Consider the following 72089-nt stretch of genomic DNA (forward strand, 5'->3'; position numbering starts at 1 on the left):
TAAACAAACTCCCTCCATCTGGTAAATCGGATATCCCTGCTTGATTCAGTCTGTTTCCCCCCTTTTCTTTTAAAATAACAACAAAAATATAACAAAATAATGTACGTTACAAGGTTAGCTTTTTATAAAGCTTAGAAAGTCAGCCAGTGGCATATTATTCCGTGCTTTCTGATGAACAACGGTTTCCTTTTAATACAGCGAGAAGAGTGTACGCCAGTAACCGTAGAGGGATGGGCTTCACTCTTGTATGGTTTTAAGTAAACAATCGACAAAATGAAGAAGACGTCATGATCTGCACTAGTTTTAATTTCATAGAAAAACACATTATTATAGAAGAAATGAAAGGTCCTGAAATCGATTGAAAAGAAAAACTGTAAACGATTTTAAAACTGTTTATAAAAATGTATTAAACTCATTCATGAAATATATGGAGATAAAGAACAGTATTCAAGCTCAAAAGTCCATTAAACATAACAAAATAGGAGTAGAGCAAACACGGACCTCCAAAACATCAGAGGTGGGATCTGGTGCCATGGAGGAGTGAGCATCCTCTGCCGACCGGTCACACCCGCTGTTTGCTCCTTGTCATGATGGGGAAATAACGGAAAAATCCGTCGACAATTTAATGTGTAAATAATGGCCAATGATATAAAAAACCCTGTACTTTAATTTTCGTGGGGAATGGTTGTGTATAAAGTTGAAATGTCGGAAGTTTTTAAGCTGTTGATTTTGGTAAAAATCTTATGATTTCAAATTTTCCAAAAGAATTTTTAAGTATCCACACCTGATTTTCAATTTTCATCACTTCTCAAATATATTGTTGCAAAGTACTCTTGAAGTTTCTCCTTCACTACTGTTAATATCTTAGTGAGGAGTAAAGAAAGAGTATATATGTTAATATATGTTAAATATAATATATGTTAAGACCATTGTCGTACGTGAGTTTTGTCCGGGGGTGGGGGGTGGGGGCGATTATTAGTATATTGTTTACTCTATCTATAAAGTGTACCGGCTATTTACTTTGCGTCCTAGAGCAGCATTTAAACATTTTTTGTATCAGCCACTTCAAGACAATTTTCATAGTTAAAACTGTTCACATTTTTTTTGTCAACGAAAACGACGGAGACCTCTCTATAAACAGAGGCCGTCTCATCAATCTCTCACTGACCAGAGAGTGTGCATGAAGAAAAGCGCCGTCTAGTAAGAGAGTAATATGAATTTCTTTAGAACGACTCGCCTACCTATTTTTCCCAGATTCCAATCTATGCAAGCGCACTTGAAGTTTCACCCCAACGTTACTAGTCAGCCCGTGGGCCAACTAATTTATTAAATGAACAAACAGTGGCCTATCTTAGATATTCGTTAATCTGTAATATTTCGTTATGACATTTGAGAGAGTCACTTGTACATCTTGTGTAATGAAGTATAGCAACTATAGTATATGTCGCTCCTTGATAACGGAAACATGAAGCACATCTCTTGCTTATACGTTCCATAGATAGTGATTGATACATGTATAGTCAGGTAAACTTTTTGAAAAGCTATTCCTTGTCTATATTAGAATCTATATCTTCATTTGAACTCTTCACCCAAGGATGCTTTGTGCCAACATTGGTTAAAATTAGCCGATTGGTTGTCGAAAATGTGATGTTACAGACGGATGGATAGATAGACAAATGGACACACGGACGCCGGACAACAGACACCAGAAAAGCTCTTTGGAGTTTTCAGCTCAGGTGAACTAAAACATATAGCAATTTGTCACCTACATTAATCAGGAAACCTAACCACAAATGCATGTAGGAGTAGATGAAACACGGAGAAAACGAACAGCAACCAAGCTTGAAAGTCCAATACAGATCGAAAGCAGAGCAAACGCGGCCTCCAAAAGCATCAAAGGCGGGATCAGGTGCCATGGACAAGCAAGCATTTCCTATAGATCGATCACACCCGCCGTGTGCTAATTGTCAAGATCGGGCAAAGAAGAAGCCGTAGACATTTCAGGGTTTAAATAATGACCTAACAATTAGTATGAAAACGTCAGCAGTAATCGACTTAATGATAAATTGTTTTTGCGGACAAGGTATTGACCATAAAACTTGCGAAATGAGGAATTTGAACGTGACTGTTGATATCCTTGCTTCATCAACTTGTTTTTCAATAGCTTGCATCGTTTTATAAATTGTTTATACATGCTCTTGCGTATCGAATCAATTGGGAGATATAAACCCCTTATGCAGTCGATAAAGAAATATTACTACATAAGTATGCCATTGGGAAGTTGAGGATAGAAAAGTTGAAGTCAACACGTTTCTCATAAAGTTTTGTTGCTTGGTTACCATTAACGTCTTTTTCTAGCAAAATATCTAAATATGAAACAGATGTGTCAGACTCTGTGGTATCTTTTATTTCAAATATTCTCGTTCATATAACTTATATTAGAAGTAAAGAAAGTAATAAAACAGGTTGGTAGTGATTATATAAACATTCTGATAATTAAGAAATGGATTTAATTTTTGAAGATTCATGAGGACATGAACTACGACGCTTCATATTTCATGAAACGCGTTAGCGCTTCATGATAAATATGCCGGCGTGAAGCGTTGTAGTTCATGTACCTCATGAATCTTCAAAAATTAAATTCATTTCTTATATTTACATTATTTTTTTCCACAATTTACGCAATTCAACTGTCATTTTTAAAGCAAAACAGTTTGCACTATAGTTTTGACGTCAAGTACGGTAATCTGACGTAGCAATAGAGATATTCATGCTCATCCATGGTAGTTCATGAGAAAATGAACAGTCTTCTAATTTGCAAAGAATCTTAATGAAAAATACTTGGAAATGTAAATATATTGAAATGAACAGAAAAGTTAAATATCGTGTTTTGTCTGATTTTCAATTTGAAATGAAATTAAAACTTTCCTTGTTCGTGCGGAATTGTTTGTTGGGTAATAGCCCCCCCCCCCCCCCCAGAAATACAGAAAAAGCCCATTTTCGACATGGTTACATTTGTCGTAAAATTCCTTGACGAAGAATCGGAACTTCGCCCCGTGGCTTTATGTCGAATCAGTTTGCAGTCACAGATCACTTTGCAAGGTGAATAGCCAGGATTCCTTCATGTTTAAATTTTATTAATGAATGTTTTTAAATCTGAATCTGTCACTGCGCTATCTCGTTATATTTTATTAAGGTCTCTTTAGCCTCACTTTGACGTCACTTTAGCGCAAGTTTCTCCGAGTACATTTCTACGCGTGAGTATACACTAAGTGGTATTCAAATCAATTTCACGTTTGGCTTACTAGAAAAACAGAGCAAATGAAATGTAAGTATATGGAAATAAAAACAATGGAATATGATGAATTTTAGAATATTCTAATGTGGTTAACTTGATTCCCTCGATATACAGATTTCAGGGAAATTTTTCAGTAGTAATGTCTATTTTTTTTCTCTACTGTATTTTATACACATGTACATGTAAACCTAGCTTATTTTTATCAGAATTAATTTTCCCTTTGTTTGTACATGTAAGGTAAAACACATGTGCGTTCTTACCAGTATGACATACTGTAAATGTATGACATTTAGCTGTGTATTCATTTTAGCGCCTTTTGGAGGAAAGCAACTTCCGCTCATTCAAGTAAAATGCTAAATGTCTTGCACATTACATAAATAAAACATATAAAAATGCGCTAAATCAAATCATCTCTAACTTGTTCAAAAATAAATTTCCGCCAAATATCGTACATGCTAAATATGATGCATTTACAGTATTAAGCTGCAGGAAGTTTGATCAAAAAGTGTAACCATAAAATTAATGCAGATGGATTTGTAATTGTGAACGAATAATGTAATGGTTAAAGAAATTAGCAAAGGAAGAGTTGGAAAAAAGAATTACCTTCATAAAATGGATAGACCTGTATAAAAAACGTTATATAAATCCACAATTCCATGGTCACTGTCGTAGACGTCTAATGTTGAACAAATATATAAAGTAAATAATGAAGACGATAACGTCTAAGTCATTAACATTTCCATGCGCTTTGCAGATATTTGCGCTTTTAATATTTTTAACAGTATTCAATGGAGAGATTACGTCGATATTTAAATATGTCAGCTAAAACAGGATTTTGAAAACAAGTTTGATTGTAAGGCACCCCTGTCCCCCTCATTCTACAGGCCTTATATTTCGTATATATCTCAGGACCTTTAATTTGAATGGAGTATTTTGTATGTTATCAGTGATGAGAATCTAAGTTAAGTGTGTAAAGGTATAGACATTTTTGACACGCTAACTAAGCACTGCGTCATTTGATCGCCATGACCCTTTAACACAATTCATTTGTAAACAAAAAGAAACGCTGTCGACCACCTTTTTGTACTCTGTTTGAAATATTTTTTTCTGTACAAGGTATAACAGTATTCCATCCTCTGATGTACATGTATTATCAAAGATTTCAATTAAAAATTGGAAATTTTAATAACTACGTTAAACATTTTTTTTTCCTTTCTTAATCTAACTTTTTAATAACTTTTAATGCAATCTCCCTTGCGTGGAAAAATGGTTCCTGACATTTAATAAGTATCAGATGTACTTAAAAAAATAACAATTTCCTACATACAAAAGAAAAATTGCTCATGAAAACCAAAATGATAAACATTCTCCCTTGAATGATCTGTAGTAGAGAGATTTGCTGTGCCACTCACACTCCATTATCCCTTTTAGAGAAGTGGACAGGCTTCCGCCTACATCCACAATGTTGATTTCCGGGTACATTTACTTCTCTTCGAAAGCCTTCATGTTTTGATTCGAGAAAACATATAAATGTCGAACCGGTGACGGCCGAAATTTCGTCTAAAATATGTCCGAATGTACGTAACAGACGTGCTATATTAACAACTCAACATTAAAAAACCTTTAGTCCCCTCCAGTTTCACCGGTAGGGGATAATAAACACAACTCTCACAAAAAATCAATCTTTACATATTGTTAATCCATTTTCACAAGCCTGTCTACTTCTCTAAAGAGAAAAACACACCATATCATCTACCTAGAGGATAAGAACCTGGACAAAAAGGCCTGTAGCAATGGTTTCAAAAGTAGAGGTCAAACTTTCCAAAAAATCTGACAATCAAAAAAAAGGTTATTTACTGTCCAAATCATACAATTTGCTAGAGCTCGACCGTACATCAAAACGAGGGGGGTGGGGTCAACCAGCATCTAAAAGGAAAATTTACTATGGCAAAATACTACTCAGAAAAAAAGTAAGGGGGCACCCTGCCCCCCCTTCCCGCGGTTTACAGGCCTGACCATTGCTATATTGATAGTAGAGGAACATGATAATGAACACAAGAATACGCGATAATCATGAATCAACTGTGTTTTCAAAATGACAGCGTATAAATAAAATAAGAACTGAACATTTACTGGGGCAGATCCAGAAATTGGTTAAGGTTTTTTTTTTTCAGAGGCAGGAGGCCCACAGTGGGTCCAGGGCAAGGCCCTGTTGGGGACCAAAGGGGGGTGGGTTCCTAAATTTTCGTGATTTTAAAAGTAAATTAACTTTATAATAAGGCCTTCATAGGTGTAGTTTTACCCAATCATACAAACACATTTTTTATCAATAATCAAATTATCCAAAATTTCTCATCAGAGTAAATTTTTTTGCCCGTCATTGGAGAGTGATTTGAGCTAATCTACGTTTAAGTCACTTCTTTCATCATGTCTCCACCCCCCAACCCCCGGCGCCTTATCATCAGTGTCATGACACTTCTTTACTCAATGCATGACTTCTCATTTTTGAAGTAATCAACAGATTTGCAAATTTTTTTAGGTTAAAGTAGCAAGAAAAATGAATGATTTCTGAGTCAGAATGCCTTTCCTGTGCAAATAACGAGGGCAATGAAAATAAAACAGTCAAATAATTTTTTCAGTATTTTTTAAATTTCGTTAAAAAGAAATTTTCGAATGAAAAAGTTAAAATGATGTTTCATTTTACTCGGGCATTTTAATATTTTGTTTATCTAAATTATGATATCTTAGAAATGTAAAATCATTCAAACTAAACTGCTTTTTGATATAGCTGCCAAAAATAGACGTCAGATCCTAAAGCCAAACATGCAACATGTGCGCCACTTATAGACATAAGGCTTTCAAAATACGAACTTCATTACGGTTTTACTAGGTTTATTTAATAATTATTGAATATTATACACCAATATACTGGCTATGAGGACAATAGCAAGTTTATCGTTTCCCAAGACTGCGAATACTTCCCGAATCGCAGCCGAGGGAAATAGTTGTTGTCGAGGGGGGGGGGGGGATAAACTTGCTGTTGTCCGAATAGTCAGTAAATAGGTGTTTTATTATACCGAAGCCGACTTTACCTTTGTTACATCACAAACCAGATACGTCACAATACAACAACGTATATAGTTTTTAGATGAAAAACGAGGGAAATGGAATGCTTCCGGTGAATAGTTTGATGACTATTTCACCATGGGCAAATAGCACAAAAACTATTCCACGGTAGGGGCTGTTTAGAAAAAGTAAAAGTAGAAGATTTATTTGTCATACTTTTATGTAGAAAAAATTCACAGAGGTATAATTATTGTTAATACGGGAATGGAAGTCTTAAGACATTTCACCACTGTTGTTGCTACTTTTATTTTCACACGAATTCCTTCAAAAAGCCGAAGAAAAAAGGAATTTATTTCTTGTCGATACACGATCGCCATTTTCACAAAATAATTCTCTTTCACTTTCCGAGGTTAAAAGAATTTCTGATAAAAGTAAATCGACATTTTAGTAGGATATAGTCTTTAGATTTTATTAGTATTAAAATCAGATGGTGGATCTGTATTTTTGGAAATATATGACGTTGATAACTTGAAAATATATATATAATTTTTCGACGTACATGTATTTTAATATGCTCATTGTAATATCATGAAAGTTTTTTTTTCCTTTATATGCATACACATGTGACCTAATGTTTGGCCTACATATTTTTTTAAACGAATTTGTTTTAATTTTGATTGCATATTGTTAGGAAAAAAGTAATAGTAACACCAAGAACTTGTCGATTTAGTATTTCATAACCCTAAAGTTAATTGGAATTGGGAGTTAAAATGGAAGTGAGTTTCTTAGGCAGTTCAGCATTCGTCATAGTGCTACCATAATGATCAATGTTATTGACATACATGTATGGAAAAGGGAAATAAATAAATAAAAATATTCAATTTGAAATTTAAAGGTTCTCTTTTTTATAAAACGTTCTGTTCATTGTTGTAAAATTAATAACTAAGTGACGAAACAGCAAGAATAAAAGCTATGAAATTCCTTCAACATTGAATATGTGCTCCTTTCGTTGTAAATCTGGCAGCAAGAAAAGGGACGTTAAGAAATAAGAATTATCTTTAGAAAATCCCAATCGATTTTTTTTATCGAAAATTCTATGCTAGGGGTTTATTTATAAGAAAGTAAAAACCCGTTATCTATTTATAACACAATTCATTTTATAGCAGTTATAAATCATTTGCATTACAAGTAGGCCTTTGAAAACACTTCGTAACACGAAGTGGCTGTCACAAGTTATCACCATGCAGGATTGACTTTTAAAAATCTATTTTGAACTCAAATATAATTTATCAGTTATTTTTTATTGAGATTAATTCTAAATCTTTATTTATTGTCAGACTACGAAATACTGAATTATTTTCTTAAATGCACTGTGAAAATCTTTGAACAATTGTTGAGAACTACAAAGGGTTAAAGTGTTAACACCATCACTAATTTGTAATACCTTATAAAAGCATTCAAAACATGTAACTATTCTATTTGTCTTTCTGTCATGTCTACTTTGTTAAAACTTTTCATAGACTGTAATTTATTCAACACATGTCATTTTATCACTCCGTTTGCTAATTGTTGTCAAAGAAATTTTTATATACCTTTATCTGAATTGTATATGGCAGTTCGGAGGCCTGACGCATTACTGGCCACTTCCGTCTGTATACTTCTTGATTGTTAAAATTGGTGTCCATCGATAAAAGATTTGATAAACTAGTATTCGAAAACCTGATTACCCGTTACTCTAATTTGGATTTATATGTGCATTTTCGAAGAGCCCTAGAAATAGGGCACTACTACTTTCGGCCACCAGCGCCACTCATTTCACTGCCAGCATTCCCTCTTTCCCGATCAACGACATATCTTTTTAGACCAAAACCAAGCAGACGTATCAAAATGAGACGAACTCTGTGCATGACAATGTTATTACAGCTACAATTTTTCTTTCCATCTCTTCAAAAAAAAAAAAAAATAACTTTGAGACAAGATGCATGTTAGTTAAGATGTACTTTATTATTTTGTACTTAAGCCTAATTTCATTTTGACATTCTGATATTAAAGGTGACATATAGTTCCGTTCTCATTATATCGCGTTCAATACTTAATACTAGTAAGTATTATAAAGTTTAAAAGAAATGTATATATGTTAAAAAAAGTTAAAATATTTAATTTTCAATCTGACATTTAATTGATAACTAATAAATTATAATGGAAATAATATAACCTTGTTAGGAGAGGTAAGTCGTAAATACAAGCATTTTACCCACACCATTATTAATTGCATCAACTTAGAAAGAGTGGTTTGTTTTTGTACTTAAAGTAACGCTTCTAAAAATAACAGAGGGAAATCCCCAAATAATTTAAATCGTAACTGATAAGTTGTGTGTTAAGTCCATTGTTAAGATAAGTTTTGAACGTCCTAGTTAATAAACTTTTATCTGCATATTAAATGAACCTTCACTACAAACATTTACCATAATGAAAAAGAAAAATAATGTTCAAAACATATGGATTAACCATTGGAATATTGTTAAGGTTTTTAAGTATTTTCACTCACAATTCTACTATGTATCTAATCAGTCCATCTTGAAAAAAATGTTTGCTTGCCCTCTCCCGACCGACTGGCTAACAAATGGCCCGACTGAAAACATTTTTTTTCTTTTTAAAATTTTTTTTTTTCACTTCAGGAGCAATTATTTTTTTAATTCATTTTGGAAAAGGATTTTGAAAATTCAGCATTGAAATCCAAACTTTCTCGGGGGGGGGGGGGGGTCCCACCTTCCTACCGACCCAATTTTTTTCATCCAGACTCGATAGAGGGCAATCAAACATTATTTCACAAGTTGGCTTGATGTACATGTATGTTTAATTGATGTACAATATATTATTATTGTTATTATCTTCTCAATCTAATTGACCTATATTTAATACAAACAAATATTTGATTGCGTTCCTTTGTCACGAATCTTTATACAATGTATGACTAGACTCACTAGAGAGAGACCATCGCTCTGAGTGAAAAAAATATTGTTTATTAAAATCATAATTCTAAGCTCTACTTCTAAAATTGAAACAATGACACCCCCCCAGTTTTTGATCTATATACTTAACAATCATGTTTCCGGCATCTTCTCTTGTACATTGACCTGTGTAATACGGAATTCATTTTGTGATGTAAACGTACAGGTCATGCATGATAGAAAAACGCATACGTAGCACTTAATTAATTCATGTTAATAGAATTGTAGGCCACACGTTTCACAAATTATAACAAAATTTAGATGTGACACTTTGTTTGTAATACGTACAGAAACCCATTGAGGACATAAAATATTTTTTTGAATTCGATATAACGAATTGTCGAATTTGTTAAAACGAATTTAATTCGTTACGAATTTTTTTTTATTTGTTAAAGCGAATTAAATTTGTTTTAATTGACTTGTTGAATTCGCTGTAACGTATTCAAATATTTGTTAAGAAACATTAAAGTGATTGTCTGGTCAAAATTCTTATTTATGTATATAAAATTTCACCTCTCATATTTAAAAGGAAACAGCATCTCAAGACGTTTCGCTGTATACGTACATTATTATTTCCTTCTTTTATTTTCCTCAGTTCTGAACCATTACAATCATTAGCATATGAAGTTATATTTCCTTTATACATGTAACATTCAGATTCACGGAAAAAAAAATCGTGAGTACTTAATTGGCACATTCTCAAATCTTGATGCTGACATAACTTGGATCCAGTGTGCCTGGAAGGCATCATAAAAATGAGGATGGTGGGAAATATTTAACAAGCGTATAAAAATATTCAAAATGGCATCCTCCAACAGTAAGTTCACTTTATCTATAGTGTTCTTATAACTATTATATAACTACATGTAAGTAAAACAAATAAGAGTATCAGGTAAAATTTATCAATGATCATCAAATTAATGGAATTTCAAAAAAGTTAGTCTACACCGGATGTTCCCTTAAATGCGTGAAAGTGAATTTAACATTTGTTATAACAGATCATATTCGTTTAAAGGAATTCTCAAAGAGCTAGGTTCACTTTATGCCTAAAATGGCCCTGTAGATATACCAATTAATTGACTTACACCCTTTGTACCATTTTCAACATTAATATAAAGTAGAGACTTAGTGCTTTCAGTATATCTAACAGAATTTCCTTTGAAAAGTCCAGGCATTGGAAAACAGGTTGTGTGAAATTGCAATGTTATTAAATTTTGCAAAAAAAGGTGTTTTTGAGAATCTTCAGCAAAGAATTAAAATATGAGCACACCCCTCGATCCAAAAATTAAAATATGTTTTATAATCTTCATTAACAGTTCTTTAATAATATATTTACACATTTTGGATCGGAGGTTGTGCTATATACGAAATATTGAAAAATGGCACCATTTTTCGGCCATTTTCGAAGAAATATTCAGGATATGTGAATAATGACGCAATTCATGACGTCATAATGCATTTACTAACAAGAAAATTACGTCATTTTCAGTAGATATTCATTTAGCAAGTATTCAAGTATCATTTATTGCCTTGTCGACTAAATTATTGCAGTTGTGAATTTTCAGAAATTCACAGGGCCAAAAAAGGCCCTAAGTGGCTCTTGCTCTTTGTTATAAATAATTAAATTGTTCAATTGAATTCGACATTTAAGGCACATAGAAAAATATAGAGAAAATCAATATAACAAATTGCCGAATGGGTTTGAAAGATGTTTCTTTCCATACAATCTCCAAAGACTTCTAAATCATTGCATTAATGATGACTCAGTGTTAATTGTATTGTTGATATATTTTATCGTCTACGTTCGTTTCATTGCATTGTTGTTGCATCACTGCACTGAGGCGACTTCCACATACTGTAGCACAAATTGTACGTATTACTGTGCTGCAGCACAATCAGGGATTGGGAACCCCTACAGGTTTTACTCGCATAAAAGACCGGATAAAGATTAAGTTAATAGAGCATTGCAAGGTAGAAGGAAGCTAAAACAGGGAATACATTTATGATAAAGTCCATGGACTGAAGGATTTACCCCGCCACTGTCTGTACTAATTTTCTGAGGACTTAATATGGCATCTATATTAAAAAAAGAAAAATGAATGAATAAATTGAACGTAAAGTTAAATTGACTTTGAAGATACATGTATTGATGCACATTTGAGAAGAAAATTAATATTCATTGCAAGTTGTGTGGTACCGTATATAAATCCTCAGAATAAATCCTTTCAAAAATCAAATAACATCTCTTTCTCTTCATCTCTTTGTCTCTCTCTCTCCCATTCAAAGATAGAATAAGATTCTGATATACCAGCTCATTGGTATGTCAAATGTATGAGGTTTTTATAACAAAGTTTACTTAATTACTAAAAAACTGCCCTTCTTTTGGAATATCTTTGTAATCATTATCAACTTTTGATTTTGTTTTTAAAATTAATATTTTTACCTTTAATAATGGTTATTATCTCCTGCATAATCACCTGAACTATTTGACCATCTAGCTGGCAATAGTAAATAGTATCCGGTTTGTAAGGTTTAATATAGCGGCCTATTCCTTCTGGACGTCCTACAACACAACCTAACAACAAGCCGTAAGACCCTACACAATAATGCCAGATTCAACATCCGGAAAACATATATACATGTGCAGCAATATATATATATATATATATATATATATATATATATATATATATATATATATATATATATATATATATATATATATATATACCATGCAATCAGTAGACTGTTAACATAACAGTGGTTTATGGAAAGATTTGTTTTTTCCATACACGGATTATTGCAATCAAAATTCGTGTATACTCAAGGTCACCATAGGAACATAACATTTATCAAGGGTATACATATAGTCGATATGAGATTATGAATAAATAGCTGAAATAATTAACTAATAATATCGATATACAAATTTCTGTAATGACAATATGCTGAAAAGTGAGTTACTATGTTAAAAATTGAAAAATAATTTATTCCTTTGTTTCTATATTTTTGTGGATGTATGTCTAAAAATTTGCAAAGCAATAAATCGTTAGGGTCTTCTGTTAACCTTTATTATGTACAGATTGTACTTATAGCCAATCAAGGACATTTGGTTTTTAAAAAAGTGGACGCAACTATACACTTTAGTCTTATTTTCTTTTGAATAATGCAGATATGAAATTCTTAAAAAATAAGAATCTTTAAATGTCTCATTAACATATTCTCATTTTTCCAAAATCTGTTCATAATTTTTATAATTTTATTAAACGTAATGAAATAAAAATTATTCACCCTTGTTTACACAAGATTTCATAATTCCATTTTTCTATCAAAAAATTTATTTAATGCTTAGTTTAAAAAAAAGTTTGAAAATACGCAACATATCTTTAAAGATTTCATGTTAAACAATAAAGGTAAATAGAAACTTTTCTAACACTATCCACTACAATTGGTACATTCACGACATCCTTATATTCAGTGCAATTGTTAGAAGATGTTTACTTGGTTATTTTATTGAATTTTAAGTAGAGCAATTAGGCACTTAAATTTTGTCCTTTGTGCAACAACAAACACAACAAAATGACTTATTAAAGTGAATACTAGCGTTAAATTCAAATGCTTATCATTGAAAAAATTGTTTATTTTCATTTTTTTCCAATAGAAAGGGCGTTGCAAAGAATGCTTATATATTTTCTTAAAATTATTTTGTTTGTTTGTTGTTTAACGTCCCTTTCGTGATTTTTTCATTCATATTGAGACGCCAACACTTGTCGGTGGAGGGCTGCAAATGTAAACCTATACTCGGCACTTAGGACCCTTGAGCAGTAAGTTTCATCCCAGCATCTACTGTGACACAGGACCTCGGTATGCGGTCTTATCCACAGGCCCTTAGATCGCTTTAAAAAAAATTAAGGTGTTTAAAAAATATCTTTCTTATACACCCCAATTTTTAAAAGTCTGATTTAAGCGATCCAAAGGCCTGTGGTCTAATCCGAAGGATCCGTCTCCACGTCCCGCTGTGGTATTCAAAAATTGGTTAACTCCATACAACCAAAGCTTCGGCGGGCGATTTGACACTTTTATGGAAATGTCCATAAAAAACCGTAGTCAATTGTCGTAAAACGTTGTGCCAATAAAGAAATAAATAATGATATGCATCACTGAAATTGAACATGGTCATTACTATAATCCTGAGTTGATGCATCTGCTGCAAAGCTTTTAAATACGTCTTTATGTGATTTTTTGGAAATTAATAAATGATTTACAATAAAAAAAAAAGGGTCACCCGCGTGGCGCATTGGTTAGTGCGTCTGCTCTAGACTAGAGTTGCGGAGAAATAAGTTGATCCTTACGTCGTGGGTTTGAATCCCACTGTTGGACGTTGAGACCGGTCCTTTGGAAGCGACCTTATATACCGAGGTCCCGTGTCGCAGTAGGTGCTGGCACTTAAAAGATCCCTTATTGCTCATTGGCCCTGAGTATAGGTCACAAATGTGCAGCTCTCCACTGGCCAGTGGTGGCGTCTCAATATGATTGGAAAATTCTCGAGAGGGACGTTAAAACAACAAACAAACAATATAAAAAGGTGCAACAAAGGACTATTTCATTGTTAATTTGATTGGTATTGTAAAAGGGCAAGTCAGCAATATTTCAACCATATTTCGGCGATTTAAATGAATGTTCCGTGATGTTCTAACAGTTTTTGGGACTCTTTTGCGGCCCTCAGTTAGCCTATTCTTTTTCGAAAACCAGAGAAATTATCTTTTGCGTGCTAAGGGGTTTTTAATTCTTGTCACAGGGCTCTATTTAACGTCCCATCAGACGAATCTGAACTTTAAAAATGTAAATACAATAATTAAAACATAATATCACATCCAATTCCATTTGAATTGGAGGCTTTTATCGAAGAAAGTGTTCATTTCCCATTTAATAGAATATATAGATCTTGAAATTTGTTGCAGATTAAGATAAGTTAGGAAAATAGTTAATGCATGTTATACAGGTATATGTTTTTGTTATGTATTCGGTTGTTGTCTGCTGCAATCATTTTAGGCGTATTTATTAATGATTTCCCGATGATCCTTGATTTTATCTCTGCCAATTTTGCTAGCGTCTCTGTGGCCATCTTGTATTTAGTCGACCACTTGATAATTTAGTTATCACTTAAACAGTTTGAATCTTGTAAGTATGTGACATTGTAATTACATTTTACCTCGATCGTCACGATTTAACAGATTGCAGAGTGGATATTTACACATATTAAATTATCTTAGTTTTAAATAACTGATCCGTCACTTTTTACATCAAGGGGAGGTAACCATTATAAAAAAAACTTAATTGTTGGTAAGTTATCTCTCGTTTAACAATAACTGATAACTTTAACAAAACAGATATGTAACAATGAACGACCAATTAATTTAAGTCGTTTTTATACAAAGATAAATAAATATATTTAAAAAAATGTAAGTTAATTAGTTTTTCTTTTCTTTTCTTGCCCTAAATGAACACAATGCCACCGAGATCGAAGAAGCGAAGAATGGCCAAGCCATTAATGACTGTCTCAGGGCCGCCCAGAAGTACCTCTAGTAGTCAGGCACCAGTGACTTCCGAGACGCACTCGGCAGTTTCCAAAAGATGCCCAGAACCAATCCCACCAACTCAGGCCCCATCAACTTCCGTTGAAAAGCAGGCTCAGCCAGTGTTGACAGCAAGTGCGGGGCAATCCATTGCACCAACCACGCAAGGAACATTAATTTCGACTTCCTCAGATGCTGGCACAACTCCTGTTCCTGTCCCAACAATCCATATGATTGGTACGCATGTTACTAATGCTATTAAGCAACGCATTATTGGTGGGCAGTTTATTGATTTGGCCACGTTAAGCACACCAAAATCTGGGTCTGATGAAAAGAAATTGGTTATCAATAGTATGGGCGAAATAATTTCTAAAGATGTTAACTCAAAAAAGGTAGAAACTATAGAACAATGGACTGATCTTATGCTCATATTTGCAAGTGTGTACTTGAGTGCACATCCCGCTAAGACTCTTGATTTGCTTAAGTACATTCAGACCGTTAGAATGGGAGTAAGCGGGGGGGGGGGGGGGGGGTATATCTTGGAAGGAATACGATACTCAGTTTAGGCTGCGTAAAGAGCAAAATCCTGCTTCTTCCTGGGGTGAAGTTGACTCAGAATTATGGTTGATGTATATGAATTCTGGTCCTGCTTGTAATGCAACAAATGCACCCAAACCCACTGTTGGTAAATGCTACAATTTCAATTTCAAGGGTTCTTGTGACAAATTCCCGTGCATTTATAAGCACAACTGTATTTTTTGCGGTAGTAACCATCCAATGATTCATTGCATCACACCAGTCCCAAGCACTGTGTCCGCTCAAACTTTTCGCCAACAAATCCATACGGTCAATTCTATGGACAGTCAAGTTCTCGTCCACAAACCACCAATGCAAATGTCAACTACAAAGGGGTATTCCAACAGTAGTACCCTGCGCCCAACCTCCTCAAGACCAAGATTCCGCAGCCCCCAATCTATGGCGTCTAGGTTCAACACCCATTGATGTATACGCCCTTAAAAAATATCTCGTCCATTATCCTATCAATATCGTGGCAAATAGATTAATTCAAGGATTCTTCCAAGGGTTTAAACTTCATTATCATGGGCCTAGATTACCAACTCAGTGTAATAATTTGAAATCCGCGGATGATCATCCCAATGAACTGAAAGAAAAAATATACAAAGAAATTGAAATGGGGAGGATACAGGGTCCTTTCACACAAATACCAAAATATCTAATCTTAGGTTATCTCCAATTGGGTTAGTGCCTAAGGGGGATAATTCCGGCTGGCGTCTAATAACGCACCTCTCTTTTCCGAAGTTAGTAGTGTTAATTCCTATATAGATCCTTGTGAAACTACTGTACAATATTCATCTTTTGACTCAGTAATTCAGATGATTGCAAAATTAGGAAAGGGGGCTTTTATAGGAAAGCGGGACATAAAATCTGCATTTCGACTTCTCCCAATATTTCCCGGCGATTTTGATCTCCTTGGTTTTAAATTTCAGGGTAATTATTTCATAGACAAATGTTTACCTATGGGGTGTTCCATTTCGTGCAAGGTTTTTGAGGAATTTTCAACATTTTTGCAGTGGGCTACTATACAGCGTTCTAAAGCATCAACAATCGATCACTATCTTGATGATTTTATATTTGCTGGAAGGGATGCCCTTTCTTGTCAGGAACTTGTGTCAAATTTCCAAGGCGTTTACAATGAAATAGGTGTTCCTATTGCCGAGGACAAATCTGAAGGTCCTACTACTGTTATGACTTTTCTAGGTTTTGAGATAGATGCTTATCATATGCTACCGGTAGTTAAGATCCCCAATTCAAAATGCTTAGAGCTGCAGGGTATTTTACATAATCTCGTTGTTCAACGCAAGACAAGACTTCAACAAATACTATCTGTTATAGGTAAAATGAATTTCTTTACAAGAGCTATAAGACCAGGTAGGGCATTCCTGCGTCGGCAAAATAATGCTACAATAGGGGTTTCAGAATTACATTATCACATTAGGATAACTCAATCAATGCGCCAGGACTTGTACATGTGGATTAGTTTTCTTGAGTCATTTAATGGGACTGTGTATTTTTTGGATACTGAGTGGACATCAGATAAGAACATTAATTTCTACACAGATAGTTCCGGTTCGTCTAACTTAGGCTGTGGTGCTTATTTCAATGGGGAATAGTGTTTTTACCCTTGGCCAGAAACTTGGGCCTCCACCGAAGTGCTTAAAGAAATGACGTTTTTAGAATTAGTTCCGGTGATCTTGGCCATTTATTTATGGGGTAACAAACTAGCTAATGAAAAGATAATTCTCCATATAGATAATCAAGCTGTAGTCGCTATAATTAATAAGCTCACCTCTAAATCAGAATGGGTAATGACTCTACTTAGATCATTTGTACTTGCTTCTATGAAATATAATATTCTGTTTCGTGCAGTTTACATACCAAGTAAAGACAATGTAGTAGCTGACTCAATTTCTCGTAAGCAGTGGGCCAGATTCCGACAAGCAGCTCCACATGCCAGGACACATCCTTGCCCAGTACCCCTTTCATTCCGCAACATCATCTCCAGCCTGAGTTTGCTAAACTTTTAGATGCTTCAGTATCTGAAAACACACATAAATCTCATCGTGCTGGAATGGCAGCTTATTACAAAGTATGTAGACTGCTTGATTGTACGCCATGGCCTCCTTCATTAAACTCAGTCGTGAAATTCGTTTTGCATTCATCATCATCCGGTCCTGCATATTCTACGGTGAGGTCATATTTGTCTGCCATTTCATTTTATTGTAAATTGCAAAATGTACCTGATCCAACCCCGGAGTTCTTGGTAACAAAGTTATTACAGGGCATGAGACGTTTGAAACATAAAGCAGATACTAGATTGCCAATAACAAAAACAATTTTGCTTAGTATTATTCAGGTTCTACCCATAATATGTACTAATGCTTTTGAAACAGCTCCTTTCTCTGCTGCATTCTCCCTGGCCTTTCACGGATTGTTAAGAGTGGGCGAACTAACAGTTAATACAAGCAAAGGTCGTCAACAAAACGCAATTCAAATAGACAATTTGTCCATAAATCATCAAACACAATCTCTCTTATTGACTATCCAGTTTTCAAAAACAGATCAGTTTGGTAAAGGTACAGTATTACAAATAGACAAGCAGGGTGGTGTAGCATGTCCATATCAGCTCGTTACCAAATACGTCAGCATCCGTCCAGAGGGTTCAGGTCCACTTTTTCGACATTTCGATTTATCCCCACTCACCCGATATCAGTTTACAGGGGTACTTTGTAAGGCAGTTAAGCACCTTAATTTACCTGGTAGCTCAGGATACAAATCTCACTCTTTTCGTATCGGTGCGAGTACTGATCTCGCTTTAAAGGGTTTCTCAACTGATGACATTCAGAGATCTGGCCGTTGGAAATCCTCTTCTTACAAATCTTACATTCGCATACCAAAGTTTTAATTCAATTTTAGATACACAGACAATATGGTTGGTGGGTTCATCAATAATTAAGCGTGCCTTTTTGGAAGCTGTACAGTATTAAGACCAGGTGGTACAAATTTGACACTAGAAAGAAAACACATCTCCCTGTGGTGGCAGGGTTATAGTGGCCTCCAGTTAAGTAAAACAAGGCAAAAGATTAGAACACTTGAAAAGGTGGGTCCTGTATCGAATTTTATTCTTATACATTGTGGGGGGAATGATTTGGGTAAGTTATCGATCAGGAAAATAAGAGTTGTTGCAAAGCAGTTGGTTTTGTTTTTTAGAAATCGCTTTCAAAGCATCAGGATTATATGGTCATTTAGCCTTCCGCGTCTTCAATGGCGCTATTCAGCAAACTTAAAAGCCATGGAAAATGCACGCAAACGGCTAAATTCTTGCATAGCTTCAATTGTCTTGCAATCTGGGGGTGCAATAATCCGCCATATAGATATTAGACCTGTTCCAGCTTAGTTTTTACAGGATGGGGTACACATGTCCTCGTTGGGGAATAACATTTTTCTAAACTCCTTCCAGGGGGGACTTGAGGCTATCGTTGTGCATGGCCAATCCTGCTTTCCCAATTAGCAAGGGTTCTGGGTACGGCTGTTCCTATATGCCGCTTTACCCCCACCATGGTTGCGGAGTTCCCTGGATGAGTCTCATTCTGGACCTCGTCTCAAGGAACTTGTGGCGTAAAAGCGGCATTCTGGTAGTAAATATTATAAAGTGAGCTTTGACCTCTGCACCTCCCAGGGTCAATGCTTTCTATATATACGGTGAAATTTGAACTTTGATGTTGTTGTGAACTTTGAACTTAGTTGGTTGCGCTAAAATGTGAACTTTGAACTTTGATGTTGTATGAACTTTGACCTACCATTATGAACTTTGACCTTTGGTCATGACCTACAGACCCTGAAACGTGCTACTACCCCACACGCACGCTGCACGAACGGTACACGGTTTGCACGAAACGCTGCACGGTTTACACGAAACGCTACACGGTTTGCACGAAACGCTTTGCACGAAAGGCTGCACGGTTTACACGAAAGCCTGCACAAAACGCTTTGTACACGTTTCTCACACGCTTTGGCCTCGATCTGGATTTTCTATTCGGAATCTCTCGGACTTTATTTAAATTATTACGGATTAATTAAAGATTAGTTAAGAATTGCAATCATTCTGATTAAGTTAAGATTAAACCTCGCTACACCAGTACTATACTAACAGATAAAATACTCAATGCTCAGTTGTAATTAATTAATAGTTGTCAATGAGTATGTGACCCGGCCGGTGAAATGCCTATCATCGTCTATGTACAAACCTTTTCCATTAGACTCTGAATTACGCACTGAAAAAATAAATATATTTGCAATTCATAATCTTTTACAGCATTCAATGTTTTTACAATTATAGTTTGATATTATAAAGTCTTTTTTATTACTGACAAATAAATGCAGTTATTGATTTGAAAAAAAAAATGATTAAATTGCGTATGATTTCTGTAAACGGATTGATTTTCTTTTCCTTTCTTTTTTTGATTATTGATTTATTCATTTTTTAATTTAGTAGATAAATAATTTCATTTGATTAAATTAGGTTCTGCTTATAATTTTCAAAGGTAATATGTACACTGCATCAAACAAGAACATTGTTTTTGAAAGGGGGGGGGGAGGTAGATTACCGAGATCTTACTTCTGTACCTGGCTAAATATAACGGGCACTTGTTTCAGTAAGTATACCATTGGAAAAAAATTATTATAGAAACAAATGCTCGTTCTAAGAAAAAAAAAAGATATCCATATCTCCAACGGGACCCGATACATGTAACTCATTAAATGCACTTTATTCAGAGTGGTAAATATATCGTTTCATTACACTGTTGAACTTTAATTCATCAAAAAGTTTAAATGGTAGAGAAGCCGTGGGATAGGTATTGTAATTCTTTAGTTCTCTTTTGAGGCATTGTGTTTATCAAATAAAAACAATATATCCACCACCTTGTAAAATCCTTGATTTCAAACCCCGTCTAGCCAAAAGAAAAATGTAATCAATAGTCGCAGCTCTGAACAATACATTCAGTATACATGTATACATCTCCAATCACCAAAAACTAAAAATTATGCTCTAGAACTGCGTGATTAACAAAACAACTAATACATAATTATTCAGGATTTATTTCTTTATAATTTTTTTATTCACGAATACACTGGCAAATTAATTCACTGTTTACAGACAGTCGGTTAAATTTAAGAAATAAAATCCACGGGTATTTATTTGTACCCATTAAATACTATTAAAACAATTTATTTCATAAATTATTGTCGGTTGTCATCTTAGCCATGACTGACAAGAGCTACATGTAGTACATGTAGCAGAACACGTTTTCAGTTCCCGGCACGCGGAGCCCGTGATCGCTGTTGTAAATGACCTTGATAACAGTCGTAAGAAGAGTGTTGGAAGTGTAAAAAAGATTCAAATATATTTTTAAGGGGTGCATCGGGCATCTTTAAAAAGAAAATTATTTATAAAAACGTGTTAACAAAAACTCAAAGTTTGTGTTTTCATTTGAACCCCCCCCCCCCCGGAAATATTTAACCCTATATTTGTAAATTATGATTCCTTTATATGACAATTATTAATCAACCAATTTTATGCATAACAAGACTATAAATGACTCATCGTTTCAAAATTATTTGTATCACAATCTTGTAATATAAGAAATTTTTTTTGTTTATAAAGAAAAAAAATTAATTGTGTTCCCCGGCCTTGAATTCCCATACTCCACATTTATAGCAACGCTATATGTGTTTTATTTTTCATGCCTGCCTTATCTATCTATTTTGTATTAATCACCCATATGTTCTCGTAGTCTCTATAAACCATAATTGTAAAATGATGAAGAGATTCTAATAAATGAATAATAGGACACGACCGGATTCCTGATGAATTTTCTTTAAAAATTGTTCAGTATTGCTCCCTTTAAAAATGTATTGAATCAAATACCTTAACATTGATGTGCATATAATTAATTACTTTCAACACATTTTCTTTCCATCTTTATTTAAATAAAAAAAGAAAGAAAATCAAACAAATATGAAATACATTACCGAGTAATTTTATTTTGTTGTTTCCGTATTTTTTTTTTTATTAAAATACCACCGGTATGATATATCCGAATAATATTAGTTACAAACAACACAGAATGACATGTTAATCCATCAATAGCCATATTAAAATAAAATGACTTCCGAATGAATCCTACACGTTTCTCACACGATTCTTGCACGAAAGTCGCACGTTTCTCACACGGTTCTTACACGAAAGTCGCACGTTTCTCACACGCTTCTCGCACGCTCGCTGCACGGTTTGCACGAAACGCTTTGGAGGTTACACGAAACGCTGCACGGTTTACACGAAACGCTACACGGTTTGCACGAAACGCTGCACGGTTTACACGAAACGCTACAAGGTTTGCACGAAACGAAAAGCGCACGAAAGTCACACGCTTTTTTGGGGTAGTAGCACGTTTCAGGGTCTGTACCTATATGATTGTATTTGTTGCTTAAATGTTGAATGTTGTTGTATATGCATTTGTTTTGGGGCATGCTCGTTGTTGGCGGCCCATTGCCCATATTGTATTTCATTTCAAGTTATTCATAACAGCCGTGGCCATAATATCGCCACACTTATTAAAATAAATTTAAAGTTACCATTTGTTTGAGTTACACTTTTCTGAGATAAATGCTTTATAACTACATGTATATTTACTAGGGATGTCAATTTTGTCAATCATTCATATTCGAATATTCAATGAAAGTATTCGAATATATTCGAATATTCGATAAAATAAATAAGATCTGGTATATTTTAAATACGCGTCATCCTACTCTCATGAAAGGTTTAGTGTAGGTATTCTTATATTTGAAATAAAATTGTATGAAAACTTTTGTAGGTGTACAGTAACGGAATCCATTTGATACTTGTCAATGTTTGAAATAAATAAGTGATTTAAATGTAGAAAAGTATAATTTTAACAAATGATACATGTGTATTTATAGTAGCTCCAACTGAGGAACCAGTCGATTTACCAAAGGCAGGATAGTCGTATACTGTTCAGATCTCAATGCATGTAATTAATTACATCAGTCTAATAAGAGATATGATTATATTCTTTGATACAATGTTTTTAAAATATAAACAAACAATTCCATAGACAATTTTCCTAGGTAATTAACTAATTTCCCGATAATGAATATAAAACTCAGGATTATGTACAACCTGAGATAATCAAGTAATTTACACATTTATTCTAAAATTGAGCCCTTTACAATATTAATTACACACTAATTCTATCGGATATTTGTTTGAATGATCAATTAAATTTGTTTTGATAAGTATACTGTTCACGTCTTTTAGACATTCTAAGAAGGTTTTCATTTCGTTGTAATCGTTTCTAGATTCGATCGTATTTAACTAATAAAAAAACTATGAAAGTACGTTTTGTATAATACATAAAGCATTATTGTATAATTCTTAAACACCTTACTCGAAACAAAATAAATTAGTAGATCTATATAAGATAAGAAAATAGTGAAAGAAATCGGGCGATCGAAATTGATCGCTAGTAAATTAAACAGTGATAATTCCAGCACTGTTCTAATCAAAATTTATTAATCACATAACTTCTTTTTATGAAATCTGAAAAACACCGAATATTCGAATCTTAGATTCATATTCGAATATCAACTTATCGAATGAATATTCGAATGTTCGAATATTCGTTGACATCCCTAATATTTACTTCTTAATCCTACTGTTAAAATTGTAAAATTGAGCAAGTACTGATGTTTGTGAAAAGGTAGTGCGCTGTTTGCACATTATGAAAGAAGTCTACTTTACACAGGCAAAAAGTTAGTACATTCTTAAAGAATATGATGCATGATTACTGCACAGTTAGAAGATATGCATTCAGGTTTCTTTTTCCTCTTCAGTGGTTATGAATGGGTAAACCTTGAATGACCGATATCTTTTAATAGAACGTTTATTTTTATTGTATTTTAAACGGACAATTACATGCTCAAAACTACTTTCAAGATGTATAACAATTCTTTCAAGAAGGAATATCATCGTTGATGTTATCATCAAATAAGTTATTTTGAAAACTACTATAATTATTTCTCAGTATTCAATGTTCATCATCATGTGATAAAAGTTATATAAACACGTTTTGTCCATAACCAAAATTCAATTCAAATTTTCATTCTAAGTTGCTTTAATTTGAATAATTGCGGCAATAAAACATTACAAAAGAATATTTACTAAAACTTTAAGTACAGGCTTCGTAAAGTATAAACAGAAATGTCGAAAATATAAAATCAAATAAATTATGCCTTTGATTTTGAAAAAAAAAAAAAACTTTTGAATAACTTTAATTAGTTTCTTTTTTTCAAATTTAATTTACAATGGTTTATTGATTAGAGCAAATCACAGCAACAAAAAGTGCACTTTAACTTTTTTTTTTGCCATATATACATAAATAATCGATAATTGCAAATTATGTTTAAATAATAATGAAATTATGAAATTTAATGATAATGGAAAGATGAAACGTTAATGGTTTGCAAAGAGAGTATTTACTCCTGCCAGCAGTTTACATTAATTATTATTGGAAAGTAACTGTATCATTAACATAAATGAAGATACGGTAGTGACTTCAAAGACATTTAATTATCATTTTTAAAGGTCCATTGACCGTGTGATAGGGGAGAGATAACATTTACTTTGATATATGTCTATGGTATCCCATTTGTAACATTTTGTTTGTTTAACGTCCCTCCCGAGAATTTTTAACTCATATACTGAGACGCCACCACTTGCTGGTGGAAGGCTGCAGATTTATTCCTATACTCGGCACTCAGGGCCATTGAGCTATGAGGGATCTTTTTCGTGCCAATATACGGGACTTCGGTTTGTATGGTCTCATCAGAAGGACCGATCTCCTTGTCCGAGGTGGGATTCGACCTTGCGACGCAAGGATGAACCACTAACTCCGCGATTCTAGAGCAAACGCTCTAGAATCTTTGATTAAATCAGCGCACTATCTGATCCAATTTAATGGGCACTCAAGGAATAGTATAATCCTAAGCAAGAGAGATGTAATCCGGGCAAGGGATACCAAAAGTACTCACGGATAAACTGACCGCTACAGGGCACCCGCACTTGCGCCTTTTTATTTGGTATTTGGTTTTCTTGCAATACTAAACTCAAAATGAGATGGGTTGTTTATAGACGCTCTATTTTTAAGATAAAAATTTTGTCAAGGTGTCTCTATTTTGCGTGTTACACGATTTTAGGATCTTTATGTTCAATTCTTTTTCCAGGAAGAAGACAGAGATGTTCTTCAAACTCCCTACCATGAGGTTTTTAACATGTTTGGCTTTCATAATCTTTCCTAAAGGTGATAAAAAAATTACTGAATTCAGGAAAGGATATCGTCTTAGAAAATAAATCAATATTAACTTATTTTACAAAATATTTTAATTAAAGCTACTATAATATTTAATGTTTCATATTTTAAGGATCCGACGCAGTGGAATGGTCAAATTCTGAGTTACAAAAATGTGCTCCAAGCTGTCAATTACATTCTTTGAGTAGGAAAGCAAATGTTTGCAGGTATTGTTTTCTCTTCACGAATCTCCGCTTTATAGGTAGGGTACACACCCTCTTACAATCCACAGACTTTATTACACCATAAATTGCTGTGGTCAATAATTTCGAAGACGCATGACATGTTACTTTTTTAAAATACCGTCCTTGTAACCACTTAAGCATAGAACTCTGATATTATCTATGTATAATAATTAACTTTTAAAAATCTTCGGACTTCCGGTTTGGTGGCGCCAAGGAATGGCGTGATTTTCTCGGTAGAGAAAAAAGTGGGGGAGAATTCTGTTTAATCCAAAAGTTAAAGAATGTAAGGTTATGTATTTATCTCTCCAATTGTCCCTGGGTACGAATGATATTTTTTAACCAAGAACTATACTGCTTAGAGCGAGAGAAGACAGGAACTATTATACTAGTACAGGACAGAGAAAACTCGGGCCACCATACCACGAACGAAAGACGCTAAGGATAGCAGAAACGATAAGGATAGCACTAGCAGAAACGATAAGGATAACAGAAACGATATGAAAGAGGCAAGTGACCTTACTAATAAAGATTTAAAAGACATATTTACGTCACTTATCGAAAAATTAGATTGTTCAGTGAATGCTAAGCTCAAAAAAATCCAAGATAAGCTCGATAATGTAGACGAAAATATGAAAGTACTTAGAAAAGATCTCAATGATGTCCAGTTAGCATTAGAGGATCAGGACCTCAGAATTACGGACTTGGAAAGTCTTAAGGTGGAAAAGATTGACTCTCAATGCAAGAGAATATGTGAAATGGAAGACTCTGTGAAAGAACTACAAACGTACATCTTACACCAGGAAAACAGATCAAGGAAATATAATTTGCTATTCTATGGTATTCCTAGAGTCGATCAAGAAAACACAACCGAGGTAGTCCTGAGCTGTTTGGAAAAGAATCTACATATGCCACCTGAAGATATCCAGAGCATTATTATACAAAACTCACACAGGATACCCAGGAACCCACAGAACACGTATAAACCTGAAGCACCAGATGCACTGATAGTAAAATTTTCGCGAATGGAGGACCGAAACAAAGTGCTGAACCAAGCAAGGACAGTGACCTTACCAAAAGGAATGGCAGTCAGGACAGATTTACCAAATCAGCTGAAAAAGAAAAGGGGCGAGCTCGCACACAAAGCATATCTCATGAGGAAAAATGATCACGTCAAGACCAGAATCATAGAAACCAAAGACAGTGTGATCCTACAGTTCCGTGCTAAAGATGAAAGTGTGTGGAAGCAATGCGAGTAAGCTTTCCCTTCACAACTGGTGTATCAGAAACATCTGTCGTTTCTGCAGTATATCTTTCATTGAATCATAACTTGTATATGTAACTATACCAGGTTCTAAGTTAAGGTATCTCATTATTGTACATTTATATACCTATATGAATTGAATAACCTTATTGTTCTCATAATAACCCTCACTTTTTTGATAATATCAAATCTATTGTGAAACTGGTATTTGATAACATGCTGGAAGGTGTTTTTGTTTTTAGTATGAATGATGGGTATGTAAAAGTTTTTTTTTGTATATGCTGGCTTAATTTGCAAATATTTTACTATGACTAGATTTAAGATTACATCAGTCAATTGCAGGGGACTTCATGATAGTAAAAAAAGAAAAGATGTTTTTAACTATTTAAGGGACTTAAAGTCCTCCATATTTTGTTTACAAGACACTCACTGTACCGAGTCTGAAAAAAAATCAATTTATGCCCAATGGGGTCATGATATATTAATGAGCTCAGGTAGAACTGATGCTAGGGGTACCCTAACACTTTTGAACAATAATATAGAGCTAAAAATTTTGACAGTGAAATATGACAACAATGGAAATTACATTATATCTAATATCTTAGTTGAAAATAGATACACAGTTACCCTTGTTAACTTATATGGCCCAAATAAAGATGATTCTCATTTCTACTCTGAAATAGGAAATTTGATTGAAGATATTGAATCAGATTTTGTCATTATGTGTGGTGATTGGAATGTTGTTCAGGATTTTCAACTAGATTGTTATAATTACATCAGAGAAAACAATTTAAAAAATAGAGAAGAAATTGAAAAACTTAAGAATAAATTTAATTTAATAGATCCTTGGAGGATAAATAATCCCGATTCTAAAATGTACACATGGAATCGAAGGAACCCATTGAAGCAGGCGCGACTTGATTTTTTTCTCATCTCTGAGGAGTTAATGTCAATAATAGAAGAAGTTAAAATTTTGCCTGGGTACAAAACAGATCATTCTATAATAGAAATTGAGCTCATAATTAATGATTTCCATCGAGGTAAGGGATTTTGGCGTTTCAACAATTCTCTTTTGAGAAATAAGGATTATGTTTCAAATGTAAAACAAGTAATCAAGGAGACACTGTCAGAATATAAAGGCCCAGATTCTAATACCAGTACTGATTCAAGTTTAACAATTCCTGATGATTTGTTCCTTGATATATTGCTAATGAAAATAAGAAGCATGACCCTGTATTATTCAGCTAAAAAAGTTAAGGAAAGAAATAATAGAAAACAAGAACTACAAACTCAAATAAAAGTTGTATTGGAGTTGTACAATGCATATCACTTAGAAATATATTCAAATATGCTTAATGACCTACAGATTGAACTAGAAGAAATAAGAAAATATGAACTAAATGGATTACTATTAAGGAGTAGGTGTAAGTGGATTGAGGATGGTGAGAAACCCACTAAATATTTCCTGGGTCTTGAAAAAAGGAATTATGTCAATAAAAATATAAATAGATTAATTAATAGCCAAGGCAAAATTATTAATAAACAAAATGAGATTTTGGAAGAGGTTGCAAATTTTTACAAATCACTCTATAGTAATAAAGAGCAATCATTATAAGATGTAAACCTAAATGATGTAATACATGACTATGATATTAGAAAGGTATCCTCAGAAGCTCAAAAGAAATTAGAATTGGACATAACTAAACAGGAAATACTTGATACATTAAAAAACTTTAAAAATGATAAATCACCAGGTACAGATGGTTTTACTGCTGAGTTTTTTAAATTCTTCTGGGCAGACATTGGTACACTGCTTCTAAAGTCTTTCAAACATAGTTTAAAGTCCGGTCGACTATCAGCTACTCAAAGACAAGGAATTATTTCAATTCTGCCTAAAGGGAATAAACCTAGAGAGTATTTAAAAAATTGGAGACCAATTTCACTTTTGAATATCACTTATAAATTATTATCTGGTGTATTAGCAAGTCGTATTAAACCAATTTTGTCAGAAATAATTCATGAGAATCAAAAAGGCTTTCTTGCAGGACGGTACAATTCCAGACTCCTCTATGATCACTGCTTGAAAAAATAGCTTTACAAAACTTTACTTGCAAAGTAAATCTCATTAAAGGTGCTCCAAAAAGCAAGGTCATCTTTGTATTAACTTTACAAAAAGTAAAGGTGAAAAGGTAACCTTTACTTAAAAGAAAAGGTAATTAAATTTAACCTTTCACCTTTAATGCTGCATTAAAGTTGAGATATATATATATATATATATATATATATATATATATATATATATATATATATATATATATATATATGAAACTTTTTTAAATCCTTGTTTAAATACTGGCCTTTGTTTAATACACTCGTACTTAAGATTTCAACAAATGGTTTTTGACTTTTAAAATAAATAGGTATCTGATGTGTCTTTTGTGTTACCCCCACCTCGTTTTTGTTAAACTCGATCTTACTAAAAATACACAAATTTTCAAGCGTTATATCAATTTCCAGTTGTATTAGTATTAGAGATTGTCATCTACAAAATATAAAAATTTATACTATTTTTGTATACTGTAGATGGACAATCAAAAATGTAAAAATGGTATCAGATATCAGAATATAGATATAATGAACTTTAAAATTCCCTATGACTTAACCTTTAACTCATCTGATTTGTTGATATCTGATAGATGGAGAACTCTTTTTTATTTGCTTTTTGTGTAGATGTATTGAAACCTTTTCTGTTATAATTTCTGCTTCATAAATATCTACCAAAAACAGTTACAAACATTACAAGATTACATCTTTTACTTGAACAGGCAATAAAATGACAAAGAATAAAATTAAAAAAGGTTAAAATACAATACAATATTATTTATCCATTATGGTGCATGTACATGTGTTAAAACTTTGCAGTTTAAATGGAACTAAAAATGCCATACTCAGTTATTACTCAAGATCACTGACGAGAAACTACACAACATAAATCAGGCAAAGTACTAGTATTTCCAACTTAAACTATTAAAGGCTATCTAATGAGTATTTCTGTACAGGTTAATAATGTTGACATCTTGTAAGCATAATGGTGCAATTTACATATTCACAAAATTGCTTAAACACCTATTAGAATATAGGTTCAGATGTAGTTTTGCAAGATGCATAAGTAAATGCATGTGTCCAGCTTCACGCAGTGAGCCTGTTTGAGCTTGACTTTATACTTTGGACTAAATGTTACGTGTATTGCATCTGTGGTAGGAGATTATGTATGTGCTCGACTTCACACTCCTTGGAAAATATGTAACTGGTTGTGGTAGATGCTTGTGTGTTTGCATATGTGTCCAGCTTCACATATTTTTATGTATGTGCTCGACTTCACACGCCTTGGAAAATATGTAACTGGTGTTGTGGAAGATGTTGTATGTGTACATATGTGTCCAGCTTCACACATTTTCATGTATGTGCTCGACTTCACACGCCTTGGAAAATATGTAACAGGTGTTGTGGTAGATGCTTGTGTGTTTGCATATGTGTCCAGCTTCACACATTTTCATGTATGTGCTCGACTTCACACGCCTTGGAAAATATGTAATTGGTTGCGATAGATGCTTGTGTGTTTGCATATGTGTCCAGCTTCACACATTTTCATGTGTGTGCTCGACTTCACACGCCTTGGAAAATATGTAACTGGTGTTGTGGAAGATGTTGTATGTTTGCATATGTGTCCAGCTTCACACATTTTCATGTGTGTGCTCGACTTCACACGCCTTGGAAAATATGTATCTGGTGTTGTGGAAGATGTTGTATGTTTGCATATGTGTCCAGCTTCACACATTTTCATGTATGTGCTTGACTTCACATGCCTTGGAAAATATGTAACTGGTGTTGTGGTAGATGCTTGTGTGTTTGCATATGTGTCCAGCTTCACACATTTTCATGTATGTGCTCGACTTCACACGCCTTGGAAAATATGTAACTGGTGTTGTGGAAGATGTTGTATGTTTGCATATGTGTCCAGCTTCACATATTTTCATGTATGTGCTCCACTTCACACGCCTTGGAAAATATGTAATTGGTTGCGATAGATGCTTGTGTGTTTGCATATGTGTCCAGCTTCACACATTTTCATATATGTGCTCGACTTCACACGCCTTGGAAAATATGTAACTAGTGTTGTGGTAGATGCTTGTGTGTTTGCACGTGTCCACCTTAACACATTTTCATGTATGTGCTCGACTTCAAACGCCCTGGAAAAGTTGTGGTAAATGCTGGAGTGTACTCATATGTGTCATGCTTTGCACAGAGAGAAAAGTTTTGTGTGCTCTTTTCTAGAAAATAATGATTATTTAAATATACTCCGAATACATCCTCTAAAGAAATGGATAATGATATTGAGTTACATACTAAGTTCCTCAGTGCACAATATACACAATTTTACTGAAAATTAAACTTGTGCAAAAACTCTCTTGCTGAATAACTTTCATTATTATAAATGCTTGAATGTTCATCTATATATTTTCAGATATTTTCTAGTCAATGTATATATTCTTGATCATGATGGCATCCATATTTGATTCCCCTCTCTGTCATCTTTTCTTGGTCACCAATTAATTCAACAGTAGGCTGGGTACTCAGATCTCTCAGGTGTTGGACAAAAGGAGTGCTAATAATAAACATAATCTTTGAAATTATAGAGAATAACATCCATTTCTTTTCCAGGTTTGCATTAATTAGTTATCTTTTGAAATTAAAGCACTTCTGCAATAACCTTGAAAACTTGCCAAGATACGTTAAATGTTTGTAGCATGCTTTACTACTTTAATTTTATTTTTGGAAGTTTAGAATAATAGAAATTTATATTACACAATGTTATAACACATTGAAGTCAATTCCTCACCTGACTCTCATAATTTATCTTCATAATGGAGTTGATTCTATGATGATCACTTTCAATCATTTAAAAGAACTTCATCTCAAACTATCTGAAGGTCATCCATCTACCCAACTGCCACTCACCTAAAGTGTACCGAGACTTCTGACCTGTATAATATCAAAATTCAAGATTAAAATTTAAAAAAATCTCTTCACCACACTGGTCTCTTTAAAAAATGTGAGAAATAATTTAAATACTTTTCTGAAGATGAAATAATGTAGTGAGTATCTAACAATGTTTAAAAATATTTTGATCCCTGGACAGTGATAATGTATGAAAAAGTCATGTCCCTTGTATTTGAAAAAAAATTCCATTCTTAAGGACATTACCCAACATGGAAATAATGCACATTTGTCTCTGGCACAACCAAACCACAAGAGACCTTTCCATACTTAGCACCATGCATTAGCTCTCCACTCTTTGTTTCTACAAAAGATAAATTATGAAAAGGTAATTTTTTGACAGCTAAGTCGGATTAATTATTTTCCAGTCCGTGATGAACAGAATATTTGATTTCCTTAATAATGAGGGACAGATTATTCATGTTTATCTTAAATGAACAAAGTTTGACCCCCCCCCCCCCATCGCCACTACAAAAAGGAAAAAAAAAACTGACTCAGAAACTCTAATTTCAGTGAGGTAAAGGAAATAATGGCATCAGACAAAGAAAGATTATTAATCATTTTTTTCAGTTGAGATGAGATTATATCTTTTAAACAGTTTTGAGGTTAATATATTTTAACCCCCCCCCCCCCCCCCCCGCATCAAACAAAAAATAGTCGCCCCTTTATTTAGCTTTCCTAAATCTATAACAAAATTTTTATTATGATTTTTCCATTTTAATTTATTATATCCTGACACTAATACCACCACTATATAGTAGATGCAACAACTTGAGAGGTGACCCCTCTTCTTCCCTCTCTCCCCTAGATGTTTCGTCTAAATGTTAAACGACTGTTGTTCAATATCTTGAAAGACAGAAAACAGTTATACACAAAAAATAAGCACATTTTCATTACCTTGCAGTCAGTGTCGTGTGACACACGTAAACAACATCTCGCAATCTCTTTGTTTATTCTTGGCGGAATTTTTGTTGCCTCGTAGACTGGTTCCCATACATTGCAAATGCCCTGAATAAGTCCTACGCTTATTAGTTTTGTTTATAAGAGGTAATATCAGTAATATGTCCCGTTCATTTGACAACCTTTACTTTAAAATACTGAAATATATTTTATCATATATACGGATGTTTTCCACCTCAGTATTGTGTAATCCTCTTCATCCAAGTCTTCTCGAATACAAAACGAACGATCTACTTTTAACAGTAACCCAAATATGGCACTGTGTATTCCAATGAATAGCCAATCATTTCAAATCAAGTTGAGCGGGTCTCATCGGTATTTTCGACGAAAATATGCAACCAGTGATCAGTTGAATTGATACCTTTTCATCTACCAGAAGATTTAAGGAGGTTATTGCTTGGAAAACTGTTCGAGCTCCCGGGCTGGCATGCACTGCAGGTTTGTTTACGTTTTCCATCTGTTTTCAGCATACATTGTGAAACATTGAAACTGATGAAAGTGAGGAAAAACTACGCTAAATATGTGTTTTTAGTTAAGTAACTTGATAAATTGGGGATAATGTTCCATTTTTTTTTGTAAATGATCATGAATTAAACAAGACCAAGGAAAACAATTCTAGGTCACAATTTCAGAATGTTTAGCTGCTTACATTAGTGCTAGGAAAAAAATGTAGAAGCCAGGGTATGGCAATGTTTTTAATAGAGGACAAATTAGGTTATATTTTATAGATATTATTTTGTATTCTAAACCATGTCCATTTTCAAAAACAGGTACAGTGAAATCAATTATGCAGGTTCTTGAAGAAAGTCGTGGATGACAACAATGTATGATTTACCAGACCAAGGGATCCCAATGTTTTTTGATGGTACTTGTACATATTAGTTTTTAAAAAAATCAATAAATAATATCATAAAAATGTTACTTAAACAATTATTTAAATTATCAATTGCTTGACTTTTTCGGGAGTCAGTATAATTATACATTTCTGTTTTCAAAAAATGTGTTATTACTTTTTCCAGGCTCCAGCTACTCAGCTTACTGTGAGAGAGTTAACACCTTATTGACATATCTTTCATGAAGAAGAAACACTTGAGAAGAGTTCAAGAGTTTAATTTTATAGATGGCAAGTGTTGCTTAGACCTAAAGTATTCTTTAATTGTGAAGAAAACAAACATAAGGGTGTTCGGCAATTCATAACTATTAACTGTGATTGCATTGTGTATTTTTAAAATCATTCTTTGGTATGCTTCAAACTCAAAAGTATTAATGAAAACATTGGCTATATTTATCCAGATGTATGAAATGTTTATCAAAGTATAAATTCCATTTTAGCCTGTTATCTTCAAAATGAGGGACCTGTCAACTTTTACAATTCCAAGATCAGGAAATAATTCATGAGCAGCAACATGCTACTGGGAGAAAGGTACATATATCCTAAACCATAACTTGAATATCATACTATAGCTCTATAAGCAGCAACTATTGGTCTTTTTGTTACCTGATGACTAAGAAGGAAAATGGAGTTAATTATATGTGTTCAGTAATTATTCATAGATACTGATGCCAGTTCTTTTTCACAAATTATCTTGCAAGTAAGACAAACATTTTCTCAATTCTGCAAAAGTATCTTATCTACAGAAGGTCACGAGAAATCTTATTTTACTCCTACATTAGTATATTTTGTAAATAATCCTTTCAAAAGAAAAATTAGGTAATGATAAACAAAGAAATTACAGAGTTATTAAATTTTAATCTTAGGGGTAAGATAAGGGCTAGTGGCCCAGTCCATTTATATCATAAAATAAGTTAATAGCAACATGTTCATCAGTTTGTATCTGTCTTATTTAATAAGATTAACATAGTCTTTTTGGTGAAAATAAAGGCTGACATTAATGGTTCAAAATATTTTCTTTTTGAGGTTAAAGGTCATGTATGAAATTTTTATCTACAAGTATTAATATGGTTGCATCTCGTTTCAATTTTCATTAGTCACGATACTGTGAATACTGATATCTCAGTTTATTTGAATTTATAACACAGATGCCTATGAAAATATTCATGTCACTGAAAATATATATATATTTTTTTTTTCTTTTAAGGAAAACAGTAGAAGACTGCCTGCATGAGAATAAAAGTTTTGGACTCTGAAAAGGAATATGTGACAAAATATATATTTGGACAGTTGTTGATTTCCACAGAAACGCATGTCGAGTAACAAAAAAGTGGAGCACAGTTTCATGTCAATTCAAATCTTTAAATTCAAGGATGAACAATTGGTTCTTTATAAAACAAAATGACATGTTTGAAAAGGATTTTAGTGCAATGTACTCTGTCCTGGATACTTATCTATGTGTATGGGATTTGCAGGATAGACTATGAACAACAGATACTGTCAAGAAATTTGATGTTGTTGATTATATGTTTGTATAAAAATGTTTAATATAGTAATAAACAAAGTTTAAGTCAATCTGTTGTTACTTTGTATATTAAGTATGATGTCCAGACTTCTTTTGCAGTTTCAATTTGGAAGGAAAAGCTTATTTATCATATGCACAAGCTTTATTCAAAAGAATGGAAAACAGTAATTAACTTTTGTGGCTATTAAAGATGTTATTTAATTAAATTTAATATTTGTAATTATCAGATTTAATGTACCCCAAATACTGTGTTTAATGTTTGTAAATATTAACTTTACTTTTTTGTAAAGTCAAGACAATGTGGGACATTACATCATATTTAAGTGCATGTAAAGTTAATGTAAATGTTACCTTTTCCAACTTTGACTTTTTTCAGAAAAGCCAATTAAAGGCATTGTAAATAATAAATTTACATTATCTTTACTTGTTTTGTAAAGCCAAATTTTCATGCAGTGGATATTATACATTATTGTAATGAAAACAATAAACCTGGATTAGTCCTCCTCATTGACTTTGAAAAGGCTTTTGATTCGGCCTCATGGAAATTTATTTTTAAAGTCTTAGATTTTTTCAATTTTGGTGATTTTTTTATAAAGTGTATTAAACTTCTTTTTCAAGATGCCAGATTGTGTGTAATACAGAATGGCATTTTTTCTGAATTCTTCAATATAGGTAGAGGATGCAGACAAGGTGATCCAATTTCTCCATATTTATTTCTCCTTTGTGCTGAGATAATGGGTATAATGATAAGGAATAATTCGTTAATCAGGGGCATTACTACAGTGAGTAAGGAATTTAAATTGCTTCAATATGCAGATGATACAGTATTGCTACTAGATGGTTCCAAAAACTCTTTAAAATCAGCTCTCTCTCTTGTTGATCAAATCTCAAAGTTCTCTGGACTAAAACCTAACTATGAAAAAACACAGTGTATTAAAATAGGATCACTAAGAAACAATTTGAGGTTATCAGATGAATTCAAAAACTTAAACTGGTCTCAAAAACCCATTACTGTTTTAGGAATAACATATTGTGTAAATCTAGAAAGTAACTCTATGTTGGAATTAAACTTCACACCGAAACTTAAAGAAATAAAAGCACTCATATGTTTATGGTCACGCAGAATGTTATCAACTGCAGGAAGGATTACTGTGGTTAAATCATTGATTCTTCCAAAAATTACACACTTGTTAATTAGTTTACCAACTCCCCCAAAAGAAAAATTGAAAGAAATCGAAAATATTTTTTATCAGTATATATGGAACTTTAAAACTCCAAGAGTTGCAAAGAGTGATATTATTCAAAGCTATGAAAATGGAGGTTTCCAAATGATTTGTCTTGATACTTTTGCTAAAAGTTTGAAAATTACATGGGTTCGCCGCTTTTATGATGATACATGTAAATCCGGCTGGAAACACTTGATAGTTGAAACTTTGCCTAATGCATCACAGATAACAGTTTTTGGACCTTCTTTTTTGCAAAAGCTTATTAAAACCAGTACAAATATTTTTTGGATTGATGTTTTTTCAGCTTTTTTAGAATTAAGAAAGTGTATCGAGACTCACTGTATTTTGAGTCCTGTGTGGTTTAATGAATCAATATGTATTAATAACAAAAGTGTATTTTATAAACAATGGTTTGAAAAAGGTGTTTGTTACATACTAGATTTTTACAATTACACAGGTGAATTAATGTGTTATGAAGAGTTCTGTAATCAGTACAATTTCTATCCACCATTTACCTTGTATTACGGGATTATAAATAGTATAAAGAAACTAGACTTATATTACAATACAGAGTATATTGTTAATAACTTACCTTTTTACCCACAATTTTTGCAAATAATTAGAAAAAGTAAAAAGGGCTCAAAGGATTACTACAATGTATTTTTGAATCAAAGTTGGAAAAAACCTAAATGTGAAATAAAATGGGAAAAAGAGTTTAATCTAGATGTGAACAGTAATTGGTGGAAAACTAAAAATAGTCTTATTTTTAAAGTTACAAATGACATGCAACTTAGATGGTTTCAATACCGCATTATGCACAGAATTCTTGCAACAAACACATTTTTAAACAAGATTGGGATTGTAGAATCAGAATTATGTACTTTTTGTAATGTACATCCAGAATCACTGGGACATTTATTTTGGGAGTGTGAATGTGTAAGTGAGATCTGGGAAAAAAATCAAGATTGGATAAAAGAACTATCTGGAATTTATATTGTAATGAATAAATTGGACATTATTATTGGAAAAGATGATAAGTATTATAACATTACATATCTAATAACATGTATTGTAAAGAAGCACATATACCGAAAAATATGTTTAAAACAAATTCCTTCATTTGAAGGAGCTAAAAACGAAATTTTGTATTATTATAAATGTGAGAAATATATTTACAAGAAAAACTGTGATATTGAGAAATTTGATAGAAAATAGAACTGTCTACCATTAGAACATGTACTGCATAATTGTTTTGTTTGAGATGAACCCCCTGTTGCTCAAACTACTTATTATTGAAACAATGATTTTTTGTTTTTTTTGGTAAAATTTAGATAATTAATCTTGCATATATATGTCTTGTATGGCTGAGGTGTGAATGTTGGCTTTTCTTTCCCTTTTTTGTATATAAAAAATTCACCTGTCACAAGATGTTTAGTATAGGAACTTTGTCAGATTAGTTTGCAGAATCCAAGGCTCCCCAAACTTGGCTGTAAACTTATTGATCATCATATTCATGTGATGGGGTAATAAAAAAAAAAAAGAAAAAAAAAGAACCGAAGATGCATATATAGGGCCTAAAAAAATTATATTTGTTTCCTGTAATAACCAGACTGACCCATTCAATTTACCCCCGGGTGAATTTTTTTCCTGCCAAAACTGTGTTTGCTCTTTGGTTTGATCAATCAGCTGATTCTTTTTATTCAAAAAATATTAATTGTATCTTTTATTTGAGATATAAAATATGCAACTTAGTCAACATTTACCTTAAATATAAAGAGTGAACAATTCCCCCCACAACTTTTTGAAGTTCGTTTTCTGCCGCTAGGCAGCCATGTTGGGTGCCCACTGTAAATATTTTTAGGTCTAGAAAGTGTAAAAGAAGCAAAACAACAAAGAAAATAATATATTATGTATTTTATGTATTCATGTTAAAGAAATAAATGAAATTATTGTAATAAAAAAAAAAAAAAAAACAAAACAAAAAAACTTTTAAAAATCTTTGTATCACATAAGAACAAATTAGATTACTGGAGTGCCACACCAGAATGGAAAGTCCCCCCCCCCCCCCCCAAAAAAAAAAAATCACCGTTGATTGAATATTTACAAAAAATCAAGATTAGCGACTTCCGCCAGCCCTCAATCCTGGACTTTAATTTATCGTGGGGAAGGAAAATAAAAGTTAGAACTTAAAATTAATTTATTTTTTTACTGCAGGCATCGGAGTAGAGATCACGAATGTATGCTTTTTTTTTTTTTGCATAGCTACAAGATTTTTCCCCTGAATAAAAGTTTAAGGGAAAAAACGCTATTTTTGATTTGAATTTTCCTCTGCCTCAGGTTTTAATAATGAAATCACAGCTATCATTTTCTCTACGCAATTTTAAATCGCACTGTAGGTTCATGGGAGAAAAGTCGTGAATTCATTCCTCCTATTCTTCAGATTAAGCCAAAATTGAAAGAAATGTTTGTTTCTTCGAAAGGAGTATAATTCAGGGTCAGTAAGGTCGATAACTTGTAAACACTTAATTGTATTAAATGACGTTAAACTGTTATTATTTATCTTTATTAAAATGTATGTGAACCTGGCTTTGGGCTTTTTACATTGTGAAGTAATGCATTACATTACCATTACTTCAAGAATTTGGGCATTAAATTACCATTACCATTACCGGTACTTTGCATGAAAATTTGGCTTTACAAAACAAGTAAAGATAATGTAAATTTATTATTTACAATGCCTTTAAGTGGCTTTTCTGAAAAAAAGTCAAAGTTGGAAAAGGTAACCTTTACATTAACTTTACATGCACTTAAATATGATGTAATGTCCCACATTGTCTTGACTTTACAAAAAAGTAAAGTTAATATTTACAAACATTAAACACAGTATTTGGGTTAAATCTGATAATTACAAATATTAAATTTCATTAAATAACATCTTTAATAGCCACAAAAGTTAATTACTGTTTTCCATTCTTTTGAATAAAGCTTGTGCATATGATAAATAAGCTTTTCCTTCCGAATTGAAACTGCAAAAGAAGTCTGGACATCATACTTAATATAAAAAGTAACAACAGGTTGACTTAAACTTTGTTTATTACTATACTAAACATTTTTATACAAACATAATTATAATCAAAAACATCAAATTTCTTGACAGTATCTGTTGTTCATAGTCTATCCTGCAAATCCCATACACATAGATAAGTATCCAGGACAGAGTATATTTCACCAAAATCCTTTTCAAACATGTCATTTTGTTTTATAAAGAACCGATTGTTCATCCTTGAATTTAAACATTTGAACTGACATGAAACTGTGCTCCACTTTCTTGTTACTCGACATGCGTTTCTGTGGAAATCAATAACTGTCCAAATATATATTTTGTCACATATTCCTTTTCAGAGTCCAAAACTTTTATTCTAATGCAGGCAGTCTTCTACTGTTTTCCTTAAAAGAAAAAATATATATATATTTTCAGTGACATGAATATTTTCATAGGGATCTGTGTTATAAATTCAAATAAACTGTGATATCAGTATTCACAGTATCATGACTAATGAAAATTGAAACAAGATGCAACCATATTATTACATGTAGATAAAAACTTCATACATGACCTTTAACCTCAAAAAGAAAATAATTTGAACCATTAATGTCAACCTTTATTTTTACCAAAAAGACTATGTTCATCTTATTAAATAAGACAGATACAAACTGATGAACATATTGCTATTAACTTATTTTATGATATAAATGGACTTGGCCACTAGCCCTTATCTTACCCCTAAGATTAAAATTTAATAACTCTGTAATTTCTTTGTTTATCATTACCTAATTTTTCTTTTGAAAGGATTATTTACAAAATATACTAATGTAGGAGTAAAATAAGATTTCTCGTGACCTTCTGTAGCTAAGATACTTTTGCAGAATTGAGAAAATGTTTGTCTTACTTGCAAGATAATTTGTGAAAAAGTACTGGCATCAGTATCTATGAATAATTACTGAACACATATAATTAACTCCATTTTCCTTCTTAGTCATCAGGTAACAAAAAGACCAATAGTTGCTGCTTTTAGAGCTATAGTATGATATTCAAGTTATGGTTTAGGATATATGTACCTTTCTCCCAGTAGCATGTTGCTGCTCATAAATTATTTCCTGATCTTGGAATTGTAAAAGTTGACAGGTTCCTCATTTTGAAGATAACATGCAAAAATGGAATTTATACTTTGATAAACATTTCATACATCTGGATAAATATAGTCAATGTTTTCATATATACTTTTGAGTCTGAAGCATACCAAAGAATGATTTTAAAAATACACAATGCAATCACAGTTAATAGTTATGAATTGCCGAACATCCTTATGTTTGTTTTCTTCACAATTAAAGAATATTTTAGGTCTAAGCAACACTTGCCATCTATAAAATTAAACTCTTGAACTCTTCTCAAGTGTTTCTTCTTCATGAAAGATATGTCAATAAGGTGTTAACTCTCTCGCAGTAAGCTGAGTAGCTGGAGCCTGGAAAAAGTAATAACATATTTTTTGAAAACAGAAATGTATAATTATACTGACTCCCGAAAAAGTCAAGCAATTGATAATGTAAATAATTGTTTAAGTAACATTTTTATGATATTATTTACTGATTTTTTTAAAAACTAATACGTACAAGTACCGTCAAAAAAACATTGGGATCCCTTGGTCTGGTAAATCATACATTGTTGTCATCCATGACTTTCTTCAAGAACCTGCATAATTGATTTCACTGTACCTGTTTTTGAAAATGCACATGGTTTAGAATACAAACTAATATCTATAAAATATAACCTAACTTGTCCTCTATTAAGAACATTGCCCCTACCCTGGCTTCTACATTTTTTTTCTAGCACTAATGTAAACAGCTAAACATTCTGAAACTGTGACCTAGAATTGTTTTTCTTGGTCTTGTTTAATCCATGATCATTTACAGAAAAAAAAAATGGAACATTATCCCCAATTTATCAAGTTACTTATCTAAAACTCATATTTCGCGTAGTTTTTCCTGACTTTCATCAGTTTCAATTTTTCACAATGTATGCTGAAAACAGATGGAAAACGTAAACAAACCTGCAGTGCATGCCAGCCCGGGAGCTCGAACAGTTTTCCAAGCAATAACCTCCTTAAATTTTCTGGTAGATGAAAAGCTATCAATTCAACTGATCACTGGTTGCATATTTTCGTCAAAAATACCAGAAAATACCGATGAGACCCGCTCAACTTGATTTGAAATGATTGGCTATTCATTCGAATACACAGTGACAGTGCCATAGTTGGGTTACTGTTAAAAGTAGATCGTTCGTTTTGTATTCGAGAAGACTTTGATGAAGAGGATTACACAATACTGAGGTGGAAAACATCCGTATATATGATAAAATATATTTCAGTATTTTAAAGTAAAGGTTGTCAAATGAACGGGACAAATTACTGATATTACCTCTTATAAACAAAACTAATAAGCGTAGGACTTATTCAGGGCATTTGCAATGTATGGGAACCAGTCTACGAGGCAACAAAATTCCGCCAAGAATAAACAAAGAGATTGCGGGATGTTGTTTACGTGTGTCACTTGACACTAACTGCAAGGTAATGAAAATGTGCTTTTGTTGTGTATAACTGTTTTCTCTCAAGATATTGAACAATAGTCGTTTAACATTTAGACGAAACATCTAGGGGAGGGAGGGAAGAAGAGGGGTCACCTCTTAATTTGTTGCATCCACTATATAGTGGTGGTATCAGTGTCAGGATAAATAAATTAAAATGAAAAAAAATCAATAAAAATTTTGTTATAGATTTAGGACAGCTAAATAAAGGGGCGACTATTTTTTGTTTGATGCGGGGGGGGGGGATAAAAATATATTAACCTAAAAAATGTTTAAAAGATATAATCTCATCTCAACTGAAAAAATGATTAATAATCTTTCCTTGTCTGATGCCATTATTCCCTTTACCTCACTGAAATAAGACTTTCTGAGTCAGTTTATTTTTTCCTTTTGTAGTGGCGATGGGGGGGTTGGGGGGTTGTCAAACTGTTCATTTATAAGATAAACATGAATAATCTATCCCTCATTATTAAGGAAATCAAATATTCTGTTCACCACTGACTGGAAAATAATTAATCCGACTTAGCTGTCAAAAAATTACCTTTTCATAATTTATCTTTTGTAGAAACAAAGAGTGGAGAGCTAATGCATGGTGCGAAGTATGGAAAGGTCTCTTGTGGTTTGGTTGTGCCAGAGACAAATGTGCATTATTTCCATGTTGGGTAATGTCCTTAAGAATGGAATTTTATTTCAAATACAAGGGACATGACTTTTTCATACATTATCACTGTACAGGGATCAAAATATTTTTAAACATTGTTAGATACTCACTACATTATTTCATCTTCAGAAAAGTATTTAAATTATTTTCTCACATTTTTTAAAGAGACCAGTGTGGTGAAGAGATTTTTTAAAATTTTTATCTTGAATTTTGATATTATACAGGTCAGAAGTCTCGGTACACTTTAAGTGAGTGGCAGTTGGGTAGATGGATAGTTTGAGATGAAGAAGTTCTTGTAAATGATTGAAAGTGATCATCATAGAATCAACTCCATTATGAAGATAAATTATGAGAGTCAGGTGACGAATTAACTACAATGTGTTATCACATTGTGTAAATGAATCTTCATTATTAAGATCTTTTACATTTTATTTTTATATTTGAACTTGTTTTTCTATTATTCTAAACTTCCAAAAATAAAATTAAAGTAGTTAAAGCATGCTACAAACATTTAACGTATCTTGGCAAGTTTTCAAGGTTATTGCAGAAGTGCTTTAATTTCAAAAGATAACTAATTAATGCAAACCTGGAAAAGAAATGGATGTTATTCTCTATAATTTCAAAGATTATGTTTATTATTAGCACTCCTTTTGTCCAACACCTGAGAGATCTGAGTACCCAGCCTACTGTTGAATTAATTGGTGACCAAGAAAAGGTGACAGAGAGGGAAATCAAATATGGATGTCATCATGATCAAGAATATATACATTGACGAGAAAACATCTGAAAATATATAGATGAACATTCAAGCATTTATAATGATGAAAGTTATTCAGCAAGAGAGTTTTTGCACAAGTTTAATTTTCAGTAAAATTGTGTATATTGTGCACTGAGGAACTTAGTATGTAACTCATTATGATTATACATTTCTTTAGAGGATGTATTCGGAGTATATTTAAATTATCATTATCTTCTAGAAAAGAGCACACAAAACTTTTCTCTCTGTGCGAAGCATGACACGTATGTATACACTCCAGCATTTACCACAACCACAGTTACATATTTTCCAGGGCGTTTGAAGTCGAGCACATAAAAGAAAATGTGTTAAGCTGGACACATATGCAAACACACAAGCATCTATCACAACCAATTACATATTTTCCAAGGCATGTGAAGTCGAGCACATGCATGAAAATGTGTGAAGCTGGACACATATGCAAACACACAAACATCTACCACAACACCAGTTACATATTTTAAAACTGGTTAATCCTTACAGAAAGAACTACGGAAGTAAATTATGGCAACAATAAGGAGTGGTAAAGGAGATGGAGAAGTAGGTAACATACATTTTAAATGCATTTTTTATTGAATAATATAAGTCAAATGTTAATTAAAAACTATAATAATTTGCAAAGCACTAAGTGAGACGTATTAAATATATGCAATGATGCATCCTTTATAAGAGGTGATTAGATCAGAGGCTGATCTAAGCCAGGAGGAATTGGATACATTTTTTTGAAAAAGTGTCTTACAACCCAGACTTCCAGGTAACATATGCTTACATAATTCTTCATTCTGATACGGTTCGATTTTAATATATCTCTTTATAATGACGGAACCATGTGAATTTTGTATTTAGTTACCAGCAAGCGACCGCTTTGATGTCAACCCTCACAATCCTCAACTTATGAGGATACGGATGAGGAAAATGGGTGGACACTTTCCCCATGTTGTGAATTATCAACCGAGGAGGAAAATTAATATCAAGAAAAGGGTAAATACAGTTTTCTATACACAAATGCTCATAGAAATTGAATCATTAAACAAAAAAAATTCTTTATCCCTTTGATACAAAAAACAATAGAGGAAGATGAAGAAGAAGATGAAGACTTTAAAAGAGCAATGGAAGAGGCAGAAAAAGATGACGATCCCGATTATGTTCCGAAGAAGAGGAGGAGGATGACGGAGGTGACTTAGAGGAGGAGATATTCAAGATTGCGAAAGCCAGAAGGTTGTCCATTCCTCTAGTCCTCTGTTACGAAGTAAGCAAAACAACAGAACAGGTTTATAATTTATAAACTGTAAACATCTCAATTAACTATTTCTCACAACAAACCAGATGTAGCATTTTTGAGGGTTCAATGACACTGGAAGCATACATCTATTTACAAAATATCCATTGTTGCTTTCTAACCAAAAACTTCGACATCAATGATCAGTCCTAACCCAAGTCCTGACCCTGTTCTCCAGCCTTGCCGGACTAAGGGGTGTGAAGTCGAGCACATACATGAAAATGTGTGAAGCTGGACACATATGCAAACACACAAGCATCTATCACAACCAATTACATATTTTCCAAGGCATGTGAAGTCGAGCACATGCATGAAAATGTGTGAAGCTGGACACATATGCAAACACACAAGCATCTACCACAACACCAGTTACATATTTTCCAAGGCGCGTGAAGTCGAGCACATACATGAAAATGTGTGAAGCTGGACACATATGCAAACACACAAGCATCTATCACAACCAATTGCATATTTTCCAAGGCATGTGAAGTCGAGCACATGCATCAAAATGTGTGAAGCTGGACACATATGCAAACACTCAAGCATCTACCACAACCAGTTACATATTTTCCAAGGCATGTGAAGATGGACACGTATGCAAACATAATCTCCTATCACAGACGCAACACACGTAACATTTAGTCCAAAGTATAAAGTCAAGCTCAAACAGGCTCACTGCGTGAAGCTGGACACATGCATTTACTTATGCATCTTGCAAAACTACATCTGAACCTATATTCTAATAGGTGTTTAAGCAATTTTTTTTCTTTATTTTGTGAATATGTAAATTGCACCATTATGCTTACAAGATGTCAACATTATTAACCTGTACATAAATACTCATTAGATAGCCTTTAATAGTTTAAGTTGGAAATACTAGTACTTTGCCTGATTTATGTTGTGTAGTTTCTCGTCAGTGATCTTGAGTAATAACTGAGTATGGCATTTTTAGTTCCATTTAAACTGCAAAATTTTAACACATGTACATGCACCATAAAGGATAAATAATATTTTATTGTATTTTAACCTTTTTAAATTTTATTCTTTGTCATTTTATTGCCTGTTCATGTTTGTAACTGTTTTTGGTAGATATTTATGAAGCAGAAATTGTAACTGTTTTTGGTAGATATTTATGAAGCAGAAATTATAACAGAAAAGGTTTCAATACATCTACACAAAAAGCAAATAAAAAAGAGTTCTCCATCTATCAGATATCAGCAAATCAGATAAGTTTAAGGTTAAGTCATAGGGAATTTTAAAGTTTATTATATCTATATTCTGATATCTGATACCATTTTTACGTTTTTGATTGTCCATCTACAGTATACAAAAACAGTATAAATTTTTATATTTTGTAGATGACAATTTAACACTAAATACAACTGGAAATTGATATAACGCTTGAAAATTTGTGTATTTTTAGTAAGATCGAGTTTAACAAAAACGGGGTGGGGGTAACACAAAAGACACATCAGATACCTATTTATTTTAAAAGTCAAAAACTATTTGTTGAAATCTTAAGTACGATTGTATTAAACAAAGGCCAGTGTTTAGATAAGGATTTAAAAAAAGTTTCATATATATATATATATATATATATATATATATATATATATATATATATATATATATATATATATCAACTTTAATGCAGCATTAAAGGTGAAAGGTTAAATTTAATTACCTTTTCTTTTAAGTAAAGGTTACCTTTTCACCTTTATTTTTTGTAAAGTTAATACAAAGATGACCTTGCTTTTTGGAGCACCTTTAATGAGATTTACTTTGCAAGTAAAGTTTTGTAAAGCTGTTTTTTCAAGCAGTGTCAGTTTCTTAAAGTAATGCATTACATTACCATTACTTAAGCAAAGTAATGCATAACCATTACTTTTGGAGCTTTTTCAAAAATAAAAACAAAACTTTGCAACTATTTTCATAATATGCACCCCATCCCTTCAAAACTAAACATGATGAATGCAGATAATTCAAATCTAATTTCAAGTACTTGTATGTATTACACTGTAAATAATTTGCATATATTTTTTTATTATATTCATAAGAAGTTCAAACTTTTGAATCGCCAATAAGATAAAAATTAAGATGTACAATATGCACTTTTTGTGTAAACTATTTATGTCATAAAGCAATCTAACTTTTGGGGCAATTTACTCCCTCCCAAAAACTAAAACTGAAATTAATAAGACATATAAGATTATGTGGATCTAGTACCTTAAATTATGACAAAAATTAAATGCATTGACAAACTTGTAAAAAAAAAAGGGTTGGACAGTATGTACATTTCTTCTAAAAGTAGAATGTCAGTCTTCTATTCCGATTTGATATGGTCAGCTCAAGCTAGACTAGCTCAATTAATGTTTCTATGAAACTATTACACTTATTAGTTCGACGTAAGGATAAACTCATAAATGTAAAATTCTAAACACTAAGCCGAACGGGCGTTATCACACAGAAACATAGGTACCGTATATACTCGCCTATAAGTCGGTTTTTGGGTATTAAACTTTGGTCCAAAACTCTTTATCCGACTTATAAGAAGATTGATATTTTAGGGAGTCAGTCCTTCTAATTTAAGCTTAAAAAATACAACCGACTAGTTATAAGCTAGTATATACATTTTTGTATAAAGAAATTGTGTATAAATATAAAATACAATATTTTCGTTACAGTGGATCAACCACCCAAATCAAATGTATAAAACAAGTACTTGATCAGTGCAAATCAGAACCTATAGCCCTGCCCTTGTTCTCAGCAAAGGAATGAATACCACGGACCTGTTGAATAAAGAACGAATACATTGGGGATGTGGTCAGGAAGAAGAAATATAATCTATCTTGAATCACAGCACTTGAAAGACAATATTCAACAGAAAAAGACAACAACTACTGCACCGGTTGTTTCACTCAATACAAAAAAAAGAGAAAATGTTGATTGACCTTTTTGTTTTCTGTTTGCAAAAGGAGTTTCTGGTTAAGGTTTTATAAGTCACGGAATTTCAGTTTGGGTTACATGTATCCCCCCCCCTCCCCTCCTAAAATTTAAACTGCTTCCTACGGACTTTTTGTTACTATCATTTTGCTCTGAATTTCGATTACTACTTGGAATAAAAGAAACAGACGGTAAATATTATTTCAGATTAAGATCAGTATTGAACAAGATGTCTTTTTTAAGTCTTGTTCAAAGTGACAGGCATATTATTTGATTACTAAGTAATTACTAAATAATTATGTTTTATTGCAGACCAGAACAGTGGAGACGAGGGCCAAAAGACCAGCCTGATTATGATTGTATTAGCTTGCAAGTCTGCCTTGAAAATTCATTATTAATTACAAAACATCTTTTACTTATATTGAAGTAAATAAAGTATGATCATCAAGATTTTTTTTTATTTTCCCTTCTTAGTGTTATTTGCAGCATTTGCTAAAATTGCCACTTTTGGTAAAGGTTTACAAATTTCATTCAATGAGAAAGATGAATGTAGAAGTGATAACTAACATGTAGAAAAATTCAAATACTATGTCTACGTAGATATGTAAAGGCTTCCTGAAGCTTTGAAATGCATTCTAAACATGTTATTATGTCCCCCTCCCTTTGTCGTGTTTGAAGAAAGGAGGGCATATTATTTTGCTGCTGTTTGTCGGTCCACCAACAGTTTCTTTTCATTTTCTACGCAGAGGTTGCACATACAGAAATAAAATTTTTCCATAAGAATATCTAGGTCAAGTTCTGTTTAAGGTACGATCGAGCAATTTTTGACAGTTATGTTCCATCTACTTGTTTGTCAATATCTTGTCTCCTTTTAGAAATTGTTCATACGTAAATCATGCTCTGGCGTAAAGAATCAACTGGGAGACAAAAACCCCATATGTAAGTGATAAAGGTATAATGCTACATACGAGGGGTTATCAAAAAGTTCGTGGACTGATGCGATAAAATTAATACTATGTAGTCTGTGCTTACAAAATTTATGAAAAAGATGAATCAACAAATGTTTAAGAAATGTTGAAAATTTTAACTTGATACGTTGATAATTTGCCAACTTATTCTAAAATAAAAAAGGCGTATGACCACCCGGCGCTGTCGCCGTTTATTTTCATGACAACGTCATTGTTTCTCAATGTCCACTCCGTCTACCTTACACACTTATCTTCATGTGATTACCTGGAGTTAAGTAAGGACTTAAGTCCGTCTTGTTTATGTAACTTTACAATGTCATGAACAGCTGCTTTCACATCGTCGCAAGCCACGGGTTTTGTGTCCGTTCTATTTCCACAAACCCGTGGCTGCCTCCTGCCAAATTCTCTCGTTCTCGCGACTGAATCATTGAATATTTATTAAGTGACGCCAGATTTACCTTGACCAATGAAATCACTCTGTAGCAATTTTTGGTACGCTTAAATGGCGGCGCCCATAATGAAATCATGTTTGCTATGCGTGGCAGATTTATTGAAAAAAAATACGATAGATCCTGAAGAACAGAGGTGAGTAACGTATATTCTAAAATACTTACAAGGTTTTACATTAAAATACAGGGTTTCGAATGTAGACGTTGTGTGGGAACGCTGAATAGCGTTACTCGTTAAGAAAGGAAATTCGAACCGAAGTTGATGTACAGCTCGTGGTTATGGTTACATACAAATACAAGATAGACTGATCATTTTCATTGGTTCTGACTCGAAGCGTCAGATGTTATTCCATTGGTTTAATGTATGTTATTAATATTCATGAGAACGAGAGAAATTTGTAGGAGACAGCCACGGGTTTGTGGAAATAGAATGGACATGGCTTGCGACGATGCTGCTTTCAATGCATATAATATTGTAAAGTATCTATACATAAGGAAAGATCCTCACTTGATTATACCAGAATACTTAGCTTGATGGAGTTCATTTTCTACCAAACATGATCTATGTCACTTTTCGACGTGACTGATTTTTGACACCCTCACTACAAATTGACTTTAACTGTGCATCTTTTACCTCTCTGAATCTTTTTGGCTTTTTAAAACGAGTACTCTGGATGTGTTTTATTTTTCTGTAGCCCGTTTAAACATTCCCTAGATCTATACCAGTTTTTCCAGGTGCGAAACTTTAAAGAATGTTGGAAACAGAAACCTCTCCCCCTTTTTGACGTCATTTTTGAGCCCTTAATTGTTTGTACACTCCATATAGATTTACGATAAAATTTCATAGAATTTACAGAATGGGGTAAAAATTGCTTTTACGGAACAATTGTGTTGTACCACATGCCTGGATTATCACATGCCTGGATTAACCGGATTTTTTGACGACAAATGCTCATATCAAAAGAGTTTTTCTCAGTTGCACTCAGGTAGAAAAAACGTCATTTTTGAGGTTGCGCCGCTTGGACATACCATTTACAGAACAACGCCGTTTGCTCCTTGTCATGATCGTTGATCGGGAAATAACGGAAAAATCCGTCGACAATTCAGTGTGTAAATAATGCCCTAACAATTAGTATGAAGAAAGTCAGTCAGCATTTGACTTAATGAAAGATTGCATTTGCTGACAAGGTCATTGTATCGACCATAGAACTTACGAAGTGATGCCATTAAATGAGACTGCTGATATTCTTGTTTCATCAACTTGTTTGTCCATAACTTACCTCGTTTTAGAAATTTTTCATACGTAGAACATGCTCTGGCGTATCGAATCAACTGAGATATATAAATCCCGTATGCAGGTGATAAGCGTATATTGCTGCATAAGTAAGGAAAGTTGCCGTTTGAAAAGTTAAAGCCATCACGTTTATCATAAAGCTTGGTTGTTAGATTTCCAATAACGTCTTTTTCCAATAAAATATCCTAATATGAAGCAGATGTGTCAGACTCTGTGGTATCTTTTATCTCAAGCTCACCGGGATATATCGTATCGACATAAGAATGGAAATAACCATTGTTAATTGACAATACGTCGTCGATATATCTAAATGTCGAGTTGAAGGCCAAAACAAGTGTTCTCTTCCTTTCACATAAAAGATTTTGAACAAATTCTGCTTCACATGAATACAAAAATAGGTCTGCTAATAACGGGGCGCAATTGGTACTCATGAGAATTCCAACAGATTGTTGGAAGACCTGGTCTCCAAAAACCACATAGATATCATAAAGCTTTGTTGTTAGGTTACCAATAGAGTCTTTTTCTAGTTCTTTTTCTTTGCTTTTTGTTTTGTTTGTTTGTTTTTTTTTTTTGTCTTGCATGGTATGAAATCGAGGAACAGGTTTTGGTCAGGTCTTCAAACACATAGAAAGATGTTTATGCAATTGATTATACTCATGTACTGCTTTCCATCTTTTATGATATTGTGTCTTCCCTTCCATGATGTAAATCTGACAATAATGTCACGGTTTGGTTTTGTATTAAGTCTTCCGACGCTGTGGTTCTGGTCAATGTCTTGCACATTTAGGTTCAGATTCATTGTCTCTTTTACAATCCGATTTACCAGGGCATCTGTGTTCTCACCCTCATTTTCAATGATTCCAGATTTAATAAATTTTGTGTACGTGTGTATTGTTCTAAGTCATCATTCTTTAACTCTAGTTCAGAACATCTCTGCTGTGATTTTCTCAGTTGGTCAGTAAGATTATCGATAGATTTTCTAAGAGGCTCAAGAATACTTTTTAATATTTCTTGCAAACTTAGGAGAAGATGAGTGACAAGTGATTTAGTAACACTTTAGAAGAACAGATACATTCTACAAATTTGGACATAATTTCTGGTTTATTTAAAGCACCCACTACTTTTGCATTAGAGTCTTAATCAAAGTCTTCAAATTCACTACTGTTTTCCCGTTCTCTTTTAGAAAAAAGTTTTGCACTTTGAGTCTTTCCCAAACCTCCACGTTTGTTTTTTGCCCGGTCTAGGCATTTTGTAATTTTTAAAACATAAAATGAACAGAAACACAGTTTGTAGGAAAATTTTTAAATGATATAGGTGAATTCAAACTAGATGACAGATATTACTGACTGCTGAGTTCTTTAACCAGCGAGTGAGTTAGCCATAGGGATTCAATATGGAGGTCAGATTCCTTTGTTCTTTGTGTTGAGAAAAAAACGATAGATCAAAAACACAGACCTTCCTTGTACTCTTTACATTGTGATGATCCCTAGGATATATAAGGATGTTGAAGAGGAATCCCACATCTTTGCAGTCTCCAAATCTCGCATAAAACACTCATTTTAAACATTTTCGCCTGTTCGTTGAACACAACATAGTGGTGATTTGACCCTTGACCTGACGCTGGTTCGATTGTCGTTCGCGTCAAACCGAAGACGTAGATATAAGCACCGGGCATTAAAAGTGAAATTCAATGGTCTTTCGAATGAAACATTAAACAAGAGGCCCAAGGGCCTTAACGGTCACCTGAGTATAATACAACAATTTAGAGGATTCATAAAATAAAATGATAGATGAAGCTTTGTTGCCCAAAAGCAAGAGAAATAGGATGATCAGGATCAATGAAATAATTAGTCTAGTATTCAGTAACAACTCATAAATCAAATTCTAAGCTATCCCCATTTATCACTATCGCAATGCAGACAATTAACAAACTAGTATTAGTTCTTCCATACTACTTTTAACACCATATTGTGACCTCTCACATTGGCCTCTTTTGGTCTTTGAAGAACATTAAATAAGTTATTTTTGTTTCATTTTGATTTATTTATTATTTACAACTCTACCAGGTCGCCTGCGTGACGAAGTGGTTAAAGCGTCTGCTCTAGAGTCGCGAAGTAAGGAGTTGATCCTTACGTCTCGGGTTCGAATCCCACTGTGGGACGTGGAGACCGGTCCTTCGGATGAGACCGTATAAACCGAGATCCCGTGTCGCAGAAGGTGTTGGCACAAAAAAGATCCCTCACTGAACAATGGCCGTAAGTACCGAGTATAGGACAAAATTTGCAGCTCTCCAACGGCAAGTGGTGGCGTCTCCATATGAGTGAAAAATTCTCGAGAGGGACGTTAAAGAACATACAAACAAAAAAAAAAAAACAAAAAAAAACAAGTCTACCTGATCATTAAAACTATCAAAGTATTTTTGTTTTAAACAATTTCATTTTTGCATAATTCTCTTAGTCTATTGACTTTTAAATACATGTACATTATTTACAGTGATTAATTATCAAAAGTGAATGGCAAAGGGGAATAACTTCTCTCAATAAAATACAAACTAATTTTGCGCTGGCCAGGACCAGAACACTTAACAAAATGGTGCTGGTGTTAAAAAATCTGGTAAAAATATCCTTGCTTATTAAAACTTTTATTCTGTTTGCCTTTGATTTGCAGAGGAGCAGAGATGATTTTCAAAGAAATAATGCATTTTCACTACAGAATCAATACAGCCCTATTCTAACACTAAAACCCATGTCCAAAAGTCATGAAATTCACAAACATGGTAGAGGTACCTTCATCAACATCATATCTATGCACTTAGTTGAAGATTTTCAAAGAAATAACACAGTTTCATTATATTATCAATAAAGCCCCCCCTCCCCCCCCCCCCAAAAAAAAACAACCAAAAACTGGGACAAGTTTTTAAAAAAAATTGTAAGTAGCACAATTGTTCATCATAACTATGCACTTTGTTTATTTGCTCAACAATAAGGGACAGACAGGATTATTTAACAGAAATAATGCATTTTCAATATTTTATCGAAGAAATTATGCTTTTTCACTATTTTATCAATAGAGCCCCCCTCCCCCTCCCCAACCCTGGGACCATGAATTTCACAATATTTGAAAAGGCATCATTGCTTATCATAATCTTGAACTTAGTTTGTTTGAATAATACTCAGGAGCAGAGAAGAAGATTTTCAAAGAATTAATGCATTTTCACTATATTATCAATACAGGCCCGCCCTAACACCACAGCCCCTGAGCCAGGGGCCATGATATTCACAATTTTGTAAAAGGCGTCCTCATGCATCATAACTATGCACTTAGTTTGTTTAAATAATACCCAGTAGCAGAGAAGAAGATTTTCAAAGAATCAATGCATTTTTACTATATAATCAATAGAGCCCCGCCCTAACACCAGAACCCCTGACCCAGGGCCATGAAATTCACAATTCTGTACGAAGCATCTTTGTGCATCATAACCATGCACTTAGATTGTTTAAGTAACACCAAGTAGTAGAGAAAAAGATTTTCGAAGAATTAAAGCATTTTCCCTTTATAATCAATAGAGCCCAATCCTAACACCACAGCCCCTGACCCAGGGTACAGGAATTTTGCATAATTTTGTAAAAGGTGTCTTTGTGCATCATAACCATGCGCTTAATTTGTTTGAATAATACTCAGGAGCAGAGAAGAAGATCTTCAAAAAATAAATGCATTTTCACTATATGACCAATAGAGCACCGCCCTAACACCAGAAACCTGACCCAGGGGCTATGAAATTCACAATTTTAGAAAAGGCATCATTGATTATCATAACTATGCACTTAGTTTGTTGTAATAATACCCATGAGTACAGAAGAAGATTTTCAAAGAATTAAATCATTTTCACTATATAATCAATAGAGCCCCACCCTAACACCAGAACCCCTGATCCAGGGGCCATGAAATTCACAATTTTAGAAAAGGCATCACTGATGATCATAACCATGCACTTAGTTTGTTTAACAATACCCAGGAGCAGAGAAGAAGATTTTCAATGAATTAATGCATTTAATTTTCACTCTATTATCAATAGAGCCCCACCCTAACACCAGAACCCTGACCCAGGGGTCATGAAATTCACAATTTTGGAAGAGGCATCATTGATAATCATAACCATGTGTCGTATCCCTGTGGTTTATTACAATTAACCCCGGATACCGATCCATACATTGTCCCAGCTATAAACACGTGCTTAGGCAGTTAGGGTTCACAATTTATTCAACTACAACAATACTAATGACGTATTACACAACATGACGTATAAGACAGTAAATGATAGATCATAGAGTTATCTTTCTTTGAATACATGAAATAAGCCAATACACTACACCATGCACCTAGTTTGATTAAATAATACCCTGGAGAAGAGAAGAAGATTTTCAAAGAAATAATGCATTTTCACTATATGATCTATATAGCCCCGCACTAGCACCAGAACCCCTGACCCTGGGGCCATGAATTTCACAAATTTGGTAGAGGGCCCAATGCTTATTACAATTACGTCAACAGTTTGACTGCTTGGTGTCCAGGAGTAAAGGAGAAAATTTTTAAAGATTGCATCAATTTTGGTGGTTTTAGCCCTACCCATCGGGCCAAAGGGGGGGGGGGGGGGCAGGGACCATGAATTTCACAATTTTTGTTCCCCTTCACCCATAGATGCTATACCCATAAATGCTATATGCCAAAATTGGTTGAAATTGGTTATGCAGTTTTGGAGAAGAAGTTGAAAATGTTCAGAAGTTAACGCACGACGGAAAAAAACAGATAGCAATAGGTCACCTGAGTGACTCAGAAACGTGACCTAGACCTAGAAACGAGGCCCTGTGTCATGGTAGGCGTTGAGACGATTGATTGATTGTATGTTGTTTAACGTCCCTCTCGAAAAATTTCACTCATATGGAGGCGCCACCACTTGTCGGCACTCAGAGCCATTGAGCAGTGAGGGATCTTTTTCGTGCCAGCACCTACTGCGACACGGGACTTCGGTTTATACGGTCTCATCCGAAGGACCGGTCTCCACGTCCCACAGTGGGATTCGAATCTGCGACCTAAGGATCAACTCCTTACGCCAAGGCTCTAACCACTGCGCCACGCGGGCAACAAATGACAAGACAAGGAACCCACACTGCTATATGGTCATGGGTGTCGAATATAGATCCGAATTTGAAGCCCTCTATCGATATATGGTGATATCTTTAAATTAGAAAAGTGAGTGAAGAATTCTCCAATGGGACGTAAATCAACATACAATCCATCATATTACCTTGATGATTTGGATAGAAACAATTAAGTCCCCTTTGGTCTTTTTTTTTTTTATTGTTCCAAACTTTTCATTGTGCTTCAGACATATTCTCATTGAGAGTATTGCTTTCTAAAGGAAAAATAACCACTACGATGTAATATTAAAATATACTTGAAATATGTGAGCATCAAATACATATTTTGTTTACTTTTTTTGAACACCGTAAATGTATTATATAAACTTGTACAATATCTAGTAGAAAATGATTTTATTTGATTTAGCACTTCTGTTTATTTTACAAGTCATAAATCTTCTCCCTATTGGTATTGTTCCCATGTACTTTTTAGCTTGATAGTGTTTCTTTATCTTCATATTACTTTAAAGATATTTAGCGACGTGTTTATTCTTCGGAATCTGCTTTAATTTACTCACAAGGCGTTGGATAGAATACAAATATTTCTTGTGGAATTGCAATATTTGTTTTTATATAATCTATATATCAGAAGTCCATAGATCCACAGTGGTCGGTTTTGCAGTATAATTAAAATGAAAACACGAAGAAATTAACACAGTAAAGCTTTATAATAAATATCTGTGAGTATCCTGGTGTTCTGTTTATTCACCAACACATGAAATAGTAATTCTTCGTTATTTGTCTCTACAATGAATTGAATATTGGTGTTTAACGCATTCAGTATTCTGTGAAATTGGGTTAATTTATCCATTTCGTCGTGCCATATAATTAAGCAGTCGTCGAGAAATATTTTCAAGTTAACAAACTGGAAAAGATTTCTGTTAATTATATTTTTTATAATTTATTACAAAGCCACAGATACACATCAGTTTTTAAATTTATGTCATCCAAACCATACCAAGAGAGCGATGCCCTACAACTTGTCGAGAAGAGTTTGCAAGATGATAAACGAAGAAAATACACGGAATATACGCCTAGAAGAGTTAAAAACTTTTCTTGTAAAACGTAAATACTAGTGGATGATAGTAAAAAAGGGCAAAACATATGACAAAGCACGATTACTTACGGCACTTGACAAACAGGAAGAAAAACAAATAATCCCTTTTGTCTGTATCCATAATCCACGAAATAAAAACTTAACACCAGTGGTGAAGCAATTAAACAGGATACTTGAGGTGGATGAAATATCTGGAGATAACGAACAGTATTCAAGCTCAAAAGTCCATTAAACATTACAAAATAGGTGCAGAGCAATCACGGAACTCCAATATATAAAATATCAGAGGTGGGATCAGGTGCCATGGCGTAGTGAGCATCCCCTGCCGACCGGTCACACCCGCCGTGTGCTCCTTGTCATGATCGAGAAATAATGGAAAAATCCGTCGACAATTCAGTGTGTAAATAATGGCCTAACAATTAGTATGAAAAACGTCAGTCAGAAATTGACTCAATGATAAATTGTATTTGCTGACAAGGTCATTGTATCGACCATAGAACTTACGAAATGATGACTTTAAAAGACACGTACTGTTGATATTCTTGTTTCAGCAACTTGTTTGTCAATAATTTACCTCGTTTTAGAAATTGTACATATTGTCAATTAACAATGCCTATTTTCATTCTTATGTCGATGCGATATATCCTGGTGAACTTGAGATAAAAGATACCACAGAGTCTGACACATCTGTTTCATATTTGGATATTTTACTTGAAAAAGACGTTAATGGTAATCTAACAACCAAGCTTTATGATAAACGTGATGACTTTAACTTTTCAATCGTCAGCTTCCCTTACTTATGCAGCAATATGCCTTCATCACCTGCATACGGGGTATATATCTCTCAGTTGATTCGATACGCAAGAGCATGCTCTAAGAATGTACAATTTCTAAAACTAGGTAAATTATTGACAAATAAGTTGATGAAACAAGAATATCAGCTGTCTCGTTTAAAGTCATCATTTCGCAAGTTCTGTGGTCGATACAATGACCTTGTCAACAAATACAATTTATCATTGAGTCAAATGCTGACTGACGTTTTCATACTAATTATTAGGCCATTATTTACACACTGAATTGTCGACGGATTTTTCCGTTATTTCCTGATCATGACAAGGAGCACACGGCGGGTGTTACCGGTCGGCAGGGGATGCTCACTCCTCCACGGCACCTGATGCCACCTCTGATGTTTGGAGGCCCGTTTTTGCTCTGCTCCTATTTTGTATTGTATAATGGACTTCTGAGCTTGAATACTGTTCGTTATCTCCATTATTTCACATACGTAGAGCATGCTCTTGTGTATCGAATCATCCGAGAGATATAAACCCAGGTGTATGCAGGTGATGAAGATATATTGCTGCATAAGTAAGGGAAGTTGACGATTGAAGAGTCATCACGTTTATCATAAAGCTTGGTTGTTAGATTTCCATTAACGTCTTTTTCAAGTAAAATATCCTAATATGAAACAGATGTGTCAGACTCTGTAGTATCTTTTATCTCAAGCTCACCGGGATATATCGTATCGACATAAGAATGGAAATAACAATTGTTAATTGACAAAACGTCGTCGATATATCTAAATGTCGAGTTGAAGGACACAGCAATTGTTTTCTTCTTATCACGTATAAGATTTTGGACAAATTCTGCTTCATATGAACACAAAAAAGGTCTGCTAATAACGGGGCGCAATTCGTACCCATGGGAATTCCAATAGATTTTTGGAAGACCAGGTCTCCGAAAACCACATAGATATTGTCAATCAGAAACTCAAGCATCTTTTTAATGTCAACTTCAGAGTACCTGTGTGTACAATCAGAATATTTTTTAACAAAATAATTTTGCAAATGAACAATGACAAGGTCAGTAAATCTACGAGTTGCATTTTTATTGAAAAAAGCAGCTGTCAATGATATCAAAAAGCAAAACACAAAAGCAATTTACTGAAATATCTAATTTATAAACAGCAAACGCCAGGCTAAAAACTTGAAGAAAATTCTTTGTACATCCGATTTCAAAGAAAGGAACTTTTCGCCACAAAATGCAATGACCCGAGATGCGGCACCTGCATACCAAATAGAATTTTAAAAATCGCTTTGACATTATCAGACAATTTATCCCCCCCCCCCTCCTTCTACGTGGACATGTTTAGGCTAAATGAACTTTCATTAACTAGTGTTTCCGGAAAGGTGGGCATCTGTTAATGGGGTAGTAAACATAACATTTAGATTGATACATTAGTTTAAAAAATAAATACAGACAGAAATGTGCTTATTCAAAACTGTACAAAAAAACCCCAAACATTATTTTCCATTTGTTGTGAGTTCTGAACTCGCTATATTATATATTTAAATATATATATTTATATATTTTGGGGGGATTGGGATTGGGTGTGTGCACATCATTACAGGTTAGTGTGTTTTTTATTTACCTACAGATGTAGAAGGCGTTAGGGAAAAATTGACTAATTTTTGATGAATGGTTGTACAACTTCATCCCATGCAATATTCAGTCGTCAAAAGTTACGTTCAACAAGTGGCAATATTATTAAACCATGGTTGTTAGGTAGGACGTACCTAAAGAAATTTCAAAAAAGTCTTATATTTTATGGATAATTAAAAAAAAAAGAAGATAAGCGTCCGTTAGTTCAAATAAAATTAATAGCATCTAGATATAATTCATATAGTCAAGACCAGAAACAATTTTTGTAGTTCGACGCTAGGATAAAAGATAAATGAAAATAAAAAAAAATAAATACAAAAATAAGTTCTGATTTTCATTTTCAATATTATAGCTGTTTTTATTCAATTTGAGAAATTATCATCTGAAAAGTAAACCTGATACCAATTTAAATATATATTCAATTTAATATCATTTCAAAGAAGAGGCAAAATAATACAAACTTTTGTCAATGTATTTTAAAAGCCATTGATTATTATGTCGATATCATTACTTTAAGAAATATAGTAGGTTAGGTAATAAAACACTTATTTCATGACAACTCGGGAAACAGTCAAACTGTTGTCCCTCGATAATGGGGAAGACCTGGGAAACTGTTGCCCTCGGCCTTCGGCCTCGGGCAACAGTTTCCCAGGTCTTCCCCATTACCTCGGGACAACAGTTTGACTGTTCCCCTCGTAGTCATGAAATAAGTGTATACTGTTTCCTGATTCTTTTTAATGTTTTTGCAAATCATGAAACAGTCAAAACTGTTTACCCGGTCACAGAATGAACTGTTGCATGGCTGAACTGTTCCATTATGACGTCATAGTTAATTTCCTGTACTTTACAGCTATAATATTGAATTATATATAAATTGAAGCATTTTTATTCAATTTGAAATTATCATCTGAAAAGTAAACCTGATACCAATTTAAATATATATTCAATTTAATATCATTTCAAAGAAGAGGCCATGAACACCTTTTCTGAGGGTAGTTTGGGAAAAATGTAGGCCCCTTTCATTCAGTATAGATCTTTGCCATAAACGTGCAATATTCAAATTTTTAAGACATCATTATGTTGTTTGCTACATGTTTTTTTTTCATTTATAAGTGCATGATAATATCACACCCATTAATTTTTCTGATATTACACCATTCGGTGTGAATATTTGATTAATATTCAACTTGTTTAGTTTGGTTTTAAAAAATAATACAAACTTTTGTCAATGTATTTTAAAAGCCATTGATTATTATGTCGATATCATTACTTTAAGAAATTATATAGTAGGTTAGGTAATAAAACACTTATTTCATGACAACTCGGGAACAGTCAAACTGTTGTCCCTCGATAATGGTGAAGACCTGGAAAACTGTTGCCCTCGGCCTTCGGCCTCGGGCAACAGTTTCCCAGGTCTTCCCCATTACCTCGGGACAACAGTTTGACTGTTCCCCTCGTAGTCATGAAATAAGTGTATAATGTAAAAACAAAGTAAAATTAAATAACAACGCAAAACAAAATTTAAACACAAAAAAATTACGATTCTAATATAAAGTACCAATCAGACCTTACCTGACAGAAAGCAGTCCCAGGAACTGCTTTCTGGGGCTGCTAGAGCAGCCCAACAGCTGTCCTAGAATGCAGTTCCAGCGGTCCCAGGAAGCAGTCCAAGCGGGTTGGATTAATTAATTTTATGGGTGGATCTTACATAGAATTGAGATAATCAATAAACAATGTCACCATTAAAAAGGAAGTTGAAATTAATGTTGAACTTTTCTGAATAGAAAAAGTGACCTTAATTAGATGTAATTATAACAACAAATATTCACAATTCTTATATGACAGTTATTTCTGAATTATTAACAAAATCACAGTACAAATATATCAATGAAGAAAAAATTACTGAAGGAATAAGATTGATTGATTTGACGTTGTTTAAGGTCCCATTCGAGAATTTTTCACTCATATAGAGACGTCACCGTACGCCGGTGAAGGGCTTCAAATTTCGACATATACTCGGCACTCAGGGCCAATGATTAGTGAGGGATCTCTATCGTGCCAATGCCTACTGTGACACGGGCCCTCGGTTTTTAAGGTCTCATCCGAAGTGACTTTCACTTCTTGTTCCGGGAAGGAACAGCCACTATCTATGTTTACGTATTAGGTTATTATAGGTAGTGAAGGAAAAAGGAGTTCATGCTTAATAATAGCCTTAAAAATTTATCACAATCATGTGGTATATTAATTTTACACCAAATGAAATCGTTTTGTTTATTTCCTGTGATTGATATTGATTTTCGTTTATTTTTTAATGGAAAAATAAAATTGAATGGCTTATTTTTCTGCCAGAATGAGTCCCCCCCAAAATGTAAAAATAGATCTTGCGATTATAAAGCAAGACTGATTCCCATATTACTCTGAATGCAATTTTCACTGGTGTAGAAGCTTGTGAAAAATTGTTCATTCATTTTTGCCGAATAGTATATTCTTGTCGTGATTATTTTCACTGAATAATGCCGATTTAATTAATCGTTAGAATCTTTATGTAAAAGGAAACAATTTGCTAGTTATAAGTGTTTTAATCTATATGCGCTTACATGTAAATCTCGCGTGTGAATTACCCAGATTGTGTTCAAAATTTAAACAATCCAAAATTTATACCATAATCATTACAAAAAGGATATTTGCATTAAAATCCAAATTATTGTCCTTGTTGAGCAGCCTGGTTAGTAATGTGTAACACTGATACCCATATAACACGCATGGACTTTCAGCCAACCATGCCAAAGGCGATCGAGATCTCAATTGTTGATGCCTTTTATACATAATGTATGGCTTTTAAGAAATCGGCCAGGCATGCAATGCTGTTCCTATTTCTCAAACATAGATGTAGACACACATACAAAAAATAATCAATATGACACAATTCCTGATATTTTCTTTTATTGTTTAAATAAATGTATTTTTTTAATAATTTTTTTTTATCAAATAAAAATTAATTTAAAAAGAAATCAACGAATAATTCATTGTTGTTCACATTGTTTCTGTGAAGGAGGGATGGTAGTATAGTTTTATTTCCTGAGATTTGAATAATTAATTTGTTTTTTTTTTAAGGCGGTAAAATATAGCATTTAATGTTCTTTTTTTCGCGTAGTATTATCCTTTTCCAAAAAAAGTTCCAGTTCAGTACGTAGCTCTGAATAACTAACTGTTATGACACTTTCTTTTAAAGAATAATGCAAACACTGAAACACAATTCAATAGCATGCATTAATTTAAAAAATAAAATGTTTCAAACACCTGTATTAACGTTAAATTCACGGTGAAAACAATTTCCTGACTTTTTAAATACCAAAACTTTATATTTTATATTTTTTTTGGTTATTTCTAGGTTCCTCTGTGTATCTGTCCGTACCAATTTCTCGGCAACTACGCGTTGCAGGTCCTTGAGATTTTAGCACTTTCCTTGTTAAAGCATGTCATATGGTTGGATTGATTTTTTGTAAAAATCCGATGTCAACTTCCTGTTTATCCTTGCGTCTGTCTGAAACAAATTCTCAGCATCTGAGATGCTTGAAATTTTAGCACACTCTTTGTGTAGACATGCCATATGTAAACGAATTCGATGTCAACTTCTTGTTTAGCCGTGCGTCTGTCCCTACCTAATTTCCATTGCACTTTTCTCAGCATCTAGTAATCGCAAGTGCTTGAATTTTTAGCACCATATGGTGGATTCATTTTTGTTTGAATTCGATGTCAACATGGTAGGGTTTATTCGCATCAGAGAGAAGGTATCACTAGTGAGCATTCGCGCACAGACTTCTTGTTGATAATGGTATGATATGTCTGAACATCGTATAATGTTTGAATATGGTATATTTTTCACATAAGTATACTTATGACAATGATACTTTATAATGATAAACTATCATTATAGTGGAAATTAATATTTTTGACAATGTTATGATATAGTTCAAAATGGTATCATATGTATTTAACTGTGGTATTTTTGAGCATGTCGTTGATGGAAAAGATAAGAAATCACTTTGTATGCTTGCTCTACGTCCATTGAAGAATTTTTCACTAACATTGGGACGGCACTTATTCCCGGTGGAAGGCTACAAATTTTAAAAGATATGTACTGGGTGCTTATGGCCACTGAGAAATGAGGGATGTTTTTCGTGTAAATACCTACTGCGAAATGGGACCTCAGCTTATATGATCTCATCTAAACTTGACATATGACATGAAATTTGAATTATTGGTTGAATGTTTATTGTTTAACGCCGAGTCGGCATATTTCAGCCATGTTTCGGCGGATAATTTAGTTTATATAATCGGTTTTTGAAAGGCTTTGGAGATAACGAACTGTAATCAAGCTCAAAAGCCTAATATAACAAAACCAATGGGGAGTAGATTAACATGGTTCTCTAAAAACCATAACAGGTGGGATCAGGTGCCATGGAGGAGTAAGCATTCCCTAACAAAAATTTACTATAGTTCACTTAGATAACTATAGTAGTACTTCGATACTTTGCTTTACTATGAGACTTTACCTAAGAACTTTTCTGATTTCAAAGTTTAAAATGTCTTAAATTTAGCACCAATAGTGTAAAATATGGAAATAATATGTTAATATACATATTATATTTCCATTTAATACCAAAAATGCGTCTGTATGAATTAAAGAACTTACAATATAACATTCTGAAATCCATAGTAAAAATACTCTTTACCACAGTAAAAACCTCGATTTACTATTGTAAAAACTTTGATACTATTGTAAACTATACTAAACTATAATGAACTAACGTACTTTATTGCTAGGGTTCCCTGTCGACCGGTCACACTGCCTTGTGCTCCTTGTTGGGGTTGAGAAAATGGAAAAATCTGTTGACAATTCAATGTGTAAACAATGGCCTAAGAATTAGTATTAAAAACGTCAGTCAGCATTCGACTCACTGATAGATAATATTTGCTGACAAGGTCATTGAATCGACCACAGAACTTGCAAAATGATGACTTCAAACGAAACTTTTGATATCCAGCTGTGTCGTTCTTAGATTACAATATGGTGCAGGCTATTTCGTCTTGCAAAATAACCCACATCCTTTTTACTTGCTTGTAGCACAATGTTTGAAAGGATATTGGTACTGTGGGATCTGGACTGGAGGATCTGATGTTGGCAGTGAAGGCTCTTTTAACTGGAACTGGAGGAGGAACAGTCTGGGCAATACGTCTTGAAAGGACGGGGAACCCAACAACGATGGAAACAGCGAACACTGTCTTTTAATCCTGTATCCAAGAGAAGGGTGGGCTGATGGGAATTGTTTCATGCCGCATCTGTATCTCTGCGAGAAATCAATTTGAAGTTTCTATGAATTAGACTGCCTAAGCAGATATGTGAGTTTGGTTCTGTGGTCATTTTGTAAACAATCCTCAATAGAAAATTTTGTCTAAGACGTATGTTACTATTAAGGACTTCTGTCGTTCTTGTTCTCTTAGGTTTCTTTCTTATTATTATCTTAAAATAATTATGTCAATCGCAGCCAAAGACAAAGGGAAACTTCAGTCAGAAAAACAGACGAGCCTTAGATTCTTTGTCACACTTTTCAATTGAATCCCTAAGTGGACAAAATTAGATAGTCCTAGTCCTCATATTTTGAAAAAAAACTCTCTAAGACTCTAAGATGATGTGAATAATTTAAATATTCAATTGATAACCATTCTTGTAAGTTTGGAAAGTCAGTTAAAGTTATTTAAAACCTTATATTTAAAATCTACCTCAAAACGGTATACCTGAAAGTTCTCAGACGTTCTAAACATTAATTAGGCATGATTTATATATGTGTTTGCAAGTTTTATGTCTGTTCATAGATTGTTGTGGTTATTTTTCTTCTAAAAGTGTTTCATTAAAAATGATAGTATACCAATGCTCTGTTTAGGATGAATTTCTTAATCGAGGCAAGCAATTGACAAATAAGCTGATGTTATAAGGGTTATCATCTGTCTCCTTAAATGCCAACATTTCGAATACTCTAGGGTCGTCTCAGTTGACCTTGCTTACATATACTACCTGTATTTAGGTCAAATATTTTCTTACTATTTTAAATACAAATTGCTAGGCTGGTATGTTAATACTGATTCTCTACAGAGTACCAGCAACCCTGACCCTGGGGCCATGGAATTCACAATTTTGGAAGTGGCACTGTTCTTCATCATAACTATCTACTTGGTTCATTTGCTTAATACCCAGCAGCAGAGGAGGAGATTATAAAGAATTAATGCATTTTCACTATATACAGTCCCTGAAACGTTCTACTTTCCAACTTGAACGGTGAGCGAACGCTGAACGAACGCAGAGCGAACGGTGAGCGAACGCAGAGCGAAAGGTGAGTGAACGATGTGTGAACGCTGAACGCAACTTGGTGAACGGTAGGTGAACGCTGAACGGTGAGCGAACGCAGAACGCGAACGGAGCGTGAACGCGAGCGCAAAGTGAACAGTGAACGCAAGATGAAAGATTTATTCGGAATGCCTCTGATCTTTCCCATGCATTGTATCTATTCTATTGTATTCTAATGTCAGGCGGAAAATAAATAAATATTCAAAAATTGTCCTAAGAAAGATGAAACATGCACATTTAGTAAAACTTTTAATTAAGTTTCTTACAAAATTTTCTGCACATATGTATGATGCTTAAATTCAGCTGTTTAATCACACGATTTTTATCGCTGTAAAACGTTGTCATTGTTACCGAACTGTAGTTTAAAAGATAAAATTATTCTAGTTGTAAAATAGATATGTTTATTCTTGTTTGATATATAAAACCATTACAAATAATGATTTTCGAAGAGTACATTACTAACTTATAGATTGAATTACAACGGTTGTAACAACCATATGTATGTATTTCCGTGTCAAGGCAATTCCGTGTAAAATGTCGAGAAAAAAATTAAAAAATATTTTGCTAGTCTTTGGACGTATTGCATGTATACACTCGTATTTAAAAAAAATTAATGCAATATATTTATGTGTCTTTTCATTTTTTTAATGATGATTTATTCAGCAGACTTCTACATGTATCTATAAACAATGCCCCGTGATTATACTCGGACAAAGTGATACAAAGAAGAATTCATATTATTTGTTGTAGATTAAAATTTCAGAACTTGGTATTTAATTAATACTTGTTATAGTTTTGATTAAACGGACAAATGAGAGAGAAATCTAGAGAGAGAGAGAGAGAGAGATTCCGTTTTAGCCCCCTTTCCACAAATGCATGTACATGTACATGTACCTGTATAAACAAAAATTCTTAATTTTTATCTAAATATATCAGGCAGTGAAAGTAACCTTTTTTTATTTATCAACAAATTCACTTTGTTTGACAGTCATAATCGGTTTTTATTTTCCTGCTTCAAGTTCACACAAAGTCCACGTGCTTGTTCTGTCAATCAAAATCATTCGACACTGTGCAGGTCTAAAAGTTTCGTCACACAAAAAGGCGAAGTGCTACACTGTATTATTTCCAAGACGTTTTACTTGTTTTAACATTTTTACATCTGATTCCACTTTTTCCAATAATTAAATAAATAAAATACATTGGGCATAAACACTTCGAATGAATTTGAAACATACTCGCTGGCCAATTTAAAATACCACCGTCGGCGCGTGTATATTTTGAACTACTATTGTTTAATGACTTTTTTAGATGTATGTTTGTTCTGATACTGAAATTTTTGTGCTACAAAACGCGTTAACTTCTATTTAAATATTAATTTAAATTATACTGGAAATACTGACTAAGTAACCGATCTACGTGGGAAAAAAAGGGGGGGGGGGTCTTAATCATATTGAATGTCAAACATACAAAGTTATTGTGAAGAAAGGAATTTTTTCTCTCTAATAGTAGAATTTATATATGAATTGTAGTATATTACATTTAAATAACTATTTTTTAACCACACTATCAATTTCATTCGCCCCAAAGATATTTAATTAACTGGATATCCGCAGTACTATTTATAATTCTCAGAACTAGTTCTAATAATGTATTTCTATAATGATTGAAAAAAAAACGTGTTAGTAATAAATACTTTCTAATTTTCCTGCAGTTACTAAATTTGTTGACATGGATTATTATCTCTCCATTAACGACTTGTCGTCTTTAACATAACAACAAAATGTTGCAGTACTTGAAGTACTCCTATATTGGCCGTATTTAAATTTAATTTTTCAGCATCGTTCTACATAGGTACATACTCACAACAACATTTATTTTCCAGAGTAGTTTAAATAATAACCTAACAGCTAAGTTAGAATAATAATAAAACATATTGTAGATAATTTATTCAAATAAAATAATGATCCTTTAAACACGATATGTGAATTATTGAATTTCAAATCCTTACGTACAAAAAAGATAAGTCCTCTCACTTCGGAGTTCCGAATGACAGTGAAGACTGAACGATAAGTGAACGTTGAACTCAAGGTGAACGCAAAGTGAACGAACAGAGAGCGAACGGCGAACGCTTTGTGAACGGTGAACGCGAGCGCACGGTGAACGCAGAACGCAAAACTGTGAACGGAGAGCGAACGGTGAACGAACGGTGAACACACGCTGAACAAACGGTGAGCGAACGGAAAAATGGGAAAGTAGAACGTTTCAGGGACTGTATGATTAAAGTCCCACCCTAACACCAGAACCCCTGACCCATGGGCCATGAAATTCACAATTTTGGAAGAGGCACTCTTGCCCATCATAACTATGTACTTGGTTCTTGGGCTTGATACCCAAGAGCAGAGGAGAAGATTTTCAAAGAATTAATGCATTTCCACTATATAATCATTAGAACCCCTCCCTAACACCAAAACCCCTGACCAAGGGGCCATGAAATTAAGAATTGTTGAAGAGGCACTCTTCTTCGTCATAACTATGTACTTAGTTCATTTGCTTAATACCCAGGGGCAGAGGAGAAAATTTTCAAAGAATAAGTGCATTTTTACTATATAATTATTACAGCCCCGCCTTAGTTCCAGAATCCCTGACCCAGGGGCCATGAATTTCACATTTTTAGTAGAGAGCTCAATGCTTATTACAATCATGCCAACAGTTTGACTGCTTGATGTCCAGGAGTAAAAAAGAAGAATTTTTTTACCCCCGCTACGAAGGAGAGGGGGTATACTGTTTTACCCTTGTGTGTTTGTCTGTGTGTATGTCTGTCCGTAACAAATTTTTCTTCACAGTTTTCTCTGTGTCACAATTAACGTCCAAACATGGTTCCATATATTTTACCATACCATTTTTCGCTATGTAAATAACTAATATAAATGTCATAACTGTGTTCCATAACATTTTATTCGTTCAGTAGAATTTACTTGGCGGGTTTAAATCCCGTGCGATTTTGTAGTCAGTTTGGGTGTAGCAATTGAGTAGAGCAGACGCACTTGACTTGCTCGAGTATTGACAATAGTATTCTTCATAAAGTTTTGACCAGATTTCACATCTCTTCTGAGGTTAGTTTGTTTTATTAATTTAAAGGTTTTATCTTATACAGTTTCCTGAAATGGCCAAGGACCTTAGTTCTTAATTTTGATGTAAACTAGTTATAATTGTAACGGAGACCGTTACAGATGTTCCCCAAACGCTCCCCAACTCCCTTTTGGTGTCTTATTCCCTGTAAGCTTCATTGAATAAGGCAATCAAGTATATTGTTTTTTTACGCATTACACGCGCGCGCACGTGCATGCATGTGCAGGATGGTCATGTCATTTCGTCTATACTATAAATGTATCTTAATTCTGAGTATTGAAATATTTCATCAAAAAATATAAAAGTTACGGCTATATCAAGTATATTGTTCATTTAAGCATTGCACGCGCGCGAACGTGCATGCATGTGCATGTTGACCAAACTATCTTGTCTACACCATTAATATTATAAATATTGAAGCATTTCGTCAAAAAGTATAAAAGTCACAGCTATATCAATTTTATAGGTCATTTTAGCATTGCACGAGCCCGCACATGAATGCATGTGCATGTTGACCATATCATCTTTTCTACACCCTTAGTATCTCTCTATATTATAAGAATCAAAGCATTTCATCAAACAGTATAGAAGTAACGGCTATATCAAGTATATTGGTCATTTTTCGCATTGCACGTGCTCGCACGCGCATGCATGGTCCTGCATTCAATTTTGATAGTAACATAATGTTGGAATCCATTATACCTATTTATATTCTAAATTTCATCCTGTTTTGTTGAGAACCAAGAAAGTTATAGTCATTTAAAGTTTAAGCCAATCAGATTGCAGCACACGTGCATGCGCGTGTTTTCATGATAATTCTTATATATTATATTGTACAACCTTCCAATGTATGACTATGTTCTAAATTTCAAAGTATTTTGTCAAAAAACAAAAAAGATACTGAGACTTTTGTTTCAGCCAATCAGAGCGAAGCGCACGTGCATGCGCGTGAGTTCATGCTGATTTGACCATGTCATCTTGTCCACTCTACTAATATATCCTTAAGTTATAAGTTTCAAAGCATTTCATCAAAAAATGTAAAAGTTACGGCTATATGAAGTATGGCAGTCATTTCACTCATTGCACGCGCCCGCACGTGCATGCATGTGCGCGCAAAATGACATTCGACGAGCACATCTACACAACATGCCTATTAACCCTAAAAAGGTTTTAACTCAATTGGATGAACAGTTTCCGAGAACACTCGCGGAACAAAAAGTACCGGAGAAGAAATAAGAATAAAAAAGAATAATAATAATAATAATAATAATAATAATAAGAAACAGAGTAAAAACAATATGTTCCCAAACTTCGTTTGGGGAACATAATTATGTGATTGAGCAATTTGTGCATTGCTATCATTTCAAGTATTATTCTAATAGTATACAAGTATATTAAAGTATGTAGTAGCTACAATGTATGGTGTAAAGTATGTGTGTATAGTACGCAAATATTTCGTATATTTTGCGGAGTATGCAGTAAAATGCTAGAGTATATGCAGTAAAGTGCAGTATGCAGTAAAATGTAAAGTATACAGTGAATGAAATATATGGAGATAACGAACAGTATTCAAGCTCAAAAGTCCATTATACAATACAAAATAGGAGCAGAGCAAACACGGACCTCCAAACATCAGAGGGGGGATCAGGTGCCATGGATGAATGTTATGATATGCACGAGCACGAATCCAGTTAGTATATTTTAGATACAAATGTTATAATGTATGTAATTTATAATAATTTTGTAGATCCCATATGGTTGAATGTTATGATATGCACGAGTACGAATCCAGTTAGTATATTTTAGATACAAATGTTATAATGTATGTAATTTACAATAATTTTGTAGATCCCATATGGTCCAGGAAGCCATTCAGCCCAAACAACGAACCATCTTGAAATGTTTAAATTTTGTACAAAGCCAATAAATGTAATATAGTCAAAGAACAGTCCTTGTATTCCTTTTATGAGGCGACCATTCGGCCTGCCTGCGACACTCAGCAACATCAATGTATACACGTCAAAGCCGGGGTATTTCTAGAAAGCACTGGCTCACAAGTTTCTTGTTTAAGACTGCGTAAATTTTGATGGTTTTAGCCCAAACCCCTCAGCCCCCCCCCCAGCGGGGGGTGGGGGGGACAATGAAATTCACAAATTTTGTTCCCCGACACCCATAGATGCCATATGCTAAAATTGGTTCAGTGGTTTCAGAGAAGAAGCTGAAAAATTCAGATGTTATCACACGACGCAGGACGGACGACGAGGGACGAAAACGGATAGCAATAGGTCACTTGAGTGACTCAGGTGACCCTAAAAATTCCAGATGTTTCTTGTTGCACAGGCAAAACTGTTGAGTCCTATGAAGATCGTGCGGCGAGCGCTACTCAAGCTGGTGAGGCTTATATCGCACCTGTTCAAACTATGCAGCAAACTAGACACTGGGTCGATTTCAGTTAATGATAGCCCTAGTCCAGGACCTTGAGAATGAAAGCTATTACATATAGCTTAGATTACCCAGAATAAATATCAACTTGTGGTGTAATAAAAAAAAGAGATGAGAGTGTGCTTGGTACAGAAAGGTTTAGAGAGAAGATATGAGAAAAGAACAAAGAAAAGTTTCCTGAACTTTCTGAATTTTTGGAAAACGAAAATAAACAGAAACATGATCAATTTCAAATTTTTTTAGGAAGTTTAATGTTGGAAATGTGAACGAAACATCAATCAGAATTCACAAATTTCTTACTGTCACTCCACTTATTTCAGAAAATCAAAATACTTTGCCTAAATTTCAGCACGGGTGCACTTTGACTCTGATCATTCTTAAGACATAGGTACCTATTACAGTAAGGAGATAAAAAAAGAAAGTGGTTATATCTCAGCCTACACAACAGTCCCTGCATTTAGCAAATTTACATAGAAGCTAAATAAATAGAAAAGATATCGCTTTAGTGTGCGAGCCAGTTTAGCAAATATGAAACGCAATCAAGGGGAGTAAATCTTACGTGCTTAAATATGCAAAAGTAGTATAAAGTCCCTGGATGGCCGGGTCAAAATCTAGGACATTATTTAAATCAAGTTCGAAATCCTTGATCCGGATTGGTTAATCCGCTGGGTTGGTCAACGGAGTGCAAATCACAATTTTACCTGGGCATTATGACGTCATCACAAACCTAGGTCAGGTCAGTTGAGTAAACATAGAGAGTCAATGGATATAGGGACGTTAAACACAAAAACACAAACTAAGCATTATGATCTATTTTTAGCTTACCTGGAAAAACCACATTAAGTCGTAAAGGTCCTCTATCATCTTGGTCATTATACAGATCTATTTTTTGCCTGAAATACACAGGAATTGGAGATCTTGTTTGATTAATGAAAGTCAAAGTGTATTCTTATTTAAAAAGCCCAAGTCCTGTATTTAATGATATGAATCACTGATTATAATAAATGTATCTTTCTTCCACCTTCTTTCAGTTTTATTATACTCAGACGTATCACTGGTTATGATGACAATGTAAACTGTATTAAATATGAATAAATAAAATAAACGTACATGTTAAGGCATTGGCTTTTTCTTTCTTGAAATATATTCAATACAGAATGAAATATATATGAACTGTATGACATATGAATAGTTGTCAATATCTTCAATATGCCATGCTCTAGGTAACAATGTAAACTGCATGATATGAATAAATAGAGGCCCATGGGCCACAACGCTCACCTGAGTCAATATGGCCCTGCTATTCTTCATCAGCAAAA

The 72089-nt window shown here is 33.6% G+C and overlaps 3 long non-coding RNA genes and 1 pseudogene across 4 annotated transcripts; 3 read left to right on the top strand and 1 right to left on the bottom strand.

Annotated features, from left to right (window-relative positions):
• The first annotated feature begins 14911 nt into the window (after positions 1-14911).
• LOC133175124 (uncharacterized) lies at positions 14912-19041 on the top strand (annotated as a pseudogene).
• Positions 19042-30608: 11567 nt separating this feature from the next.
• On the bottom strand, positions 30609-32765 carry LOC133175131 (uncharacterized). Its single transcript, XR_009719239.1, has 4 exons — positions 32363-32765; positions 31673-31769; positions 31308-31450; positions 30609-31073 (listed from the first exon to the last, which is right to left on the bottom strand). It is a non-coding gene; the product is annotated as an uncharacterized LOC133175131 (long non-coding RNA).
• LOC133175132 (uncharacterized) lies at positions 32753-33675 on the top strand. Its single transcript, XR_009719240.1, has 3 exons — positions 32753-32863; positions 33196-33290; positions 33445-33675. It is a non-coding gene; the product is annotated as an uncharacterized LOC133175132 (long non-coding RNA).
• Positions 33676-41607: 7932 nt separating this feature from the next.
• Positions 41608-47786, top strand: LOC133175192 (uncharacterized). Of its 2 annotated transcripts, XR_009719241.1 has the most exons (6): positions 41608-41692; positions 42275-42371; positions 42595-42729; positions 43650-44147; positions 44238-44415; positions 47701-47786. It is a non-coding gene; the product is annotated as an uncharacterized LOC133175192 (long non-coding RNA). The 2 variants fall into 2 exon arrangements; XR_009719242.1 differs by lacking the exons at positions 43650-44147; positions 44238-44415; positions 47701-47786 and adding an exon at positions 43013-43085.
• Positions 47787-72089: the final 24303 nt, after the last annotated feature.

The sequence above is a fragment of the Saccostrea echinata genome, unplaced genomic scaffold, assembly GCF_033153115.1.
Source record: "Saccostrea echinata isolate AGI-Se365-2 ecotype Australia unplaced genomic scaffold, CSIRO_AGI_Sech_v1 ptg000061l, whole genome shotgun sequence".
Taxonomy (NCBI): Eukaryota; Metazoa; Mollusca; class Bivalvia; order Ostreida; family Ostreidae; genus Saccostrea; species Saccostrea echinata.